At 44.5% G+C, this 72,089-nt stretch overlaps 3 protein-coding genes and 1 non-coding gene across 4 annotated transcripts; 2 read left to right on the top strand and 2 right to left on the bottom strand.

Annotated features, from left to right (window-relative positions):
• Nucleotides 1–50,695: 50,695 nt before the first annotated feature.
• LOC127344467 (probable methyltransferase PMT11) lies at nt 50,696–58,751 on the top strand. The gene is made up of 9 exons (XM_051370754.2): nt 50,696–51,559; nt 51,847–51,996; nt 52,231–52,501; nt 52,624–52,734; nt 53,760–53,919; nt 56,430–56,687; nt 57,383–57,505; nt 57,872–57,949; nt 58,283–58,751. Exons 1-9 carry the CDS (start codon nt 50,819–50,821, stop codon nt 58,485–58,487), a joined length of 2,097 nt encoding a protein of 698 aa, XP_051226714.2. The 5' UTR covers nt 50,696–50,818; the 3' UTR covers nt 58,488–58,751.
• Nucleotides 58,752–59,321: 570 nt separating this feature from the next.
• On the top strand, nt 59,322–59,481 carry LOC127346377 (U1 spliceosomal RNA). Its single transcript, XR_007879542.1, has one exon. It is a non-coding gene; the product is annotated as a U1 spliceosomal RNA (small nuclear RNA).
• Nucleotides 59,482–59,486: 5 nt separating this feature from the next.
• Nucleotides 59,487–65,863, bottom strand: LOC127344468 (ABC transporter C family member 3). The gene is made up of 10 exons (XM_051370755.2): nt 63,332–65,863; nt 63,174–63,260; nt 62,423–63,064; nt 62,176–62,340; nt 61,321–61,615; nt 60,909–61,123; nt 60,407–60,712; nt 60,089–60,152; nt 59,765–60,004; nt 59,487–59,691 (listed from the first exon to the last, which is right to left on the bottom strand). Exons 1-10 carry the CDS (start codon nt 65,651–65,653, stop codon nt 59,600–59,602), a joined length of 4,428 nt encoding a protein of 1,475 aa, XP_051226715.1. The 5' UTR covers nt 65,654–65,863; the 3' UTR covers nt 59,487–59,599.
• A 472-nt stretch (nt 65,864–66,335) lies between these two features.
• LOC127344469 (protein HESO1-like) lies at nt 66,336–71,614 on the bottom strand. Its single transcript, XM_051370757.2, has 9 exons — nt 71,439–71,614; nt 69,646–69,803; nt 68,948–69,109; nt 68,523–68,701; nt 68,346–68,441; nt 68,193–68,253; nt 67,973–68,100; nt 66,999–67,100; nt 66,336–66,896 (listed from the first exon to the last, which is right to left on the bottom strand). The coding sequence occupies exons 2-9, from the start codon at nt 69,794–69,796 to the stop codon at nt 66,522–66,524; spliced, it is 1,254 nt and encodes a 417-aa protein (XP_051226717.1). The 5' UTR covers nt 69,797–69,803; nt 71,439–71,614; the 3' UTR covers nt 66,336–66,521.
• Nucleotides 71,615–72,089: the final 475 nt, after the last annotated feature.

Raw genomic sequence — 72,089 nt, 5'->3', positions numbered from 1 at the left:
CAACGGTAGTAATAATTCATATGTGTTATGCATAAAACCTCCTATAAGTTGCAAGCCTCATGCATCGAATACCAATAGTGCCTGCACCTTGTCCTAATTAGCTCGGACTTCCATGGATTATCATTGCATTACATATGTTTCAACCAAGTGTCACAGAGGGGTACCTCTATGCCACCTGTACAAAGGTCCAAGGAGATAGATCGCATTTGATTTCTCAGTTTTGATAGATCTCAACTTGAGGACATCCATACCGGGACAACATAGAAAACAGATAATGGACTCCTCTTTAATGCTTAAGCATTCAACAACAGATAATATTCTCATAAGAGATTGAGGATTAATGTCCAAGCTGAAACTTCCACCATGATACATGGCTTTGGTTGGCGGCCCAATGTTCTTCTCTAACAATATGCATACTCAAACCATTTAATCATGATAAATCACCCTTATTTCAGACAAGACGAACATGCATAGCAACTCACATGATATTCAACAAAGGTGTAACAGTTGATGGCGTCCCCTGAAACATGGTTACCGCTCAACAAGAAACTTATAAGAAATAAGATACATAAGCGACATATTCAATACCACAATAGTTTTTAAGCTATTTTCCCATGAGCTATGTATTGCAAAGACAAGGAATGAAATTTTAAAGGTAGCACACACGCAATTTACTTTGGAATGGCAGAGAAATACCACATAGTAGGTAGTTATGGTGGACACAAATGGCATGGGTTTTGGCTCAAGGTTTTTGGATGCACGAGAAGCATTTCCTCTCAGTACAAGGCTTTGGCTAGCAAGGTTGTTTGAAGCAAACACAAGTATGAACCGGTACAGCAAAAACTTACACAAGAACATATTGCAAGCATTATAAGACTCTTCACTGTCTTCCTTGTTGCTCAAACACTTTTACCAGAAAATATCTAGACTTTTTAGAGAGACCAATCATGCAAACCAAATTTCAACAAGCTCTACAGTAGTTCTCCACTAATCGGTTTAAACTACATGATGCAAAAGCTTAAACATGATCTTCTTGAGAGCTCAAAACAATTGCCAAGTATCAAATTATTCAAGACAATATACCAACTACCACATGAAGCATTTTCTGTTTCCAACAAAATAACAATAAGTGTTGCGGTTTTCATCTTCCGCCATGAACATGAAAAACGAAGAACACAAGAGTTCATATGAAAAAGCGGAGCGTGTCTCTCTTCGAAACAAACATGGTATGATGGTGCCCACTTTATTTAAAATAAAATACACAACAGAAAATAAAGACGCTCCAAGAATAACACATAGTATATGAAGCAATAAAAATATAGTGAACAGAAACAGGACCTGATATTTTTATTGATGAAGAAGGGGATGCCTTGGGCATCCCCAAGCTTTGACGCTTGTACTTCTTGAATATATCTTGGGGTGACATGGGAATCCCCAAGCTTGAGCTTTTGTCCATTCTTCATCTCATCTCATCATTCTTCTTTCCTACACTTGAAAACTTCCTTCATACAAAACTCATCACAAATCTCATTAGCAACGTTAGTGTAATGATAATATTAATCAAATCTACAAAGTTCAGTATGACATATGAAAAGCATTTTAATAACCATTAGCTACTGTAGCACAACTTCAATAAGGTTCTTTGATCAAGAGAACTCAAAAAGGTGGGCAAAAAGATGCAAATCCAAAACAGTGCAAGAATCTGTCAAAACAGAACAGTTCGTAAAGATTGATTTTTGAAAAATAGTTATGCTGCGTAACTCGAAAAACTCTGAACTAATGAAAGTTAGATAAATACCTGGGGAAGATGCTCGTAAATTGGCAGCTCAAACTTACGTTCTGGTGGTTCTTGACGATTTTTCTCGTGATGAACCAGAAATAGTAAAAAGATTGCAAATCTCCCAAATACCACTTTCTTACCATTAGAGGCAATTCTTGGCACAAAAACAAAATAAACATGATAAGTAGAGGTTGCTACAGTAGTAACAACTTCCAAGACACAACAAACAGTAGCAAAATAAACACATGGGTTATCTCCCAAGAAGTGCTTTCTTTATAGCCATTAAGATGGGTTCAGTAATTTTAATGATGCTCGCGCAAGAAATAAGAGTTGAAGCAAAAGAGAGCATCAAAAGCAAATAATAAACAAATTTAAGCCTAACCCGCTTCCTATGCATAGGAATCTTGTACCCAAATAAATTCATTAAGAACAAAGTGACATGCATAGGAAGATAAAACACGAGTAACTTCAAAATTTTCAGCATGTAGAGAGGTGTTTTAGTACCATGAAAATTTCTACAACCATATTTTCCTCTCTCATAATAACTTTCAGTAGCATCATGAACAAACTCAACAATATAACTATCACATGAAACATTCTTATCATGAGCTACATGCATAAAATTATTACTCTCCACATAAGCATAGTCATTATTAATTGCAGTGGGAGCAAATTCAATAAGATAGCTATCATTATTATTCTCATCACCATAATCATCATATATAGGAGGCATATTGTAATCATAATTAATTTTCTCCTCAATAGTAGGTGGACTGAAAATATGATAGTCATCATTGTAATCATCATATATAGGAGCTAAAGTATCATCAAAGTAAATTTTCTCCTCCATGCTTGGGGGACTAAAAATATCATGCTCATCAAAACCAGCTTCCCCAAGCTTAGAATTTTCCATAGCATTAGCAACAATGGTGTTCAAAGCATTCATACTAATAACATTGACATTAGCATGCATATAAAGTTCCATAGGTTTTTTAATTTTCTCTTCAAACACCTCATGTCCTAACTCAAGATAAATATTATAAAGATCTCTAATATTTTTGTTGTTTTCCATTAAGCCTAACTAGTGAAAATAAAAACAAGAGACAAAAAGATAAAATTGCAGAATCTAATTAAGGAGATACCTTCGAGCACTCACACACCGGCAACAGTGCTAGGAAATAGCTTAGTAGTCGGGGGATCTGAATACCTTTTACCTTACCTCCCCGGCAACGGCGCCAGAAAATAGCTTGATGTCTACGCACGCTTCTATTCCTGTAAACAGTGTTGGGCCTCCAAGAGCAGAGGTTTGTAGAACAGCAGCAAGTTTCCCTTAAGTGAATCACCCAAGGTTTATCGAACTCAGGGAGGTAGAGGTCAGAGATATCCCTCTCAAGCAACCCTGCAATTAAGATACAAGAAGTCTCTTGTGTCCCCAACACACCTAATACACTTGTCAGATGTATAGGTGCACTAGTTCGGCGAAGGGATATTAAAACGCAGGTGGTGTAGATGGTGGTAAACGGTAATTGCGATTTGAGGTAAATATTGCAGGAAGTAAAGATGCAGTAAAACAGTAAATAAGCGATGTTTGCAGTATTTGGAAACAAGGCCTAGGGATCCTACTTTCACTAGTGGACACTCTCAACATTGCAATCATAATTGAATATAAATATAAGCACTTCATCATACTACTCTCCTGTTGGGTAAAGAACTCAAATTCATTGGGAAAGTGTGCAAAAGCACACCTCAAAGGCGTATTCCCAAGTACTAGTAAACATCCCACACTGTCACCGTGAGCATTCATAGGAGGTACTAACACACCACAATTCATAAGGGAGTTACACACGGCGCACACACTGTCACCATTACACCGAGGTCACAGTAACTCCAAAGTTCACATAATAAAACTCTTGAATAGCATATGACATCTAGATTGCAAAGCCTATGATCACATAGATGAACAAATAAATGCTACTCTCAAACACTCTCTTGTTGGATAACAAACACCACCAGGGCAACTAATGTCGAGCATACGATGATGCCGCCCGTTTTCATTTCGTGAAAGTCCCCGGCAGAGGAAAGGGTTGTAGGTGATGGCGCGTTCTGCTTCTTAGGGCGATGAAATCGTTCCTATGGGATCGTGCGTGGCAGCTGGTATAGATGATGATGAAAGGCGGGCCGCTTGAACCGGGACCTATTCTCAGAATAGGCAGCAAGCAAAGCTAAATAGGAAAGGGGGCGACTGCCTTTTTCGTAATAAATCAAAAGGTTTGCGTAGGGCTACAAGAGCTCCCTCAAGCCGGAGTAAACAAGCTCCACAACATCCAGAGTTCATATTAAAGTAACCTCTAGAGTGCATAATAGACAAGAGTAACATCTACATATTCATAAAGATCACACCATGGGAGAGAGAGATGAACCACATAGCTACCGGTAGAGCCCTCAGCCTCGGGGGAGAACTACTCCCTTCTCATCATAGGAGACATCAACGACGATGAAGATGGCGGTGGTGTCGATGGAGATGACTCCGGGGGCAATTCCCCATCCCGGCGGCGTGTCGGAACAGAGACTTCTGTCCCCCGAAATGGAGTTTCGCGATGGCGGCGGCGCCCCTGGAGTCTTTCTGGAGTATGATGGATTGATGTAGGGTTTTCCGTCGCGAGGGAATTTATAGGCGAAAGGGCGATGTCGGTGGAGTCGCGAGGTGGGGTCCCCACCTAGCAGCGCGGCCAAGGGGTGGCCCGCCCCCCCTAGGGTGTGGGCTCCTCACGGCCCCCCTTCGTCTCTCCTTCGGTGTTCTGGGTCCATCTCGGTAAAATACGAGGTTCGGCTTTTGTTTCGTCCAATTCCGAGAATATTGCCCGAACAACTTTTCTGGAACCAAAAACAGGAGAAAACAGGAACTCGCACTTCGGCATCTTGTTAATAGGTTAGTCCCGGAAAATGCATAAAACATTATAAAGTGTGAGCAAAACATGTAGGTATTGTCATAAAACTAGCATGGAACATCAGAAATTATAGATACGTTGGAGACATATCAGTACCTCGTGGATGACACTTCCATTTCTATTTAGAAGTCTATGCATCTTTGGATGCTTACTAATGGAATGAAGTTGTTCATAGTGAGATGGATTCCATCTTGGCTAATGGAACTTGGGAGATCAGTTGTTGTCCTTAGAGCATCTCTAGCAGAGCCCGAAAAAACGCAACTGAAAAAGTGGAGTTCAGTTCACCGAACTCGTGTATTCGGGTCGTAAAATGGCTGGTGCAGAACAAAGCATGTAAACCAAAACTGTAAAACTCTTTTTTACAGTTTTTGTTTACAGGCTCTGTTCTGCGCCAGCGGCTTCCGAACCCGTAAAAAATAGGATTTATCAAAAACTTTGCATATGATCAAACAAACGACACAATCAAATGCAAACAATTCATGCATAGTTCATAGTGCAGACATCAAATGACACAATCAAAACAAATAGTTCACCATCTCCTCTCACTGCCGGCATCAAACCGAGGTTGGCCCGCCGTGACCATCATCGCCACCACCTCCAGGAGTCACCAAGCCACCACCAGTTGCCTCTTGACGAGCTAGTTATTCGTCTTGCCGTGATCTCCACCGAGACCTCCTTCCATCACTCCAGTTGTTGCTCATTCATGTCCTTGGTGTTCATCATCATGATCTCCCTCTCTTCGGCCAATAGTTGTTTCATTGCTTTGGCCTTCTTCACATTGATCCTCATCTCCTCCAACTTGGCCTTGTTCCTTGCTTCCTCTCGGCTAGCTTCAAGCTTGGCAAGGCTCACCTCCTTCTTCGTCTCGATGATGACAATCTTGGTCTCCAAAGTCTTGGACGCTATCACCTCTTTGGACTTCATCATTTGATTAAACTTGTCCCTCAACAATGCAGCCTCCCCCTCGAGCTTGAGCCTCTCCTTGACCTTCTTGTTCCCTCCGGCTTGTCAGCGTTCCGACCCTCCTTCTCGTCCTCGGTATCGTCGAGCGCAACCATTGCAGCTTTCTCGGTGCTACTTCGTCATCCCTCAATTGCCACTTGGGGAGGTGTTGAAGCACAGCAAAGCAATGACGCATGGTGAAGCTCTTGCCCTTGCTGCCGGTCATGTATCTGTACCTAGCATCGGCAATGCGGTCCTACATTTGCAAAACCAAACAAGAACTCGTCAATGTGTCACCAAAGTGAAACTACAATTATACAAACCAAATATGCACTCACATATTCGTCCACAGTTGCGCCGCTAGGAGGATTGGACACCACTTGGTCCATTGCTACTGCCCACCGGCTGCAGGCCGGTTTGATCGCGTCCCAACGTCCTTGGAGGGATCGGTACATGCGATCGACAGAATGGCGAACGCGTGGCATAAGTTGATGTGTACCTTGTTGACCCGTCGTCGAGCACGTCTTTGGCGATGTTCGTGGTAGCTTCTGGTGGCGGCTGCGGCGTTGGCGGGGAGGGGAATGGAGGCGGGGCGCCACTGAAAGGATCGTATGCCGCACCTAGAGGGGGGGTGAATAGGTGCTAACCAATTTTTAGTTCTTTTTCAATTTAGGCTTGACACAAAGGTAAATTCTCTAGATATGCAACTAAGTGAATTTACCTATATGATAAGGTTACCAACTAAGCAAGATATATCTACGCAATATATATGAGATAGAATAGGATAGAGGTAACCGAGAGTGGAGCACGCGATGACACAGAGATGATTCCCGTAGTTCCCTTCCTTTGCAAGAAGGTACGTCTAGTTTGGAGGAGTGTGGTTGCTACGAAAGCCAAACCAACAGCCACGAAGGCTTCACTTAGATCTCCTGTGAGCAACGCCACGAAGGCCTAGCCCACTACCACTAAGGGATTTCCTCGAGGCGGAAACCGGGCCTTTACAAGGTTCTTGGGGCACACATTCACAACCAAATTGGAGGCTCCCAAATCTGTAACAACACAACAATCAACAACAATACATCAACACAAATCAACTAGGGATCCAAAGAGGAACACTAGCAAGGGGGCCCTCAAGCATAAGAGGGGGAAATGTAAATCGCTTCGGTGAGGATGTAGATCGGTGTCTTCTCCTTCGAACCTCCAAAGATCAAGAGCTTTGGTTGGGTGAGGGAGGAGATCTTGCAAATCTTGTGTTCTTGAGGTGGCTCTAATGGTGGTGAGGCTTGGCAGATTTTTGTGCAATGATTGAGCAAGGAGCAAGGTAGAAGAAGGGGGTATAAATACCCCCCCCCCCAAAATCCAGCCGTTGCAGTCTTCGAGGGGCCGGATAATCCGGCCTAAGTTGGGGCCGAATAATCCGCCCCCCCACCAAAAATCCGGCCCTGGGAAAATTCAGGGCAAATGTCCGGCCAAAAGTCCGGCCCATGTCCAGGGCCTTACTGAGCCGCGTCGCCTCTGGTCCTTAGCCATTTTTTGGGGGGCCGGATATTTCGAAAATATCCGGCCCGGAATATCCGGCCTAGGGGAAAATCCGGGCAAATGTCCGGCCAATTATCCGGTCCATGTCCAGGGGAGTACTGAGCCACTTTGCCTCGAGTCCTTAGCCAAAAATTGGGGGCCGGATATTTTGCAAATATCCGGCCCGGATTATCCGGCCTGGTGAATCTGTTTCAGCTTTCTTTTGACTCGTTTTTCCACACAAGTTACTCATATACATGTATCTATATAAATCCTGCACCACTTCATCAAACATTAGTGTATCACATATATTGACATCAAACACACAAAACATATTGTGAGAGATGTTTTTTCAATCTCCCCCTTTTTGGTGTTTGATGACAATACACGGATTTGCAAGGAAAGCACTATAGAGAACAAGTATGTTGGCAAAAACATAGAGGCACTCCCCCTACATGTGTGCATACAAGTAATTTGCATTTGAATACAAATACATAACATATAGGTGCGAGGTGCCTCAACAATACAGATATCCAACATGAGCTCAAACAAGAGACATAAACAAATATGAAGTTGAGACAAGGTGATAGAAATCATACCCATATGGAGATATATAATACCGGATATATAATATCACACACCATATAATAAACCTTGGTCTCAACATATAGAAATCCGAAATCCATAACATAATGTCTCACAACCACATATAGCACATAGTTTTAAACGACCAAACCAACAAGCCAAATAGTTCAAATAGACGACATAAAGGACACAAGCAATAAAGAAATGATAAACGCATATGCTTGTGCCCAAACCACCATGCAAATCCCCGAGAAGTCCTAATAGAACACTTCTCCCCCTTTGGCATCGAGATGCCAAAAAGGGGAAAAGCGCGATGCTAATCGCCCCATGAAGATCACTCGGAGCCATCTTCGTCTTTGGTCTGGTACTCCTCTTCCTCTTCATCTTCAGTGTTAGGGGCAGGAGGAGAGCTGCGAGTGTAGTTGGCCCTCTGAATGCAATCCTCAAGATCATTCCACGAAACCTGTGAAGAGTGCCACCCACTGTAACCTGGGTGAACTGGAGGCTGAGGCGGAGGTCCTTGCTCACCACTGAGCTTGTGAAGAATGACCGCCTGAGTATGCTGAATCTCAGAACGCTCTCGGCTGGCCGCATAGTTCTCCTTATGAATCTCAATATTCATGCACAGAATGTGGCGCTGAAACCAAGTAAGCTTCTTCACATGCTTCTTCATGGCAGGAAGATCAGCATGACGAGCAGGGGCAAAGCCACTAGAGCGAGCATCTCCCATAAAGGAGTCATGAGTCGGGGCAGCATGGGGAACTGGCTTCTTCTTGTATGCCTTCTTGACAGAGTGCTTCTCCCTCGGGAACCGACTCAAGTCTTCATCCATAGCCACAGAGTTGTTGATGAGGAGCTGGATATAAGGTGCATATGGCATGGTGGTCCGGGAGACCACGGCATCATGAATCTCGTTAAAGATGAAGTCCATGACATCAAGAGAGTAGTCTTGGTCCTCATTACTATCACGTGCACACTTAAGGCTGAGGTGCAAAAGATCCACAAGGGCTCCACGGAGTGCATCATTGTTGCCACCACTTGGAGCAATGGTGGCTTGAAGGAAACGGAGCACTTGACTGTAGATGGGAAGAAGCCCCTTGGTAGTACCAACCACCCCAGACGAGTCATAGAGATCAAATAGCACATTTTTATCCGTCTTATGAGGACCATGGAGGCGAAGGCCACCTTCAGCTGGAAGTCCAAGAATAGAAGCAAATCGGCGCAAGTTTGCCACACAATGAGTAGAGCCAGACATCCATTCCATAGTGTACTCATCATCTTTCTTAAAGGCCAGAGTGGCATAGAATTGCTTAATCAACTCTGGACTATAGTCACACTGAATCTTCATCAGGTCCTGCAGACCCATCCTACCAGTCACCCAGATGGCATCCTCAAAATGATCATTGCCAGCCAGAAGTTCCACATTGATTGCTTGCATGGGTCGCACTTTCCTCATGGGCTCATAAATATCCTTGTAGATGAACTCCTGCTCCAAGCACCAGAAGTGTCTACCCACTATTTCCTCATCCCTTGCAAGGTCTTCATACCAGTTCTTCATACAGATTGCTGCATAAGAGATAAGGTCCATTGACTTGTAGTTCACCCTAGCTTCCTTGTTCTTTCTTCTACTAGCGGTGGACTTGCGAGGCGCATTTGGTGCAAACTCATCACTCGACCGGTCACGCCTTGAGCATCTCCGAGTACCCCGAGAACCACTACCTGTGAGAAGCAAAGATGGATAGCAAAGAGAAGATAATGCTCATAAGTCATGTAAGATACAGTAAAGTACTCTAGAAACATACTATAAGTCGGTAGAAGTCTAGACATGATAGATTGAGACAGTACTGCAGCAGCGATGAAGATCCAGGCCGGATAATCCGGTGTCCCCGAGGGGCGGATAATCCGGTCGGGCCGGATAATCCGGCTAGCGCGGGGGCCGGATAATCCAGCCCTGCGGATCTTGCAGAAATCACAATCAAAAACTTGTCTACGACCAGATCGGCCTTATAGCATGCAAGAGGAGTATTCTACACAAGATTTGGAACAACTAGGCAACATCTTCACCAAGAAAATAGCAAATATAAAACACAACTCCTAGGGTTAGGGATTGTGAATCATACCCCCATCCATTGGAGGAATCGCTTGGAGGAGATGAGAGCTAGGGAGGAGGAGCACCCGATCCACCCAAAAACTCCAAGAGGGAGCGGACGGGGCGGCTCCGGCGAGGAGGAGGAGCTCCGGCGACCTTGAGAGGAGAGAGAGGAGAGAGAGGCGCGTGGGGGCTGGTTGTGAACCGTTTGCCCCCGCGGCCTCATCCTCAACCCTTTCAAAACCTGCCCAGGTGATACGTCTCCGACGTATCGATAATTTCTTATGTTCCATGCCACATTATTGATGTTATCTACATGTTTTATGCACACTTTATGTCATATTCGTGCATTTTCTGGAACTAACCTATTAACAAGATGCCGAAGTGCCAGTTGCTGTTTTCTGCTGTTTTTAGTTTCAGAAATCCTAGTAACGAAATATTCTCGGAATTGGACGAAATCAACGCCCAGGGTCCTATTTTGCCACGAAGCTTCCAGAAGTCCGAAGAGGGGCCACGAGGGGGCCACACCCTAGGGCGGCGCGGCCCCCCCCTTGGCCGCGCGGCCCTGTGGTGTGGGGCCCTCGTGCCGCCTCTTGACCTGCCCTTCCGCCTACAAATAGCCTCCGTCGCGAAACCCCTAGTACCGAGAGCCACGATACGGAAAACCTTACTGAGACGCCGCCGCCGCCGATCCCATCTCGGGGGATCCAGGAGATCGCCTCCGGCACCCTGCCGGAGAGGGGATTCATCTCCCGGAGGACTCTACGCCGCCATGGTCGCCTCAGGAGTGATGTGTGAGTAGTCTACCCCTGGACTATGGGTCCATAGCAGTAGCTAGATGGTTGTCTTCTCCCCATTGTGCTATCATTGTCGGATCTTGTGAGCTGCCTAACATGATCAAGATCATCTATCTGTAATTCTATATGTTGCGTTTGTTGGGATCCGATGAATAGAGAATACTTGTTATGTTGATTATCAAAGTTATATCTATGTGTTGTTTATGATCTTGCATGCTTTCCGTTACTAATAGATGCTCTGGCCAAGTAGGTGCTTGTAACTCCAAGAGGGAGTATTTATGCTTGATAGTGGGTTCATGCCTGCATTGACACCTGGGACAGTGACAGAAAGTTCTAAGGTTGTGTTGTGCTGTTGCCACTAGGGATAAAACATTGATGCTATGTCTATGGATGTAGTTGTTGATTACATTACGCACCATACTTAATGCAATTGTCTGTTGCTTTGCAACTTAATACTGGAGGGGGTTCGGATGATAACCTGAAGGTGGACTTTTTAGGCATAGATGCAGTTGGATGGCGGTCTATGTACTTTGTCGTAATGCCCAATTAAATCTCACTATACTCATCATGATATGTATGTGCATGGTCATGCCCTCTTTATTTGTCAATTGCCCAACTGTAATTTGTTCACCCAACATGCTGTTTATCTTATGGGAGAGACACCTCTAGTGAACTGTGGACCCCGGTCCAATTCTCTTTACTGAAATACAATCTACTGCAATACTTGTTCTACTGTTTTCTGCAAACAATCATCTTCCACACAATACGGTTAATCCTTTGTTACAGCAAGCCGGTGAGATTGACAACCTCACTGTTTCGTTGGGGCAAAGTACTTTGGTTGTGTTGTGCAGGTTCCACGTTGGCGCCGGAATCTCTGGTGTTGCGCCGCACTACATCCCGCCGCCATCAACCTTCAACGTGCTTCTTGGCTCCTACTGGTTCGATAACCTTGGTTTCGTACTGAGGGAAACTTGCCGCTGTACGCATCACACCTTCCTCTTGGGGTTCCCAACGGACGCGTGTTGAACGCGTATCACCAGGCCGGATAATCCGGCCCTAGTTTAGGGCGGATAATCCGGCCGGGCCGGATTTTCTGGGTTGCTTAGGGGCCGGATTATCCGGTTTTCTGGAAAATTCCAGAACACCGGAAATCCTGCCTATCTTTTGTTGGTTATTTGCATAAGCCCATATGAGGTGTAATGAAGTATCACAACACATATAAGATGCATGTTGACCAATAAGATGAGGCGACCTAGATCATCCGACCGAAATTCCTCAAACTCCAAGTTTTTACCAAAACAAGACATATGAGCAGGATGGAAATGGCTTATAGATGAGTGTAGGCTTGGGTTTAGAAAGCTCAAACTGTTAATGGTACGTGATCACTCAAGTTTGCAAGATACGAGCGAATAAGGCCAAACTAGAGTGATTTCCCATAAGAACAAGGAGTTGTCAAATAAAACATGAAGATCCAAATAACTCCAACTCTTCACAAAGAAGAGTGTGGTGGCCTAGGCCACCATATATGAGTGTTTATGGCATGGCACCGCGAAGATATATCTTGGGCCCAAACCACTACTCATCATTGAAGCTCGCATATCAACATATGATATAAAGAGAATGATTTCTTAATGTTGGCATTATGGTGGGAGGGATAGCTCAATAATTTAAACCGCACCCCCTATTTCCATGCCCACACCTAAACCAAATAAAGTTTTGAGATAGAGGTGTGTTTGCAAGATGGTCAAGCTATACTCCTTGAATCAATGATATTTAGCTCATTCCTCAAATAGCAAAACCTTGCTTCATCAAGAGGCTTCGTGAATATATCGGCAAGTTGATCTTTGGTAGGAACATAGATAAGCTCAATATCACCACGGGCAACATGATCCCTAATGAAATGATTCCGGATCTCAATGTGCTTCGTTCTTGAATGTTGCACTGGATTATAGGCAATCTTGATGGCACTTTCATTGTCACATAATAGAGGCACTTTGTCACAAATGACACCGTATTCCTTTAAAGTTTGCCTCATCCATAACAATTGAGTGCATCCACTTGCGGCGGCAACATATTCGGCTTCGGCGGTGGAGAGAGATATACAATTTTGCTTCTTAGAAGACCAAGACACCAAGGACCTACCAAGAAATTGGCATGCCCCGGAAGTTGATTTCCTATCATCCTTGTCCCCCGCCCAATCCGCATCGGTGTATCCATTGAGAATAAAACTTAAGCCTTTGGGGTACCAAATACCATATCTTGGGGTATCAACCAAATATCGAAAGATTCTTTTGAGAGCTATCATGTGGCTCTCCTTAGGAGAAGCTTGATACCTTGCACACACACCAACACTCAACATTATGTCCGGTCTAGATGCGCAAAGGTAAAGCAAGGATCCAATCTTGGAGCGATATACCTTTTGATCCACCTCTTTACCATTGGGATCTAGTGCAAGATGACATTTGGTAACCATAGGAGTGGCCACACCCTTCATCTCGGTCATCTTGAACCTCTTGAGCATGTCTTGGAGATATTTTGCTTGATTGATGAAGGTTCCTTCTCTCAATTGCTTGATCTCAAAACCAAGGAAGAACTTCATCTCTCCCATCATAGACATCTCAAACCTATCGGTCATAAGCTTTGAAAATTCCTCATTGAAAGATTTGTTAGTAGAGCCAAAGATAATATCATCAACATATAATTGGCAAACGAAAAGCTCCCCATTGACCCTCTTAGTAAAAAGAGTGGGATCGATTAGCCCAACATCAAACCCACGGTCTACCAACAATTCTTTAAGGTGCTCGTACCAAGCTCTAGGAGCTTGTTTGAGACCATAAAGTGCTTTATCAAGCTTGTAGACATGGTTAGGAAAGTTGAGATCCTCGAACCCCGGGGGTTGCTTAACATAAAACTCTTCATGCAAAGGACCATTAAGAAATGCATTTTTCACATCCATTTGTTGTAACTTAAAGTTATGATGCGATGCATAAGCAAGAAGGATACGGATGGACTCAAGGCGAGCCACGGGAGCATAAGTTTCTCCAAAGTCAATTCCTTCAACTTGAGAGAAACCTTGAGCCACCAATCTTGCCTTATTCCTCACAACATTTCCAAACTCATCTTGCTTGTTCTTGAATATCCATTTAGTGCCTATAACATTGCGGCACTCCTTTGGCTTCTCTACTAAGGTCCACACTTTGTTGCGCTTGAAGTTGTTGAGTTCCTCGTGCATAGCTTCCAACCAATCCGAATCTTCAAGGGCTTCAAATACTTTCTTGGGTTCCACTAAGGAGATATAAGCATGATGATTGCTAAAGTTAGCCAATTGCCTTCTTGTGGAAACACTTTCCCTTACATCACCAAGGACCTTGTCATGTGTGTGTTCACGAATTTCAAGGTTCCTTTCTCTTCTTGCTATACGACGGGCCTCGATCTCCTCCTTGGTTCTTCTAGGCCTTGGAGGTTTCACTTGATCAACTTGATCATTTGGGTCCCCGTCTTGACCTTCAACTTGAGCTTCCTCAATTTCTTGAGATTGCTCATCCTCATGTGCTTGATCTTCGACATTATCCGGTGAGAGGAGAATATTGAATGGATATTCATCGGATCCATCATGAATCCGTGATTGATCTTGTCCTTGATCTTGTCCTTGATCTTGTCCTTGATCTTGCACACAAGAGGGAGGGTTTTGTTCTTGTTCTTGGGTTGGTGCATCATTTGCTTCACTAGATGGGGTTTGTTGATGTTGAGAAGATGAGGGCTCCACCGTGGTAGAGCATAGTCCTTCCCGAGACGCCACACCGTGTCCCTCAATGGGGCGGAAAAACCCCACACCCATTCTTACTATGGCATCTTGAGGTATTTCATCACCTGCACATACATCAACTTGCCCCACTTGGGAGCCATCATTTTCTTCGAACCTCACACTACAAGATTCGATGATAATCCCGGAGGATACATCAAAGACTCTATAAGTGTGAGATTCGGCACCGTAACCAACAAATATACCCTCCAAAGCTTTAGGAGCAAATTTAGATAAACGAACTCCTTTGATTTTGTAGAAACACTTACACCTGAACACCTTGAAGTATGAGATATTAGGCTTGTTCCCGGTGAGTATTTCATATGGAGTCTTGTTCAAGCCCTTGCGGAGATAGAGATGGTTAGAAGAATGACAAGCGGTGGAGATAGCTTTGGCCCAAAAGTTATAGCGGGATTTATACTCCGCCATCATAGATCTTGCCATATCCATAAGAGTCCGATTCTTCCTCTCCGCAACATGATGGCGTGTAACTCACACGTTCGTTGGGAACCCCAAGAGGAAGGTATGATGCGCACAGCAGCAAGTTTTCCCTCAGAAAGAAACCAAGGTTTATCGAACCAGGAGGAGCCAAGAAGCACGTTGAAGGTTGATGGCGGCGGGATGTAGTGCGGCGCAACACCAGAGATTCCGGCGCCAACGTGGAACCTGCACAACACAAACCAAGTACTTTGCCCCAACGAAACAGTGAGGTTGTCAATCTCACCGGCTTGCTGTAACAAAGGATTAACCGTATTGTGTGGAAGATGATTGTTTGCAGAAAACAGAAAAACAAGTATTGCAGTAGATTGTATTTCAGTAAAGAGAATTGGACCGGGGTCCACAGTTCACTAGAGGTGTCTCTCCCATAAGATAAACAGCATGTTGGGTGAACAAATTACAGTCGGGCAATTGACAAATAAAAAGGGCATGACCATGCACATACATATTATGATGAGTATTGTGAGATTTAATTGGGCATTACGACTAAGTACATAGACCGCTATCCAGCATGCATCTATGCCTAAAAAGTCCACCTTCAGGTTATCATCCGAACCCCCTCCAGTATTAAGTTGCTAACAACAGACAATTGCATTAAGTATTGCGCGTAATGTAATCAGTGACTACATCCTTGAACATAGCACCAATGTTTTATCCCTAGTGGCAACAGCACATCCATAACCTTAGAGGTTCTTGTCACCCCTCCAGATTCACGGAGACATGAACCCACTATCGAGCATAAATACTCCCTCTTGGAGTTACTAGCATCAACTTGGCTAGAGCATCTACTAATAACGGAGAGCATGCAAGATCATAAACAACACATAGACATAACTTTGATAATCAACATAACAAGTATCCTCTATTCATCGGATCCCAACAAACGCAACATATAGAATTACAGATAGATGATCTTGATCATGTTAGGCAGCTCACAAGATCCGACAATGAAGCACAATGGGGAGAAGACAACCATCTAGCTACAGCTATGGACCCATAGTCCAGGGGTAGACTACTCACACATCACTCCGGAGGCGACCATGGCGGCGTAGAGTCCTCCGGGAGATGAATCCCCTCTCCGGCAGGGTGCCGGAGGCGATCTCCTGAATCCCCCGAGATGGGATTGGCGGCGGCGGCGTCTCAGTAAGGTTTTCCGTATTCGTGGCTCTCGGTACTGGGGGTTTCGCGACGGAGGCTTTAAGTAGGCGGAAGGGTAGGTCAGGAAGGGGCACGAGGGCCCCACACCACAGGTCGGCGCGGCCAAGGCCTGGGCCGCGCCGCCCTAGGGTTTGGGCGCCTCGTGGCCCCACTTCGTCTCCTCTTCGGTCTTCTGGAAGCTTCGTGGCAAAATAGGACCCTGGGCGTTGATTTCGTCCAATTCCGAGAATATTTCGTTACTAGGATTTCTGAAACCAAAAACAGCAGAAATAAAACAGAATCGGCACTTCGGCATCTTGTTAATAGGTTAGTTCCAGAAAGTGCACGAATATGACATAAAGTGTGCATAAAACATGTAGATAACATCAATAATGTGGCATGGAACATAAGAAATTATCGATACGTTGGAGACGTATCAGCATCCCCAAGCTTAGTTCTGCTCGTCCCGAGCAGGTAAAACGATAACAAAGATAATTTCTGGAGTGACATGCCATCATAACCTTGATCATACTATTTGTAAAGCATATGTAGCGAATGCAGCGATCAAAACAATGTATATGACATGAGTAAACAAGTGAATCATATAGCAAAGACTTTTCATGAATAGTACTTCAAGACAAGCATCAATAAGTCTTGCATAAGAGTTAACTCATAAAGCAATAATTCATAGTAAAGGCATTGAAGCAACACAAAGGAAGATTAAGTTTCAGCGGTTGCTTTCAACTTGTAACATGTGTATCTCATGGATAATTGTCAACATAGAGTAATATAATAAGTGCAATATGCAAGTATGTAGGAATCAATGCACAGTTCATACAAGTGTTTGCTTCTTGAGGTGGAGAGAAATAGGTGAACTGACTCAACATTGGAAGTAAAAGAATGGTCCTCCATAGAGGAAAAGCATCGATTGCTATATTTGTGCTAGAGCTTTGATTTTGAAAACATGAAACAATTTTGTCAACGGTAGTAATAAAGCATATGTATCATGTAAATTATATCTTACAAGTTGCAAGCCTCATGCATAGTATACTAATAGTGCCCGCACCTTGTCCTAATTAGCTTGGACTACCGGATCATCACAATGCACATGTTTTAACCAAGTGTCACAATGGGGTACCTCTATGCCGCCTGTACAAAGGTCTAAGGAGAAAGCTCGCATTGGATTTCTCGCTGTTGATTATTCTCAACTTAGACATCCATACCGGGACAACATAGACAACATATAATGGACTCCTCTTTTATGCATAAGCATGTAACAACAATTAATAATTTTCTCATATGAGATTGAGGATATATGTCCAAAACTGAAACTTCCACCATGGATCATGGCTTTAGTTAGCGGCCCAATGTTCTTCTCTAACAATATGCATGCTTAACCATAAGGTGGTAGATCTCTCTTACTTCAGACAAGACGAACATGCATAGCAACTCACATGATATTCAACAAAGAATAGTTGATGGCGTCCCCAGAAACATGGTTATCGCTCAACAAGCAACTTAATAAGAGATAAAGTGCATAAGTACATATTCAATACCACAATAGTTTTTAAGCTATTTGTCCCATGAGCTATATATTGCAAAGGTGAATGATGGAATTTTAAAGGTAGCACTCAAGCAATTTACTTTGGAATGGCGGAGAAATACCATGTAGTAGGTAGGTATGGTGGACACAAATGGCATAGTGGTTGGCTCAAGTATTTTGGATGCATGAGAAGTATTCCCTCTTGATACAAGGTTTAGGCTAGCAAGGCTATTTGAAACAAACACAAGGATGAACCGGTGCAGCAAAACTCACATAAAAGACACATTGTAAACATTATAAGAATCTACATCGTCTTCCTTGTTGTTCAAAACTCAATACTAGAAATTATCTAGACCTTAGAGAGACCAAATATGCAAACCAAATTTAGCATGCTCTATGTATTTCTTCATTAATGGGTGCAAAGTATATGATGCAAGAGCTTAAACATGAGCACAACAATTGCAAAGTATCACATTACCCAAGACATTTATAGCAATTACTACATGTATCATTTTCCAATTCCAACCATATAACAATTTAACGAAGAAGAAACTTCGCCATGAATACTATGAGTAGAGCCTAAGGACATACTTGTCCATATGCTACAGCGGAGCGTGTCTCTCTCCCATAAAGTGAATGCTAGGATCCATTTTATTCAAACAAAACAAAAACAAAAACAAACCGACGCTCCAAGCAAAGCACATAAGATGTGATGGAATAAAAATATAGTTTCAGGGGAGGAACCTGATAATGTTGTCGGTGAAGAAGGGGATGCCTTGGGCATCCCCAAGCTTAGACGCTTGAGTCTTCTTAGAATATACAGGGGTGAACCACCGGGGTATCCCCAAGCTTAGAGCTTTCATTCTCCTTGATCATATTGCATCATACTCCTCTCTTGATCCTTGAAAACTTCCTCCACACTAAACTCGAAACAACTCATTAGAGGGTTAGTGCACAATAAAAATTAACATGTTCAGAGGTGACACAACCATTCTTAACACTTCTGGACATTGCATAAAGCTACTGGACATTAATGGATCAAAGAAATTCATCCAACATAGCAAAAGAGGCAATGCGAAATAAAAGGCAGAATCTGTCAAAACAGAACAGTTCGTATTGACGAATTTTAAAATGGCACCAGACTTGCTCAAATGAAAATGCCCAAATTGAATGAAAGTTGCGTACATATCTGAGGATCACTCACGTAAATTGGCTTAATTTTCCGAATTACCTACAGAGAATTTTTCCCAGATTCGTGACAGCAAAGAAATCTGAAACTGCGCAGTAATCCAAATCTAGTATGAACTTTACTATCAAAGACTTTACTTGGCACAACAAAACACTAAACTAAGATAAGGAGAGGTTGCTACAGTAGTAAACAACTTCCAAGACTCAAATATAAAACAAAAGTACTGTAGTAAAATAAACACATGGGTTATCTCCCAAGAAGTGCTTTCTTTATAGCCATTAAGATGGGCTCAGTAATTTTAATGATGCACTCGCAAGAAATAGTATTTGAAGCAAAAGAGAGCATCAAGAGGCAAATTCAAAACACATTTAAGTCTAACATGCTTCCTATGCATAGGAATCTTGTAAATAAACAAGTTCATGAAGAGCAAAGTGACAAGCATAGGAAGATAAAACAAGTGTAGCTTCAAAAATTTCAGCATATAGAGAGGCATTTTAGTAACATGAAAATTTCTACAACCATATTTTCCTCTCTCATAATAACTTTCAGTAGTATCATGAGCAAACTCAACAATATAACTATCACATAAAGCACTCTTATCATGAGTCTCATGCATAAAATTATTACTCTCCACATAAGCATAATCAATTTTATTAGTTGTAGTGGGAGCAAATTCAACAAAGTGGCTATCATCATATATATGAGGCATATTGTAATCATAAAAGAAAATTTTCTCCTCAATGCTTGGGGGACTAAAAAGATCATGCTCATCAGAGCCAACTTCCCCAAGCTTAGAATTTTCCATAGCATTAGCAACAATGGTGTTCAAAGCATTCATAGTAATAACATTCCCATTAGCATGCATATAAAGTTCCATGGGTTTTTTAATTCTCTCTTCAAACACATCATGTCCTAATTCAAGATAAAGTTCATAAAGGTCTCTCATATTTTTGTTGTTTTCCATTATGCTTAACTAGTGAAATAAAAACATGCATGATATTAAGTAAAGTAAATGCAAGTAACTAATTTTTTGTGTTTTTGATATAGAGTGCAAACAAGATAGTAAATAAAGTAAAGCTAGCAACTAATTTTTTTGTGTTTTGATATAATGCAGCAAACAAAGTAGTAAATAAAATAAAGCAAGACAAAAACAAAGTAAAGAGATTGGGAAGTGGAGACTCCCCTTGCAGCGTGTCTTGATGTCCCCGGCAACGGCGCCAGAAAAAGAGCTTGATGGCGTGTAACTCACACGTTCGTTGGGAACCCCAAGAGGAAGGTATGATGCGCACAGCAGCAAGTTTTCCCTCAGAAAGAAACCAAGGTTTATCGAACCAGGAGGAGCCAAGAAGCACGTTGAAGGTTGATGGCGGCGGGATGTAGTGCGGCGCAACACCAGAGATTCCGGCGCCAACGTGGAACCTGCACAACACAAACCAAGTACTTTGCCCCAACGAAACAGTGAGGTTGTCAATCTCACCGGCTTGCTGTAACAAAGGATTAACCGTATTGTGTGGAAGATGATTGTTTGCAGAAAACAGTAAAACAAGTATTGCAGTAGATTGTATTTCAGTAAAGAGAATTGGACCGGGGTCCACAGTTCACTAGAGGTGTCTCTCCCATAAGATAAACAACAAGTTGGGTGAACAAATTACAGTCGGGCAATTGACAAATAAAGAGGGCATGACCATGCACATACATATTATGATGAGTATTGTGAGATTTAATTGGGCATTACGACAAAGTACATAGACCGCTATCCAGCATGCATCTATGCCTAAAAAGTCCACCTTCAGGTTATCATCCGAACCCCTCCCGTATTAAGTTGCTAACAACAGACAATTGCATTAAGTATTGCGCGTAATGTAATCAGTGACTACATCCTTGAACATAGCACCAATGTTTTATCCCTAGTGGCAACAGCACATCCATAACCTTAGAGGTTCTTGTCACCCCTCCAGATTCACGGAGACATGAACCCACTATCGAGCATAAATACTCCCTCTTGGAGTTACTAGCATCAACTTGGCCAGAGCATCTACTAATAACGGAGAGCATGCAAGATCATAAACAACACATAGACATAACTTTGATAATCAACATAGCAAGTATTCTCTATTCATCGGATCCCAACAAACGCAACATATAGAATTACAGATAGATGATCTTGATCATGTTAGGCAGCTCACAAGATCCGACAATGAAGCACAATGGGGAGAAGACAACCATCTAGCTACAGCTATGGACCCATAGTCCAGGGGTAGACTACTCACACATCACTCCGGAGGCGACCATGGCGGCGTAGAGTCCTCCGGGAGATGAATCCCCTCTCCGGCAGGGTGCCGGAGGCGATCTCCTGAATCCCCCGAGATGGGATTGGCGGCGGCGGCGTCTCAGTAAGGTTTTCCGTATCGTGGCTCTCGGTACTGGGGGTTTCGCGACGGGGGCTTTAAGTAGGCGGAAGGGCAGGTCAGGAAGGGGCACGAGGGCCCCACACCACAGGTCGGCGCGGCCAAGGCCTGGGCCGCGCCGCCCTAGGGTTTGGGTGCCTCGTGGCCCCACTTCGTCTCCTCTTTGGTCTTCTGGAAGCTTCGTGGCAAAATAGGACCCTGGGCGTTGATTTCGTCCAATTCCGAGAATATTTCGTTACTAGGATTTCTGAAACCAAAAACAGCAGAAAACATCAACTGGCACTTCGGCATCTTGTTAATAGGTTAGTTCCAGAAAATGCACGAATATGACATAAAGTGTGCATAAAACATGTAGATAACATCAATAATGTGGCATGGAACATAAGAAATTATCGATACGTTGGAGACGTATCACAACACCATTTTGTTGAGGGGTGTAAGCAGCGGAATATTGATGTCGAATCCCCTCATCACTAAGAAAATCATTGAGTGTATAGTTCTTGAACTCGGAGCCGTTGTCACTTCTTATTGCCATAATGAGGAGGTTGTGTTGGCGTTGCACCTCGGTAGCAAAGTCAATGAATATTTGTTGAGTCTCATCTTTCGTCTTGAGAAAGTAGACCCAAGTGTATCTTGAGTAGTCATCAACAATCACCAAGCAATGTTTCTTCGCACCAAGACTTGCATGAGTAACGGGACCAAAGAGATCCACATGAAGGAGCTCCAAGATCCTCTTGGAAGAGATGATGGTCTTGCTTGGATGCAGAGAGTCGTGCATTTTGCCTTCAACACAAGCCCTACAAACACGATCTTTGGCAAAAGACACATTTTCCATTAGTCCCACAATATGGTTCCCCTTGTGAAGACTTTGCAAAGTTCTCATGTTGACATGGGCCAAGCGGCGATGCCACAACCAACCCACATCCGCCTTTCTGAATAGGCACATCGCACTTGTCGTGGTGTTCCCCGAAAAGTCCACCACATACAAGTTGTGTTCGCGATACCCAACGAAAGCGACTTTTAGAGTCTTGCTCCACAAGTGGACCACAATATCTTTATCAATAAAGACGGCGAAACCCATCTTGCCAAGGGCGGAAACGGAAAGCAAATTGTAACCAAGGGTTTTGACAAGCATGACATCCACAAGAGTAATGTTGTGTGCAACCACAACCTTGCCAAAACCCAATACCTCGGATGTAGAATTATCGCCAAAGGAGACGGTGATATTATTTATATTGGGCCTCAACTCCTTGACGAGGTTCTTGCCGCTGGTCATATGACTTGTACATCCACTATCAAGTACCCATTTTGAACCTCCGGCGGCATAGTCCTACATGATTTTAATTCTTGGATTTAGGTACCCATTTCTCAATGGGTCCTCTTTTGTTAGCAACAAGGGTCTTTGGGACCCAAATAGACCAAGCAACATAGCCATCATATGGGCCAACATATTTAGCATAAACATCACCATAATAATCTTTAAATAGAACATAGTGAGGGTTAACATTTCCCGCATTATCATCATTAATGGTGTTGCCCTTAGGGGCTTCACCATTAGTGATAGCTTTCTTCTTCACTTGTGCGGGCTTGGCCTTTTGCTTGTTTGCCTTCTTAGCCTTGGCATTATAACCAAGACCCTCCTTCCCATTGTTTGATCTTTGCTTACTCAAAAGATCATCCAAAGATAGTTCACTTTGGGGAGAGGAGGCCTTAGCAAGTTCATCTTTCAACCTAGCATTTTCCTCAATAATATTTGCATGATCACATGAAGGGGTAGAGGTACTAGATATGTCATATGAAGCAAGCCTAATTTGAAGTTGCTCATTAGACTTGGAGAGAAGAGAGTATTCAATCTTCAAGGCTTTGTGGGCCTTGTCTAGTTCATCTAGATCCTTCACAAGTTTCTCATGATCAACACCAAATTGGGCCTTTTCCTTTTTAAGCACTTTAGTCTTAGCCCTAGCAAGATCTCTAGCTTTAGTGAGATTGTTAATTTTATCTTGAGGTTCTTCAATAGTTTCTAGCCTCTCTTCAAGAGAAGCTATGGTTTCTTGACTTTCCTCAAGAGTATTTTTAAGAGCATGTATTTCAAGAGAGTCTTCTCTCTCTATTTGACATTTTTTCTCAAGAGTATCATTTAGTTGAGCTATACGAACCATGAGATTTGAAACATGCTTTTTAGTGTTACCTTGTAAGTTAAGAATGAATTCATCAAACTCTAGCATTTCTTGTTTCACTTTTAGACTAGCATGATCAACCCCTAGATCACTTGATATGTTAGGCATAGAGGGGCTAGGAGATGATACCTCGGAAGATTTAGCCATGAGGCAACTTTCTTCCTCCACATGAATGACCTCATTGGGGGATTCACGTGGTGATGAAGAGTTAGTGGAGAGGGAGGCAAGAGCGACCAATCCATTAGAGGTTGCATCTTCTTCATCATCAACATCATCATCTCCGAAGGTATATTCTTCTCGAGTTGATAGCAAAATAGATGTGTCCAAGGTAGACCTTGCCATGAATCAATGTGCATTCTTGATATGAGGATTCTCATTGGGGGATTCAAAGAGAGATGAAGAGGGAATGTTGGTAGTGACAATGGCGGCCACTTCCTTTGAGCTTTCTTCTTCATCATCACTAGAACTTTCAACTTCATCGGAAGAATATTCTTCCCTAGTCACTAGCTGACATAGGCATCCCCAATGGGCCTACCGAAGATGGTACCCGGGGTTTACTGAAGGCCCACGACCCGAAGGATAAGAAGAATCGGAAGCCCAAATTATTATTAAGGAAAGCTAGAGTTGTATTAGGAAACAATACTTGTAATCTTGCGGGACGGGTTAGAAACCCTCCCGGACTCTGTAAACTTGTGTATTACGAAACCCTCGGCTCCACCTCCTATATAAGGGGGAGTCGAGGGACAAAGAAAGCATCGAATTTACTGTCAACACAACCCTAGTTTCATATTCGTCGAGTACTTTTCGGCTGAAACCTTCGAGATCTACTTGCCTTCTACATCCAACGAAACCCTAGTCTACAATCCGTAGGCATTGACAAGTTAATACCTTGTCAATTGGCGCCGTCTGTGGGATCTAGAGGCAACAAGGAGCTGATCTCGATGGCGCGTTCAAGATCGTCGACTTCATCGGTAGCAAGCAACATCATGGACAGAGGTAAACAGATCGAAACTAGTCTCGTTGATTTTGTTCCTCACCCGCCCTCCCGTTTGGATGCATATGCGTATCTGGGGGAGCCCATGGAGATGACGTTTGGAGAGTTCCACTTCCGCGTCGAGAAGGAAGGATCATATCGTCTCGAAATTCCGATCTCATCGGGATTATTGGCGGTCGATCTCGATATTTCGAACTCAGCATCATCAACAGAGTCAAGCGACGGAGAAATTTTGTCGCCACGCTTCATCAGCACCAGGGCAAGTGAAAAGCTCGCCAAAATCTTCAGCGACATATCCTTCGAGTCATCCGCGGACTCCGATATAAGCGATGACTCGAGTAGCGTTGACAGCTTCAACTTCATCGACAGATCCACTACTGTGGGCAAGGTCTTCACCAATCTATATGATGGTGTCACCAAACCCAGCAAAGTTCAAAATTCAAAATATCATCAGGTTTATGCCATTGGAGAAACAAATCGCGATCAGGAGGAAACATCAGAGGCTTTCGACGAATTGGGAAATCCATATGTCGATCCCTCTGACCTAAGGCGAGGTTTGGGCACTAAATATGTCGGGCCTACACCACGCGTCAGAGTTCAACTTCCACAAGCAGCATGGGATAGAGCCGCGAGAGCTATGGATGGTTCTGAACCAATGGAGACAACCGCTACGGCGGAAGAATTGCAAGCATACCAATATAGGCTCGCCAGAACGGGAAGAGAATTGGAAAAATAGACAGCTGCTCTGAACAGAAGAAAGGAGGCAGCCTCCGCATCAAGCAGGCGAAGAGTGGAGTTAAGTCGACAATCAGGAACTTCGGGAGATAGTCATAGAGAAGCTCGTATGAGAGCAAGATCTCGACTGCAAAACATACCTGAAGCAGAAAGAGAGACTTTAATCCAAAACCTCGATATGTCCTTTATGTCAATCGACACGAGGGGGAATATTATTCCAAAAACACCAGAAGCAGGATACATGGCAACGCAAGCTTTCATCCTAGCGTCCAGGCCACCTCCCGGAGATCCAAGAGAAGCGTTGTATAACATGGCCATGGCAGGATGTGGAGCCATGGGAGCAGCGTTCGCAGCTACACCTCCCGAAGGAACTGCAAGGCAAAATAGTCCGAGACCTACCGCAGTAGTGCAAGATCCACCGAGAGCAAGTGGAGCTAGAGACACAACGACTCAGGCCAGAGTGGATAGAGCGCGACAAGAAAGAAGGGAACATCGGCATTCACCAGAAGTTGCCGAAGAAGATATGTGTGGACTCCCATGTTTTACGAGGCGAGTCCGAAAAACTCGAGTCCCGTCAGGATTCAAGTTACCCGATAGTTTCAAGAAATTCGATGGCCTACAAGATCCTGAGGATTGGCTAGTCGATTACCTAGAGACGGTGAAATTGATAGGTGGCACCAGGGCAACAGCAATGCAGAGTATTCAAATACACCTGAGTGGAGCCGCAAGATCCTGGATAAAGAAACTTCCTCCGGGATCCATCGACAGCTGGGACAGTTTTGAGGATGTGTTCGTCAAGAACTTCCGATCAACCTGCAAAAAACCAGCATCACTAGAAGAGTTGAGATCATGTCGACAAAAACATGATGAATCGATGAGAAAGTACATCCAAAGGTGGAACATCATCAAAAACTCGGCAGAGAATATATCTGACGAGAGAGCAATAGATGCGTTTGTAGCAGGAATTCGGCGAGGAGATTTTGTCGAAGACTTGGGGAGAACTAACCCAAGAACAGTGTCAGCATTGATGGAGATAGCAAACAGATGGGCAGACGGAGAGGATGCCGTTCACAATAAGCGACACAGGTCACCAGAGGAAGACCGTAGCCGAAACTTTCAAAATAGAAGGCGATTTCCTCGGCAATTCTCGAGTTACGATGCTCCTGGCCAAATATCGGCTGGTTTTCGGGGAAACAACGGAGGAAACAATAGAGATGAATATCAAAGAAGTAATGAGCAATGAGGCGACAACAAAGATGATCCTCGAAATAACAGACAAAATAGCGGGTCAAGGTTTCAGAGACCTTTCGTAACTCCCGAAGATATGATGAACGGGCCATGCCAGATGCACTTTTATCTCGACAACAATGGAAGAAGGCAGTCAGGACATCTGCAGAAGGACTGCCGTAATTTTCAAGCAATGCTGCGAGTAGCAGGGATAGCCAATGCTCAAGCAGCAAATAGAAACCTCCAAGGGCCTAGGAGTGAGATCCACCTACCACCTCCTCCCGCGGTCACACACGAAAATCGACACCAGCTCAGAATAGCGGCAGCACCACACCCACCTCCATATGTGGATCCTAACTTCAACGGCGCGGTCTCGATGATTCAGAAAGCTAGGCCATCTAATAGGGCTCAGAAGGTAATCTCGCGGCAAGTGTTCATGGCAGAGAAGATGCCTCCACCAACGATAGAGTACCTAAATTGGTCGGGACAGGACATCGGCTTCACAATTGCGGATCACCCGCAGCAAGTTCCTCGACCAGGGCAGTCAGCACTTATTTTACCAGCGGTGATCGCATGATTTGATGTATCTCGAGTTTTCATAGACGGAGGCAACAGTCTAAACCTTATGTACGCAGATACATTGAGGAAGATGAACATATCCCTGGCAAATCTAAAACCAACTGACACGTGTTTCCACGGAATTACACCAGAGAAGCCGAGTTATCTGTTGGGAAGGATTAATCTCGATGTTCAGTTCGGGACCCGAGAAAATTACAGGATAGAAAGTTAGAGTTTGAAGTCGTGGATTTCCCATCGCAATATCACGCCTTGTTGGGGCGACCAGCATATGCGAGGTTTATGGCGGTACCACATTACACGTATCTGCTATGGAGGTTACCTAGACCTAAGGGACCAATCACAGTCAAAGGAAGCTTCACGCTAGCCGATAAATGTGACAACGATTTTCATCGACTATCAGAAACTTTCGGGATGCAAGCAGAGTACGCGGCGTCAAGGCTCACGACTGATTATGATGTGCTACCAGATGTAGGGAGATTTAACAAGGAACCAACCTTTAACACGACGAAAGATTCCAAGGAGGTGCAGATCCACCCGACAGATCCGAAGAAAACGACGTCCATCACGACAAACATGGACCTCGCATAGGAAAGCGCGCTCGTCATGGAAAATCTTCGCATGGTGTCCAGCTGACATGCCAGGAGTACCCAGGGAACTTGCCGAGCACCACCTAAACTTGGATCCAATAACGAGACCAATCAAGCAACCTCTGAGGCGTTTTTCGAAGCCAAACCGAAAAGCTATGTTGTCAGAAATTGATCGACTAAGAGAAGCTGGTTTCATTAAAGAGCTGCATACAGAGGCCTCATGGGTAGCAAATCCAGTGCTGGTCCCGAAGAAAAACACTAAAGTCCTTCGCATGTGTGTCGACTTTACGTGTCTCAACAAACATTGTCCAAAGGATCACTTTCCCCTCCCAAGGATCGATCAAATTATCGACTCCACGGCAGGATGTGAACGTCTTTCCTTCTTGGATGCATACTCTGGTTATAACCAGATCAGATTAAAAGAAGAGGACGAGGTCAAAACAGCGTTCATTACACCTTACGGCGTATTCTGTTATAGAACAATGCCTTTTGATCTGAAAAACGCGGGAGCAACATATCAGCGGATGATGCAGAAGTGCTTAGCAACACAGATTGGGAAAAACGTACAAGTATACATTGATGATGTCGTCATAACATCAAAAAGGGGGCAACGTTAATCGAGGACTTGAAGGAAACCTTCGACAACCTCGACAAATTTTGTCTCAAGCTGAATCCGACGAAGTGTTCTTTCGGCGTCCCCGCGGGAGAACTTCTCGGGTTCCTGGTCTCAACAAGAGGGATTGAAGCTAATCCCGAAAAAATCCAAGCTATCGTAACAATGAGGAAGCCAACAAAGTTGAAAGAAATACAGCAATTAACTGGGCGAGTCGCAGCTTTAAGCAGATTCGTCGCCAGGCTGGGGGAAAAGGCGCTACCGTTTTACGCCTTAATCAAACAATGGGAGAAGTTCCAGTGGAACGAAGAGGCAGATAAAGCCTTCGAGGATCTTAAACGCACAATTTCAACACCACCAATCTTGGTGGCACCAAAAGAGAAGGAACCCCTCCTGTTATACATTGCGGCTACACCCCAGGTGGTCAGCACGATGCTAGTTGTCGAAAGAGAAGAAGAAGGAAAACTCCATGGAGTGCAGAGACCGGTATACTTCATCAGTGAAGTTTTATCGCCTTCAAAACAGCGGTACCCGCAGTACCAGAAGCTAGCATACGGAGTGTTTACAACCGCAAGAAAATTGCGGCACTATTTTTCGGCGCTTCCGATAATAGTGGTCAACGAGGCGCCTCTATCCAATATACTAAACAATCCAGAAGCTACAGGTCGTGTCTCCCTTTGGGGAATAGAATTTTCTCCTCGGGACATCACGTATGAAAAAAGAAAAGCAATAAAGTCGCAAATTCTACCAGATTTCATCGCAGAGTGGATGGAGCTGCAAAATACAGGACCTCCAGATTTATCGAGAACCTGGACTATGAACTTCGATGGATCCAAAAGGTTAGAAGGAGATGGAGCAGGCGTGATACTAATATCACCTGAAGGCGACAAACTAAAGTATGTCTTACGGATGACGTTCCCAAACGCATCGAACAACGAGGCAGAATACGAAGCTCTTATACATGGGATGAAGATGGCGAAGGCTTGTGTTGCAACTCGACTAAAAATCTTTGGCGACTCGCAATTGGTGGCCCAACAAGTCATGAACCAATGTGATGCAGTCAATGATAGCATGGTGGCGTACAAGGAAATGTATAACGAGCTGGAGAAACTGTTTGATGGATGCGAGGTAAACCACATCAGCAGGCTGAGCAATGATGAAGCCGATGTTCTTGCAAACATCGGGTCGCAGTGTCTCGCGATTCCTCCAGGCGTGTTCTGGGAGGAGATAACAGAGAGATCCACAAAGCCGAAGAAATCGAAAAAGAAGGAGAAGGATGAAAAATCCTCGGGGGCTGTGCAAGAAACACTGGAAGAAGAAGAGGAACATGATCTAGTACTGATGGTACAAATCCCATGGATGCAGGCGTACATATCATACATCCTAAGGAAAACAATACCCGACGATCCAGTTGAAGCAAGGCGAGTTATTAGACGTTCCAAAGCCTTCGCTATGGTCAAAGGAGAGTTGTACAAACGAAGTATTTCGGGTGTGTTACAAAGATGCGTTACACCCGAAGAAGGAAGGGTAATTCTGAAGGAAGTACACGAAGGAGTATGCGGTCATCACGCAAGCAGCCGAGCTATCGCGGCCAAGGTTTTCAGAGCAGGGTTTTACTGGTTGACAGCAATTGAGGACGCGAAGGAAATAGTGCGAACTTGCGATGCGTGCCAGAGATTTGCCGCAAAACCTCACTCTCCGGCAGCAGAGCTGATGCCAATACCATTGTCCTGGCCCTTTGCTCAATGGGGCCTCGATATGGTGGGGAAGTTACACAAGGCCTCGCCAGGAGGATACGAGTATATGCTCGTCGCTGTCGACAAATTCACCAAGTGGATAGAAGCAAAGCCGATAAATTCACCAGACGCAGCATCAGCAATAAAGTTCGTGAAAAGCATTGTTTTTCGATTTGGAGTACCTCATAGCATCGTCACGGACAATGGCAGCAACTTCACATCCAAGGAATTCAAGGCATACTGCGCAGAGGTGGGCATCAAATTGCACTTCGCATCAGTTGCGCATCCGCAAACAAACGGCCAAGTCGAGAAAGCCAATGGTATAATCTGCAATGGTATCAAGAAACGCTTGTTAGGACCACTGGAAAAAGCTCGACATACTTGGCCAGAGGAGCTGCCGAGTGTGTTATGGAGCATCCGAACAACACCAAATACAGCGACACAGGAGACTCCGTTTTTTCTGGTCCATGGAGCAGAGGCAGTACTGCAGATAGAAATAGAGCACGACTCACCGAGAGTCACGGAATACAATGAAGAAGCTTCCAGGAGAGCATTGGAAGACGACGTCGACGCACTCGACGAAGCTCGAGACGAAGTGTTATCGCGAGTCACTAAATATCAGCAAGATCTGAAAAACTACCACAGTCGACGTTTGCGACCAAGGTCCTTTCAGGTGGGAGACTTAGTTCTGCGGCTCAATCAACAAAGGCATGAAAAGCTCGAGTCACCGTGGCTTGGACCTTACATCATCACAGAAGTAATCGAGGGAGGCGCATACAGGTTAAAGGACAAGAAGTCAGGAGATGTCGAGCCAAATCCTTGGAACGTGGCACACCTGAGGCGTTTTTACGCCTAGAGTCGAAATATAGTCCTCCTTGTAAAGCTACAATGTACTGAAACGCCCGCGAGTTTTCAGACGCACTCTTTTCCTTTTTCGGGGCACCGAGTGGGGCCGGAAAAGGTTTTTAATGAGGCGGGCTCGTGGTGCTGCAATATAGTAAAGATAGTGGAGATATACATCTTTTTTCGTCGACAGGCTCGGGGGCTCACAACTCACGGCAGCAATATATATACTCTCGCAAAATAGTAAATTCATCGAGACGCAAAAAAAAAAAAAAGCTCCGGCCAAAGGCTCGGGGGCTTCGCAATATAGATTATACTTCACAATATATACAACTTCATTACCATGAAGAATTCGACAAAAATACAGACATGATTTCTCGCAATATAGTACAACTCAGTTAACGCCTAATATACTATCTATGGATAGACCTTTGTTATTTGCAGCAGTTGTCGTATGTTCAGCATAGCTCCCTTTGATAAATAATTCAGAGTCCATCCGAAGAAGTTCGTCCATCATTTCTTTGGCTACAGGAGTTACAATATCATTGATTTTGTCGATGTTCCTTTTTCGTTTCGACTGCTTGGCCAGGAACTTGGAGACAATCGTCGTCAGGTCTAATTTTCGGTAGCAGATCTGTATCATAATCATGGCGAACCTTGCTCCAGCGGACAATTGAGCTCGCACAAAGTTATGGATACGAGGAGCATCCCGAAATTTTTCCATCAGACCAAGAAGAGTGTCGGGTGCCTCGTTCCGAGGAAACATTGTCTTGTAAACCAGGGACAAGGTCCTGGTGCAGAAATCAAGGAACTCGCGAACCTGACAGGCGCGATCTTGAAACCTGACAATCTGTCGGGTACGTTCTGGAGTGGCCCAGAAAAGAGAACCATGGTCAAGAGAAAGGTTAACGAGGAGATTTGTCCTTGTGTTTACCCTTTCGTCTTCAGCATCAGCGTCGAGAAAGGAACCTATTTGGCGACAGCACAAGAATTTCAAAAAAGAAATAGCGGGAAAACAGAAGGAGTCTTGGTTTGCAAAAGCATACCTGACATATCTGCACTGGCTTCATTCATCAAATCAAGCATAAAATTTTCTCGAGTGGTCGCTTTTGCAGCTTCAGAAACGGCGGCTTCCTTGGCAACTATGGCATCTTGAGCCTGTTGAAGCGCAATTTTTTCCCTCTCGGATGATTTTTGAGACTGTTCCATTATCATAAGTGATTGTTTCTTCACAGACTGGAGTTGCTGGCGAAGTTCTTCCAAGTCTTCTGCCAAATTCTTACTCGAGGAATCTTCACCAAGTTCAGTATTAACAAGCACTTTCTTCGAGCGAGAAGAAGTAGGCAAAACATCGGAAGGAGCAGGAGTTGGAGTATAGTTATCGAACGTCAACTGAAAGAAAAGGCTCAACATCAATCATCCAGCAACATAGAATTCCATTAATTTTCAGAATATTTACAAGACATTACAATGGAGAAAGCCCTGACAAACTAGTGGGGTAGGCGTCGCCAAAGATACTTTGGCGACAACATCAAAAGAAAAAAGAAAAGAAAGAAAGGGTGGTCTACTTGACCTCCGGCTTGGATGTGCTTGGAGCAGGAGTTGGTTTAACACCAAGGAAGGAAAGGATTGGTTTTGAGGGAGGCTTGGCATCTCTAATTAGAGATTGCCATTTCTTCGTTTCCATCTCCCCTATGTCACCAACCTTGGTCCAATCGACGTTTTGCTGGCTATCAGCAATCAGCGCGATGGTGCCTTCAACGCCAATCTTCAGGCCCTCTTGGCGAAGTTTGAGCCCAAGATCTTCTGGCACGTTGAATCCTTTGGCAAGAGCAACAAAAGTGTTGGGCTCCTCTTTCTTCGGGAAGAAGTAGGGGAAAAGCTTCGACAGACCTGCCTCAGCGTCAGCAATTCCTTCGCGTGCTTCATCCCCCTGGATTTCAAGAAGGGTCAGCGCGTCGAGAAGCTCGTCGCCTTCAGGACCATCCACTACGTATTCTTGATGAGTTCTCCCTGAAAACAAGCAAAGTGTAGCTTGTAAATAAAGAATGCTCGGAAAATGTGAACTAACCCGAGGAAATGCACAAGGATTTGAGCACTTACAAACAAAACGTCGACATTGCGATTCTATGCGAGCAACAATTTCTGTCTCGCGAGCAGACTGCTGGGTTATATGTTCGCTCAATGAAGTTTCCGCGTCGTGAAGTCTTTTCCGAAGATCTTCGACGGCGGCAGCATCTGCTTCAGCTTTCTTGCGAGCCTGTTCGCTCTGCTTTAACTTGGTAGCAAGAGCGTCAGCACGCTTATTGGACTCCGCAAGATCTCCTCGCAAAATGAACGACAATCAAATATCATGACAAAAATAATGGAGTACATACAACAAAGAAGGCGGGTAAAAATAGTACCTTCCAGCTTCTTGGTATGATCACGATACCCGACGAATTGGGTACCGAGGCGGATAAATTCCTTCATCAAAGGCTGAAGAGAGGAACAACAGAAAAAGAGAAGTCAATATAGCCAGTCTGAATTTGACAACGTATCGCAAGAAACAAAGAAAAGATGAAAGTACTGAAAGGATCGGAACATAAACCAAAAGAGGAGAGTGAAAAACTTACGTCATCCAATGAAGGTGTCGAAGAGTTACCAGGGAACAGGATAGGTTCCTTGGATGGCTCGACTCTTGCCCTCTTTGGCGAAGGGGCACGGGGGCTTGCAGGTGGAGTTGAACGCTCAATTTTTTGCTGAGGAGGCGAAGTTTCACCTCCATCAGGTTGAGCTTCAGATACAACTAACGTACGCGACGTACTTGTTTGAGCAGCCGCGTCAATAGGTTGTTCTTCTTCTTCGTCACCACTGCAACAAAGTGGCGACAATATAAGAGTCAAGATAGACAAAAACATCGAGAGCAAAGTAACAAAAAGTAATAGGGAACTTACGAGCTGACAAGGGCATCCTCGTAAGGATTGAAAGCCGCCTTCCTATCTGAAGGACTAGCTTCTTCGGCCTTGGAGGTGCCGGAATCTTCGACTTCATCCCTTTTCCTTTTGTTCCTTGGAGAAACAACAGGAGGAAGGGAGTGTGTCGAGGCAGAGGCCTCAGACTCGGCCTCTTTTTCAGAAGAAGCCGCGGATTTGTGAGAACCCGCGACTTCACTTTCAGGGCGCGAGGTATTTTGGTTGTCATCATCGACAACGGTACGATCTTCAACTTCTCCATCCTCAGGAAGAGGAGGAAGAGAAGTGATAACGGGGTGGTTCTGAGAAAAAGAAAGAAGTGTCAATAAAAAGCGAAGTTATGCAAAAAAGCTAGCAAGACAGTAGTCGACAAATAATAAAACTCGAGGAGACAATATAGCAACTAAAAGGAAAAATTACCTCGGGAAGGGGATTGGCGCCACTATATGGCGCAATGCGGCAAGAGGATGGAATTGGATCCTTCTTGTTGAGTGATGAGATTTTGCGGATAAGCTTTTCAAAATCCTTCAAAGGAAGGTCTTTTGAGAGCCTGTCGACATCTTCTTCACCAGCGTACTTCCAGAGGGGATTTTTGCGAGCCTGGAGAGGCTGCACTCTAATCCTAAGGAAATAGGCAGTAATCTCAATACCCGAAAGTTCCTGGCCGCGGGTGTTCTGTAGCTCGTGGATGCGAGTCATCAGTGCTTCTGTCGCCAACTTCTCAGCTTTGGTAGCTTCAACATCCCAGGAACGGCGGCGAAGGATTTTGGCCTCTCCGTCAAAAGGGGCGATGTTGTCCTCCACTGGATTGGAGCTTTCTTCATGGATATACAACCACTTCTTCCGCCAACCTTGGACGGAGTCGGGGAATTTGACGTCGAAATATTCGACGTCAGAACGAACACAGATAACAACGCCGCCAATGTTGTAGGCGACGTTGTGGGAGCCATTACGGCGGAGGCAGAAGATACGCTTCCACAGAGCCCAATTAGGTTGGACCCCGAGGAAGCAATCACACAATGTGATAAAAATCGACACGTGGAGGTTGGAATTGGGCGTCAACTGATGCAGTTGAAGCCCATAGACAAACAACAGACCCCGAAGAAACTCGTGGATTGGGGGAGAAAGACCTCGGATGAGGTGGTCAACAAAACTGACCCGATAATCGATTGGAGGTCTTGGATAGCTTTCCTCCTTGGGGAAGCGGAGCGAGTTCTCCTTCTTGCTGAACCCCATCTTCTTCAGCAGGTTGATGTCTTCGGCAGAGATCTTGGATCTCTCCCACTCGGTGATGGCGTGTAACTCACACGTTCGTTGGGAACCCCAAGAGGAAGGTATGATGTGCACAGCAGCAAGTTTTCCCTCAGAAAGAAACCAAGGTTTATCGAACCAGGAGGAGCCAAGAAGCACGTTGAAGGTTGATGGCGGCGGGATGTAGTGCGGCGCAACACCAGGGATTCCGGCGCCAACGTGGAACCTGCACAACACAACCAAAGTACTTTGCCCCAACGAAACAGTGAGGTTGTCAATCTCACCGGCTTGCTGTAACAAAGGATTAACCGTATTGTGTGGAAGATGATTGTTTGCGTAAAACAAGAAATAGTATTGCAGTAGATTGTATTTCAGTAAAGAGAATTGGACCGGGGTCCACAGTTCACTAGAGGTGTCTCTCCCATAAGACAAACAGCATGTTGGGTGAACAAATTACAGTTGGGCAATTGACAAATAAAGAGAGCATGACCATGCACATACATATCATGATGAGTATAGTGAGATTTAATTGGGCATTACGACAAAGTACATAGACCGCCATCCAACTGCATCTATGCCTAAAAAGTCCACCTTCAGGTTATCATCCGAACCCCTTCCAGTATTAAGTTGCAAAGCAACAGACAATTGCATTAAGTATGGTGCGTAATGTAATCAACAACTACATCCTTAGACATAGCATCAATGTTTTATCCCTAGTGGCAACATCACAACACAACCTTAGAACTTTCTCAGCACTGTCCCTGTGTGTCAATGCGAGGCATGAACCCACTATCGAGCATAAATACTCCCTCTTGGAGTTACAAGCATCTACTTGGCCAGAGCATCTACTAGTAACGGAGAGCATGCAAGATCATAAACAACACATAGATATAACTTTGATAATCAACATAACAAGTATTCTCTATTCATCGGATCCCAACAAACGCAACATATAGAATTACAGATATATGATCTTGATCATGTTAGGCAGCTCACAAGATCCGACAATGATAGCACAATGGGGAGAAGACAACCATCTAGCTACTGCTATGGACCCATAGTCCAGGGGTAGACTACTCACATATCACTCCGGAGGCGACCATGGCGGCGTAGAGTCCTCCGGGAGATGATTCCCCTCTCCGGCAGGGTGCCGGAGGTGATCTCCTGGATCCCCCGAGATGGGATCGGCGGCGGCGGCGTCTCAGTAAGGTTTTCCGTATCGTGGCTCTCGGTACTGGGGGTTTCGTCACGGCGGCTTTCAGTAGGCGGAAGGGTAGGTCAAGAGGCGGCGCGAGGGGCCTGCACCGTAGGGCCGCGCGGCCGGGGTGGGCCGCGCCGCCCTATGCTCTGGCTGCCTCGTGGCCCCTCTTCGTTTCGTCTTCGGACTTACGGAAGCTTCGTGGAAAAATAGGCCCCTGGGCGTTGATTTCGTCCAATTCCGAGAATATTTCGTTACTAGGATTTACGAAACCAAAAACAGCAGAAACAAAGAATCGGCACTTCGGCATCTTGTTAATAGGTTAGTTCCGTAAAATGCACGAATATGACATAAAGTGTGCATAAAACATGTAGATAACATCAATAATGTGGCATGGAACATAAGAAATTATCGATACGTCGGAGACGTATCAGCATCCCCAAGCTTAGTTACGCTTCGTCCCAGCAGGTAAAACGATAACACGGATAATTTGCGGAGTGACATGCCATCATAATCTTGATCATACTATTTGTAAAGCATATGTAGTGAATGCAGCGATCAAAACAATGTATATGACATGAGTAAACAAGTGAATCATATAGCAAAGACTTTTCATGAATAGCACTTCAAGACAAGCATCAATTAAGTCTTGCATAAGAGTTAACTCATAAAGCAATAATTCAAAGTAAAGGCATTGAAGCAACACAAAAGAAGATTAAGTTTCAGCGGTTGCTTTCAACTTGTAACATGTATATCTCATGGATATTGTCAACATAGAGTAATATAATAAGTGCAATAAGCAAGTATGTAGGAATCAATGCATAGTTCACACAAGTGTTTGCTTCTTGAGGTGGAGAGAAATAGGTGAACTGACTCAACATTGAAAGTAAAAGAATGGTCCTCCATAGAGGAAAAGCATCGATTGCTATATTTGTGCTAGAGCTTTGATTTTGAAAACATGAAACAATTTTGTCAACGGTAGTAATAAAGCATATGTATCATGTAAATTATATCTTACAAGTTGCAAGCCTCATGCATAGTGTACTAATAGTGCCCGCACCTTGTCCTAATTAGCTTGGACTACCGGATCATCACAATGCACATGTTTTGACCAAGTGTCACAAAGGGGTACCTCTATGCCGCCTGTACAAAGGTCTAAGGAGAAAGCTCGCATTGGATTTCTCGCTATTGATTATTCTTCAACTTAGACATCCATACCGGGACAACATAGACAACAGATAATGGACTCCTCTTTTATGCATAAGCATGTAACAACAATTAATAATTTTCTCATTTGAGATTGAGGATATTTGTCCAAAACTGAAACTTCCACCATGGATCATGGCTTTAGTTAGCGGCCCAATGTTCTTCTCTAACAATATGCATGCTTAACCATAAGGTGGTAGATCTCTCTTACTTCAGACAAGACGGACATGCATAGCAACTCACATGAAATTCAACAAAGAGTAGTTGATGGCGTCCCGGTGAACATGGTTATCGCACAACAAGCAACTTAATAAGAGATAAAGTGCATAATTACATATTCAATACCACAATAGTTTTTAAGCTATTTGTCCCATGAGCTATATATTGCAAAGGTGAATGATGGAATTTTAAAGGTAGCACTCAAGCAATTTACTTTGGAATGGCGGAAAATACCATGTAGTAGGTAGGTATGGTGGACACAAATGGCATAGTGGTTGGCTCAAGTATTTTGGATGCATGAGAAGTATTCCCTCTCGATACAAGGTTTAGGCTAGCAAGGCTTATTTGAAACAAACACAAGGATGAACCTGTGCAGCAAAAATCACATAAAAGACATATTGAAAACATTATAAGACTCTACACCGTCTTCCTTGTTGTTCAAACTCAATACTAGAAATTATCTAGACCTTAGAGAAACCAAATATGCAAACCAAATTTAAGCATGCTCTATGTATTTCTTCATTAATAGGTGCAAAGCATATGATGCAAGAGCTTAATCATGAGCACAACAATTGCCAATTATCACATTACCCAAGACATTTATAGCAATTACTACATGTATCATTTTCCAATTCCAACCATATAACAATTTAACGAAGGAGAAACTTCGCCATGAATACTATGAGTAGAAACCAAGGACATACTTGTCCATATGCAACAGCGGAGCGTGTCTCTCTCCCATAAAGTGAATGCTAGGATCCATTTTATTCAAACAAAACAAAAAACAAAAACAAACCGACGCTCCAAGCAAAGCACATAAGATGTGATGGAATAAAAATATAGTTTCAGGGGAGGAACCTGATAATGTTGTCGATGAAGAAGGGGATGCCTTGGGCATCCCCAAGCTTAGACGCTTGAGTCTTCTTGATATATGCAGGGGTGAACCACCGGGGCATCCCCAAGCTTAGAGCTTTCACTCTCCTTGATCATGTTGCATCATACTCCTCTCTTGATCCTTGAAAACTTCCTCCACACCAAACTCGAAACAACTTATTAGAGGGTTAGTGCACAATAAAAATTAACATATTCAGAGGTGACACAATCATTCTTAACACTTCTGGACATTGCATAATGCTACTGGACATTAGTGGATCAAAGAAATTCATCCAACATAGCAAAAGAGGCAATGCGAAATAAAAGGCAGAATCTGTCAAAACAGAACAGTTCGTATTGACGAATTTTAAAATGGCACCAGACTTGCTCAAATGAAAATTCTCAAATTGAATGAAAGTTGCATACATATCTGAGGATCATGCACCTAAATTGGCTTAATTTTCTGAGCTACCTACAGGGAGGTAGACCCAGATTCGTGACAGCAAAGAAATCTGAAACTGCGTAGTAATCCAAATCTAGTATGAACTTTTCTATCAACGACTTTACTTGGCACAACAATGCACAAAACTAAGATAAGGAGAGGTTGCTACAGTAGTAAACAACTTCCAAGACTCAAATATAAAATAAAGTTGCTGTAGTAAAATAAACACATGGGTTATCTCCTAAGAAGTTCTTTCTTTATAGCCATTAAGATGGGCTCAGCAATTTTAATGATGCACTCGCAAGAAATAGTATTTGAAGCAAAAGAGAGCATCAAGAGGCAAATTCAAAACACATTTAAGTCTAACATGCTTCCTATGCATAGGAATCTTGTAAATAAACAAGTTCATGAAGAGCAAAGTGACAAGCATAGGAAGATAAAACATGTGTAGCTTCAAAAATTTCAGCATATAGAGAGGCATTTTAGTAACATGAAAATTTCTACAACCATATTTTCCTCCCTCATAATAACTTTCAGTAGTATCATGAGCAAACTCAACAATATAACTATCACATAAAGCACTCTTATCATGAGTCTCATGCATAAAATTATTACTCTCCACATAAGCATAATCAATTTTATTAGTTGTAGTGGGAGCAAATTCAACAAAGTGGCTATCATCATATATAGGAGGCATATTGTAATCATAAAAGAAAATTTTCTCCTCAATGCTTGGGGGACTAAAAAGATCATGCTCATCAGAGCCAACTTCCCCAAGCTTAGAATTTTCCATAGCATTAGCAACAATGGTGTTCAAAGCATTCATAGTAATAACATTCCCATTAGCATGCATATAAAGTTCCATGGGTTTTTTAATTCTCTCTTCAAACACATCATGTCCTAATTCAAGATAAAGTTCATAAAGGTCTCTCATATTTTTGTTGTTTTCCATTATGCTTAACTAGTGAAATAAAAACATGCATGATATTAAGTAAAGTAAATGCAAGTAACTAATTTTTTGTGTTTTTGATATAGAGTGCAAACAAGATAGTAAATAAAGTAAAGCTAGCAACTAATTTTTTTGTTTTGATTCAGTGCAGCAAACAAAGTAGTAAATAAAATAAAGCAAGACAAAAACAAAGTAAAGAGATTGGGAAGTGGAGACTCCCCTTGCAGCGTGTCTTGATCTCCCCGGCAACGGCGCCAGAAATCTAGCTTGATGGCGTGTAACTCACACGTTCGTTGGGAACCCCAAGAGGAAGGTATGATGCGCACAGCAGCAAGTTTTCCCTCAGAAAGAAACCAAGGTTTATCGAACCAGGAGGAGCCAAGAAGCACGTTGAAGGTTGATGGCGGCGGGATGTAGTGCGTCGCAACACCAGGGATTCCGGCGCCAACGTGGAACCTGCACAACACAACCAAAGTACTTTGCCCCAACGAAACAGTGAGGTTGTCAATCTCACCGGCTTGCTGTAACAAAGGATTAACCGTATTGTGTGGAAGATGATTGTTTGCAGAAAACAGTAAAAACAAGATATTGCAAGAGATTGTATTTCAAGAAAGAGAATTGGACCGGGGTCCACAGTTCACTAGAGGTGTCTCTCCCATAAGACAAACAGCATGTTGGGTGAACAAATTACAGTTGGGCAATTGACAAATAAAGAGAGCATGACCATGCACATACATATCATGATGAGTATAGTGAGATTTAATTGGGCATTACGACAAAGTACATAGACCGCCATCCAACTGCATCTATGCCTAAAAAGTCCACCTTCAGGTTATCATCCGAACCCCTTCCAGTATTAAGTTGCAAAGCAACAGACAATTGCATTAAGTATGGTGCGTAATGTAATCAACAACTACATCCTTAGACATAGCATCAATGTTTTATCCCTAGTGGCAACAGCACAACACAACCTTAGAACTTTCTCACATCACTTGTCCCTGTGTCAATGCAGGCATGAACCCACTATCGAGCATAAATACTCCCTCTTGGAGTTACAAGCATCTACTTGGCCAGAGCATCTACTAGTAACGGAGAGCATGCAAGATCATAAACAACACATAGATATAACTTTGATAATCAACATAACAAGTATTCTCTATTCATCGGATCCCAACAAACGCAACATATAGAATTACAGATAGATGGTCTTGATCATGTTAGGCAGCTCACAAGATCCGACAATGATAGCACAATGGGGAGAAGACAACCATCTAGCTACTGCTATGGACCCATAGTCCAGGGGTAGACTACTCACACATCACTCCGGAGGCGACCATGGCGGCGTAGAGTCCTCCGGGAGATGATTCCCCTCTCCGGCAGGGTGCCGGAGGTGATCTCCTGGATCCCCCGAGATGAGATCGGCGGCGGCGGCGTCTCGGTAAGGTTTTCCGTATCGTGGCTCTCGGTACTGGGGGTTTCGTCACGGAGGCTTTAAGTAGGCGGAAGGGTAGGTCAAGAGGCGGCGCGAGGGGCCTAAACCATAGGGCCGCGCGGCCAGGGCAGGGGCCGCGCCGCCCTATGCTCTGGCTGCCTCGTGGCCCCTCTTCGTTTCGTCTTCGGACTTCTGGAAGCTTCGTGGAAAAATAGGCCCCTGGGCGTTGATTTCGTCCAATTCCGAGAATATTTCGTTACTAGGATTTCTGAAACCAAAAACAGCAGAAAACAGCAACTGGCACTTCGGCATCTTGTTAATAGGTTAGTTCCAGAAAATGCACGAATATGACATAAAGTGTGCATAAAACATGTAGATAACATCAATAATGTGGCATGGAACATAAGAAATTATCGATACGTCGGAGACGTATCACTCGGCGCTTCCCAGATCCGCCGTCGCCATCTTCGACTCCGGAGTGCTGTGCCTAGTCAAACGGATGCGAGGCGGCATAAATGAGTTGGCGGCGAAGGGTGTGAGTGTGGTTGAGCGCTTGAAGCAATGGGAGCAATGGAGGATTTCGCAGAGGAGAAGCAGAGGTGCGGCGCAAGCGAAAGGACTAGAGGAGGAAGACGATACCTTTATATAGAGGTGCGGTGAATCGACGCGCCGTTGGATTGAGAGATTGCGGGACAGATGGTGTACACGTGGACAAGGGGTAAAAAGTAATTTCATACAGATGAGAAAGCACAGGAGCTACAATACGTGCGCCAGGAAAAGCGGAGGACGTGTGTCCCCCACTTGCAGGACATGTCAACACGATACGAAATTTGTGCCCACGAGACAGAGGGAGAGAAGTTCTCGCGTTTTCCCGATACAGTGATCGTGGCTATCGTCAGCAATGATGTCACCTTGGCAAGCGAAAATCTTGACTATGAAGCTTCATAAGAATGGCGAGTGCAGAAGATTATTGATTATTTCGAGAGCCTTTGAACAAATACAAGTTTTTGCCTAATTGCTCGGGGGCTACTTTGGAAAAAAGAAAAATTCGAGTTTGACAAAATAGAAATGTCGAGAGCCTATGACCAAGTGCAAGCATTTGTTCATAGCCTCGGGGGCTACTCCCATCGGGAGCGCTGGTCGCGCACCCGATAAATATAAAAAGTTCGAAAAAGAATGAAAATACATTGACATGAGGCAGTAAAGTGTTGAGCCTACAACCAAGCACAAGTTCTTAATTGGTTGTAGCCTCGGGGGCTACTCCCATCGGGAACGCTGTTCGCGTGCCCGATGAAATTATAAAAAAAAAGAGAAAGAAAGAAAGAAGAAAAAAGAAGAAGTGAGCATATTTCGAGTTATACAAATAACTCTACATATACTCCCATCGGGAAGGCAAAATAAGTCATACATTGACTCGATAAAATGTGCTATTCCAACAGCCGAAAAAGCACTTGACAATATATTCTCAGAGCGCCAAAGTAGCGAATAATCTCTGAATGCCGCAAAACATTGCGAAGGTAAGAACCCAGATCCGTTCTGCGCGGCGTAGCGCCGTCTCTGACGTCGGTTTGCTACTTTTTTCCGTATCAACAGATACGAAGAAAAATCCTAACGGACGCGTTAGGTACCCGATAAAATATGACTGGGACTCGACAGAATGGTAAGACCTTAAGCGGCGCCTGTCGAAGTTTACACCAGTATCCCGGGATCATGTCCAGGGACGTGATCTTGAAGTAGGTTTTTGCGGATTGCCACTAGAGCAGTTAACTAGTACCTGACCCGTCAGATGAACTAGCCCCAACTACCATTATCCCTATACAATATAGAATTGCGTATCTAAAGATATGTGATGAATTCGACAGATGTATTGAATGATTAAAATTGGAGATTTTCCCTGACTCTGCGATTCAAGCAAAATCTCGGGGGCTACTGACATAGGCATCCCCAATGGGCCTGCCGAATATGGTACCCAGGGTTTACTGAAGGCCCACGACCCGAAGGACAAGAAGAATCGGAAGCCCAAATTATTATTAAGGAAAGCTAGAGTTGTATTAGGAAACAATACTTGTAATCTTGCGGGACGGGTTAGAAACCCTCCCGGACTCTGTAAACTTGTGTATTACGAAACCCTCGGCTCCACCTCCTATATAAGGGGGAGTCGAGGGACAAAGAAAGCATCGAATTTACTGTCAACACAACCCTAGTTTCATATTCGTCGAGTACTTTTCGGCTGAAACCTTCGAGATCTACTTGACTTCTACATCCAACAAAACCCTAGTCTACAATCCGTAGGCATTGACAAGTTAATACCTTTTCACTAGCACAACTCTTGAGGGCCTCTTGCCCTTCTTGCTCTTGTTGTTATACTAGAATTTCTTGTTGGGGGCTTTTGAATATTTGCCCTTTGAGTCTTTGCTCTTGTCCTTGGGAATGAGCCTTCCATTATGACTCTCCCTATTCTCATAGGGGCATTCGGCGATGAAATGGCGCTTGTCATCACAGTTGTAGCATGATCTTGATCTTGGACCAAAGCTAGTGAACCCACTTTTGTTGTTTCTCTTGATGTTGTCTTCCTTGGCCTAGGAAGGATCAACCCAAAAGGACTTTGCATGGAAAGCCATGTGATCATTGTAGTGGAGTTCCAAGTCTTCCGGATAGGACATACTCCAAGATGCCCTATATTGTTCTTGAGGGTACACTTCTTCTACGGAGTTGACCGTCAAGGCAAGATTGTTCCCTTTTAACATACCAATGGCACGATTGCGGGAATCACGTGAGTTTTGCTCGAGCACCTTGAGGGCTTGCATCTCATGCATGGCTTGTTGAGAAGTGAGAGAGGAATAGCATTCTCTCCCAACTAGAGTCTTGACATCAATGGGTTCAAACGGCATCATGCAATCTGTGTACTTATCCTTGATCCAAGAGTCATTGATGTGGGTGGCACCCACATTCCGGAAAGCATCGGCAACGGTGAGAAGCCTTCCATACATGGCTTCATGATCTTCATCCGGTAGCCTCATGAATCCTTCGGCTTGATTCCGAAGATAATTGTACTTGTTCCTTCTCATGCTATCACTTCCAATGTAACCAGCGGCCAAACCATCCCAAGCTTCATTGGCGGTGGTGAAGTTCCGAACACGAGACAATTCTTTTGTCCCCACACTAGTTTGAATCATGTGCAAGGCGGTGTCATTGAGTTGACTATCAACCGCTTCTCTTCTAGTCAACTTGTCGGGGTTGTATGGCTTGAAGCCATCCACGATGATTCTCCAAAGTTCATTGGAGGCACTGCGAACATGAGAACAAAACTCAAATTGCCAAGTATCGTAATCTTTAACATTAAACTTAGGTGGGTCGCCCTAATGTTTATATGAGGATGGGGAACCGGGATATCGCGAGATAGGAAAGGTGGAGCCACTCGATTGTAGCTCACACCTTCACTAGTTCCCATGGGAGAAGTACCAGGGGTATAATAGTGTTTAAGTTATCACCATTCAAGGGTTTGGTAGAGAGGGGTGACGTCGAAGCCTCTCCCCCTTCTATCGCACCCTTGACCCTTTCCTCTATGACGGGAGCTACGGGGGGAACCGGAGTCAAAAGCTCGGAAATCAATTTTCTCATGCTTTCCATTTGAGCATCCATGGAGGACCTCAAGGATGTTTACATTGCCTTGAATTCATCCATGGTGACCATCTTTGCGGCCCCTTCCGACCCCTCGTCATTCAGCATACTCTTAGGCGGTTAAGCCCGAAATAAGAGCCGAGGCTCTGATACCAATTGAAAGGATCGTATGCCGCACCTAGAGGGGGGGGGGGTGAATAGGTGCTAACCAATTTTTAGTTCTTTTTCAATTTAGGCTTGACACAAAGGTAAATTCTCTAGATATGCAACTAAGTGAATTTACCTATATGACAAGGTTACCAACTAAGCAAGATATAGCTACGCAATATATATGAGATAGAATATGATAGAGGTAACCGAGAGTGGAGCACGCGATGACACGGAGATGATTCCCGTAGTTCCCTTCCTTTGCAAGAAGGTACGTCTACGTTTAGAGGAGTGTGGTTGCTACGAAAGCTAAACCAACAGCCACGAAGGCTTCACTCAGATCTCCTGTGAGCAACGCCACGAAGGACTAGCCCACTTCCACTAAGGGATTTCCTCGAGGCGGAAACCGGGCCTTTACAAGGTTCTTGGGGCACACATCCACAACCAAATTGGAGGCTCCCAAATCTGTAACAACACAACAATCAACAACAATACATCAACACAAATCAACTAGGGATCCAAAGAGGAACACTAGCAAGGGGGCCCTCAAGCATAAGAGGGGGAAATGTAAATCGCTTCGGTGAGGATGTAGATCGGTGTCTTCTCCTTCGAATCTCCAAAGATCAAGAGCTTTGGTTGGGTGAGGGAGGAGATCTTGCAAATCTTGTGTTCTTGAGGTGGCTCTAATGGTGGTGAGGCTTGGCAGATTTTTGTGCAATGATTGAGCAAGGAGCAAGGTAGAAGAAGGGGGGTATAAATACCCCCCCCAAAAAAAAATCCAGCCGTTGCAGTCTTCGAGGGGCCGGATAATCCGCCCCCCACCAAAAATCTGGCCCTGGGAAAAATCCGGGCAAATGTCCGGCCAAAAGTCCGGCCCATGTCCAGGGCCTTACTAAGCCGCGTCGCCTCTGGTCCTTAGCCATTTTTTGGGGGGGGGGGGGGGCGGATATTTCGAAAATATCCGGCCCGGATTATCCGGCCTAGGGGAAAATCCGGGCAAATGTCCGGCCAATTATCCGGTCCATGTCTAGGCGAGTACTGAGCCACTTTGCCTCGAGTCCTTAGCCAAAAATTGGGGGCCGGATATTTTGCAAATATCCGGCCCGGATTATCCGGCCTGGTGAATCTGTTTCAGCTTTCTTTTGACTCGTTTTTCCACACAAGTTACTCATATACATGTATCTATATAAATCCTGCACCACTTCATCAAACATTAGTGTATCACATATATTGACATCAAACACACAAAACATATTGTGAGAGATGTTCTTTCAGCCCACGGCTTGTTGACGCCTTCACTTTCGTCCTTTTGGGCGCCGAATTCTTCGGTCTGGCACGGGAAGCCTTCGGCTTCTTTGCCACCGTCGGGACATCACCGGTGGCCGCCGCGGCACCAGATTGCGGGACCACATGTGTTCCCGCGCGCCACCTCTTCACCCCGCTCGTCGACAAGACCGTGGTTGCTACCTCAGCGGGGGTCGCAGGGGTCGCCGGGGTGGTTGGTGGATCGGCGGAAGCTCCGATGACCGCGGGAGAGGGTGGCGGCGCCTGCGAGCTAGCGATGGCAGCCGGTGGGGTCAATTCGAGACTCATCGTGGAGAAATCGGACGATGGTGGCGCAGAGGAAGGTGAGGGCGCGCAGATCGGCGGCAGCGGTTGGGAGGAGCTGAAACTTCCCTCCCGTGCAAACTAGGGATTGTGTTCGGGCTGCGTTCGGTTCGCTCCGTAGGCCCCTACAAATACAGGCCGAGTATGAGTTTCGGTCTCGGCCCGAAAAATATTTTCAGTTTTGCCTCGTTTACGGTCACTGATCGGTGCCTTTTTCAGCCCGAACCCGTAAACTGGCGGTTATTTTTTGGTTTTGGGCCTTTTACGAGCTCTGCTAGAGATGCTCTTATAGGTACAAACCTGTAGGATGTAAGTGTATGTTCAATAAGAAGTTCTTGTTTTTTTTTGCATCCCTATAAGAAGTTCTTGTTTGATGGTACTATATAGAAGTACAAGTCACAACTTTTAGCCAAGGGTTACACCCAAAAAAGAAGGCACGGACTTCCTTAATAATGACTCAACTTTAGCCATACTGACCACCATTCAATTACTACTCTCATTGCTTTGCTCACATTTGTCTTCTCATTCATTAAATAAGCATTAAGACGGATTTCCTAAATGGGGAGTTGGACGAGAAAATTTAGTAATTTATGTGCAACAACCAGATGGATTCGTAGTAAATTGTCAAGAAGGAAAAGTGTGCAGGTAGTAGAAGCATTTATATGATTCTAAGTAACCCCATAAGAAGTGGCATGAGAAATTGAAAGAACTTCAACTGTTGCAAGATTTGTTATAAACGAAGTTGTACTATCATCATGGTGGGGACAAGAGATACATACTAATTTTTGGACCAACCTTAGTGTGAGGAGGTCTAAGATTTCTTGTCTTGTTATTTTAAGATGAAGAATCTAATATTAGCGGATGTTATCTTGAACATCAAGCAATTGAGAGATAACAATGGTGGGACTACCCTGCTTCAATCTCACTATGTGGAAACGATCTTGATTCGTTTCAGGTATAGCAACCAGAGGTATTCTCCAACACCATATGATTGTAGTGTGTTGCTTTGAAATAATCGAAAGATGGCTAGAGATCAACGAAGATACTCTCAACTTATTGGTTCTCTTACTTATTTAGCTAGAGCTACAATGCATGCCATTTTTTGCTACGAGAAAATTTAGTAGATTTGTTTCAGACCCGAGATATGATCATTGGAATGCTCTTAAGAGAGTTATGCGTGATCTAAAAGACACTTCGAGCTATGGAATCCACTCTACTAGGTATCCGTGGGTAGTTGATGGTTATAATGACAAAAAATGGATATATGATGCTTGTGGGATTAATGTCTTGAGTGGATATGTTCTTACACTTGGTGGTGGAGCAGTTTCTTGGACGTCTTGCAAACATACCATCTTAACATGGTCAACAATGGAAACATAACTCACAACATTAAACACAACCACCGCTGTTCAAGCAGAGTTTCTAACTTGCTTTTCGTTGTAAAATCAATACCCGCTATATATCCTAATGAACTTATATTCTAACTGTGATTATTAAGAGAACAGTTCTAAAGATAATAGGAATTCATCAATACATGTGAAGAGGATACGTAAATCAGCCAGAATAGTGAGAAACTCTGTAATCATTGTGTTGGATACTTGGATTACATCCAAACATCTAAAAGTTTGGCAGATCTTTGTGAAGGGTTTATCAAGCAATTTCATAGAGAATGCATCGAGGAAGATGGGTATGAGATCCACAATATGAGTTGTCCACTGTGGTAACCTGCTCTATATGATAGGATATCGTGTAAAGGATAATGGGGAGATAAATTGTTGGCCGACTGAAAGGACAATATCCTTACTTTTGAATAATACCACTTCATGGAGATGCAATACTCTCCTATTCTTCATTGAAGGTTGATGTTTATCTTAATGTGTTATATGAGACTTCTTTACGCAAAGATGTTTTCCCGAGAATATCTTTTGAAGAACATACCTATATGAGTCCGAATGTTAAATGTCATAGTCCATGAAAATTGGGTGCTCTAATTAAACTCATGAAATACCTTGGGTATGACGCATAAAATCCACCCGTGGGAAAGCTCTGCGGTAGCAAAGTACTGGTAAAGTCTTTGCGTGAAGCTAGATTCGCATAAGCTTGCAGTTCAAGACATAATCCACTGTTTAAGTTGCAAGCTAGTGTAGCACACATGTGAAAGTTTAACTTAACAATCTTCACCATAGTACCTCTATATATATAATATTTGGAAACCTTAGGAAAACTCTACGTGCCTCTGGAATCTGGTGGGGGTAGTTGAAATTATTGGGATAACCCATTAATCTTTACCCAACAATCCAAAGTAGAAAATGTCAATGGCCTGATTGTCCTATCCATGCATGGCAAAAGGTGAGACTAAAGTTTAGTCACACATTGCTTGTTTAGTGAGACTCACACATCCTCATTAGAGTCTATTGTACCAGTTGTATGAACTCGAGAGGGGTACTCCTACATGCGGGTTCCTCCTTTGCGATCCGCTCATCATACCTTTCCCTCGTCGACTCATGTGCATCGGGTGTTTCGTGAATGAGCTAAACCGAGGTAGCACATATGGATTCGATTGTTGCTTGTTGGGTTTTGCTCCTGGCTCTTCATTTCATCTTCTATCCAGACTGTTCGCCTCCTACTACCGTATCTATATAAATAGTAAAATACACCACAAGTACTAAAACTATCTAAGGGGTGTCCCGCTAATCCTACTGGTATGAAAGTGCATATCCAAGTCCTAAAAAACTCACAAAGTGCGTCACCCAAGGTCCTATTCATGACAGATCAGCTTTAACTTGTGCTTGTGGCATGTTGTGTGATGGCAATTTTTTACACAAAACTCCCAAATTATTCATTTCTTATATTTTTTGCCCTTCCTGGTTATGTGCCCTTCACCACCTTCCTGTCTAGATTTGCCTTTGTCGGCTGCAGACTTGTCAAGCTCGCCGGATGTAGCACACAACAACGAGCTCTCCCGTGAGAAATGTTATTGCAGTAGCTCATCTCCTCCTTTCTCCGTGACAGTTGGGTGTGTATTTTGGTTTCTTAGGTCTTGCTCTCCTTCACCTTCCCATTTTTATAGGTCAACTTTCATATGGGCTTGGGCTAGAAATATGTTCAGTGTTCAACAAGGACCTAGAGCGCGTGTGCCACGGCGAGGGAAACGCGGAGGAGCGGAGCGATGCCACCGATGAGGAAGCGTTTGACATCCTAGACGTTGAGCGACGCGACTGACAACATGAGGGATCTCCCTGCGGCTCTAAGCCGTGGTCGACGGCGAGCATGACAGGATTGTACGTTTTGGGTTAATGGAGAATGTGCATTTGAATTACAAGTTGGGTTGTAACTGAGATAAAACCTTCGAATTATCCTAATTAAATTTCGGATAATTCATATCCGCGTGCTATTTGCTATATCATATCCTATACCGTATCTGGAGCACCACTTCAGAATCGGATATCCTTATCTACCGGATTCTTTAAAATTAAATATAAACACCTTAAAATGGATTCGGGATCGATTTCAGCGCGAACATTTCCTAAAATGGCGGCGGGGGCGGAGCTGCGGGGGCGGCGGGGGCGGAGCTGCGGCGGCGGCTTCGTTCGTGAGATAGGAGCAAGGCACGATGCGGGAGGCTTTTTTTTTGGATGCACGATGGGAGTTGTGGCTGACTCGTTTTTTTCTTTTCTTTTTATTACGTTGCCGAACCGGTATGTGAAGCGGAGTGGCATTTGGCTGTAATTTGGACGAAAAAGAGGGGCAATTCTATGTACCGTTTCGGGTTGCTGAGCCAGAAGCTCGGGAATCTGGTCTCGGCCGATTTCGCAAATTGCATCGCGGCGGCCAGCGGTTGAAATAAGCCCGCAAGAAACTGGACACTTCTTTTGGGCTTCAGCTGTCTGGGACCTCGAAGCCGCCCCAGAAACCCAAAAGAAGTCACCCTTAAGAACTAGCAAATCCAAAAAAAAACAAAAAAAAAAACCTATAGATTGACCAGATGCACTAGGAGAGCCATTGCGTCACTGACAACCTTGGCCCAGCTGAAAACAAACAACGACAGAAGTAGAGTTTCCTGTTGAAGTAACACACCGGAGTCCAGTTCACTCTGCCTCCGCGATACGATCCCATCCCCTCCGCATCCGCAAGGCACCGCGCCGGCGCCGACGCCGACGCCGATCGATCCCCGCTCAACGGCGGGCCACCATGAAGGCCCTCGGCACCGACCTGCTACCCGGCTCGCGCCTCTTCCGCGCCACCCTACTCGCCTTCGCCTGCGCCGCCGCCTTCCTCATCGGCTACCGCTGGTCCGGCGCCTCCCCGAGCCTCCTCTTCTTCTCCTCCTCGCCCTCCTCCCGCCTCTCCTCCGGCTCCCCTTCCGTCGCCATCTCGCCCAACTCCAACGTCTCCTTCGACCCGTCCCTAATCCCCTCCCCCGCAGCTGCCCCGATTGCTTCATCTCCAATAAATAAAAAGACGGCTGCTTCATCTGCTTCTCCCAATGCCTCGCCGCCGGCTTCAGTGCCGGCTCCGGCGCAGGCGCCGCCTCCCCCCCTCCCTCCCCCGCCACCGCCCCCGCCCCCTCCACCGCCCGCCCGCCTCGGCATCGTCGGTGACGACGGCGCTATGCGCGACGACTTCGACGTCGGCGCTGTCTCCAACGACACCGATCTGGCTACCGACGTGGACGCGCCGCAGGAGCCTAGCAACCCGGAAGCCGGCGGCGGGAACAGGGTTCGGATTGGGAAATTCCCGGCCTGCCCCGAGAGCATGAGGGAGTACATTCCCTGCCTCGACAACGACGAGGAGATCAAGCGGCTGCCCTCCACGGACCGTGGTGAGCGGTTCGAGCGGCACTGCCCTGCCAAGGACAAGGCTCTGAGCTGCCTCGTGCCGGCCCCAAAGGGGTATAAGGCTCCAATTCCCTGGCCTCGGAGCAGAGACGAGGTGAGCATTTGTCTTCATTCTTGCCATTTCGATTGGTGAAACTTGTCTTTGTATTGTAGCCAATTGTTTCTGGGTTTCTGATAGCACCCTGTGTACAGGGTTTGTTAGTTAGTTTAGGTTTTATTTGAATGAACTATATATGAATCAAGCAAAATTTGTTGTGTGCAACTAGCCAACTATTGCTATAAAAACAAACTGAACCAACCGATTCAGATTATTTTATCCGGAGGACTGCGGCATCGATGTAAAGAAAATCCAGTAATGTAATGTAATTCTGTGAATTGCAGGTGTGGTTCAGCAATGTACCTCATACACGGCTGGTTGATGACAAAGGAGGGCAGAATTGGATTACCAAGGCTAAAGATAAATTTACATTTCCTGGAGGAGGAACCCAATTCATACATGGAGCAGATCAATATTTGGATCAGATATCTCAGGTTTGACTTGATTATATTATAAATTCCTTAGAACTTTATCCTTTTTGGCAACAGAAACTGGCGACTTTGGATTTCTCATAACATGAAAACATAGTTTAAAACATATGTGTTCTAGATGTGTCAGTGCTGAACAGGAACATGCAAAAGACAAATAGACGACTAAAGTTTCATGGATGTCATCAGTAGTTTCTATTGCTAAAACCTTGAACCATCTGTTTCTCTCTGTTTATCCAGATGGTACCAGATATTGCATTTGGCTCTCGCACTAGAGTTGTTCTGGATGTTGGCTGTGGAGTAGCAAGTTTTGGTGCATACTTACTTTCACGTGATGTGTTGACATTGTCAATAGCTCCCAAAGATGTTCATGAGAATCAAATACAGTTTGCTCTTGAGCGTGGTGTTCCTGCAATGGTGGCAGCATTTGCAACGCACCGACTATTATATCCCAGTCAAGCATTTGAGATTATCCACTGCTCCCGCTGCAGAATAAATTGGACCCGTGACGGTGAGCTGATGTATAGCTGTAGTTCGTTCCTTTCTTGATAATGCACGCAAGCACTACCTACTTCCATTCCTCTTTTTGATAATCCGCTTAATTCCTGTTATCATGATTTACCTATTTTCAAGATGGGATTCTACTCCTGGAGGTTAATAGAATGCTCAGAGCGGGTGGGTACTTTGCTTGGGCAGCACAACCAGTTTATAAGCATGAAGAGGCCCAGCAAGAGGCATGGAAAGGTATGCTGCTTAGTACTATGTGGTAAATTTGTTTCTTCAGGGCTATATAACTAATGTGTCAGTTTACATTGTTATTGTTTTTCACATGAGAAACCCGTATTTGTTCATTGGTTAACATAAAGATTCATCCCTAGTAAACTGTTCCTTTTATTGACATATTGTGCACTGCCGTCTAAATTGGTACCTTCTTTCTTCAAGTGTGCTCACAGTTGAGAATTGGGCCGCCGACCAGTTGGTAGTGGCTGCGGGTGCGTGCCCAGCCCACCTGGGTTCAAGTCCCCGGAATCCCCCATGCTGCTCATGGTTGTTTCTTCTATAAAGAAAATTCTGCAGTGGCTAGTCCCTGTTGGTCTCATTTTTTTTCTTCAACTTTTTTTTTTTTTTTTTTTTTTTTTTTTTTTTTGCAAAACGGGTTTCCCATTGACCGGTAAAAAGCAAGAAGTTCATCTTGGCTAAAGTGAAACAATTCTAACACAGCTAGAAAAACCTGATCTCGAGCTATATGGCGAAAAGCCAGGCAGCACATGTTGTAACTTATATGTGTTTCTGACTAGTGCTGTCCTAGTACAAACTGATCTCAGGCAAAACTAGTTCTGCATACAAATATTCTTTGACCCATATGCCCATTCTGTATTACCTTTTTTTTTTTTTTTTTTTTTTTTTTTTTGCGAAGGCTGTATTACCTATTTAGCTGCCCCTGCATAAGTTAATTTGCACAACAACTGTCAAGAGGCTGTATTCTTATTGCTACACATGAACGGTAGCTCTCTAGTAACAATTATCTACACTGAACTATTTAATATGCACTGACCACCTGATTAAATCCACACTATGGCGGAGGGATTCTTTCATGTAAAAGATGAGAAGTGGAACTGCATAGTTAAACTGCAAGTGCTTGTGATGTTGTAATAACAGTTCTTCATAACACCACTTGTATATCAGCATGATGAGCTTTTCGTAATGAAATTATGCATTCTGTTTGTTGCTCTCTCCGAATGATTGCTTACAGATACAATTATATGTAGAGATGGAGGACCTCACATCCCGACTATGTTGGGAACTTGTGAAGAAAGAGGGATATGTTGCTATATGGAGGAAGCCTTTAAATAACTCATGCTACATGAGCCGTGATCCTGGGGTCAAACCTCCACTTTGTAATGCTGATGATAATCCAGATGATGTCTGGTATGTTTCAACCTCACTTGGCCTGCTTTTATTGGTGAAGACCTTATCTAATATTGTAGTCACTGCTTAGACAAGGCTTGGTGTCGAAAGAACTTAGAGCATCCCCACTCGTCTCCCCGACGAGGCCCCCGATCGACGTTTTTTCCATCAGGACGGCATAATTCGGCCCAGTCGCGCCCCCGGTTCCTCGTTTTCGTCCGGATTTGGCCCTAAATACATCCGGCGAGCCCACGCCAACCCCGGTCCCCCGAGGCGCGCTCGGGGACTCCGGACGAGTGAAAAGCGGGGAAGGGTCCGCTCTGTCGGCGACTGGAACCCCGCTCAAAATCTCTCCCACCCCTCGTATCTCTCTCGCCGCCGTCACCACCCCGCCGGCTTGTTGCCTAGATTCCGCCGCCCCTCCTCCCCCACCTGCCTATATTCCGCCGTTTTTCGACGACGGCCTATCTGGCTGCTCCTCCGCCGGCCTGTTTTCCGACGACGACCTACTCCTCGTTGTTTGCGTCTCGGGTTGCCTCGACCACGCCCGTCAGGTGTTCGTCCATTTGCCTCGCTGGCCATGGACTCAGACGAAGAGGAGGAGCAGATGTTCGTCGAGCTTATGCGAGAAGAGATGGCAGCCGCTGCCCAAGACGAGGAGCACATGCTGATCCTCGGTTGCTTGTCAAGCATGTACGCTGGGGTGGCAACTGGTCGACGTGGTGGGTCGGCACCAGGTCGCCGGAAGTGCAAGCCAAGACAACGAATGGAGGGCTACTGCATGTTGTGCATGTTGTACGCCGACTACTTCGTCGACAATCCATTGCACGGTGAGACTGTTTTCAGGCGTCGTTTCAGGATGAGCAGAAAGCTATTTCTGCAAATTGTGTATGCCATCCTAGACTTCGACCCCTACTTCAGATGCAAAGCGGATTGCACTGGCTTGGTTGGATTTCCGTCACTGCAAAAGTGCACAGTGGCTATGAGGATGCTGGCTTATGGAGCTCCCGGTGATGGTGCAGATGACTATCTTCGGATGGCGGAATCCACCGCCCTTGATTGTTTCTACCGGTTCCGAAGACACTCAGAGGATCCTTGCAACAAATGAAGCTAGGGGTTTTCCAGGGATGCTTGGAAGCATTGACTGCATGCATTGGAAATGGAAAAACTGTCCGTTTGCGTGGCAGGGAATGTACAAGGGTCACAAAAACGGCTGCACTGTGATACTTGAAGCAGTTGCTACCCATGATCTCTGGATTTGGCACTCTTTCTTTGGTATGCCTGGATCCAACAATGACGTCCTAAACTGCTCCCCGGTCTTTTCCAAGCTTGTTGAGGGTCATGCTCCCCCGGTGAACTATGTGATCAATGGTCGGCACTACAACAAAGGATACTACCTTGCAGACGGTATCTATCCAAAGTGGTCAACATTTGTGAAGACTATCTCGAAACCTAGCACCCCCAGACTTTGCGAGTTTGTCAAGAAACAAGAAGCTTGCCGAAAAGACGTCGAGCGTGCATTTGGTGTCCTCCAGCAGAGATTTGCTGTCGTCCGGTTCCCCGCTATGACTTGGTCCAAAGATCAGATGTGGGAGGTGATGAATTGTTGTGTGTGCTTACACAATATGATTATTGAAAATGAGCGAAAACATCCGGTTCCTCTGGCTGAGCAGCAAGCACCATATGAGAGAGAGGGTCCTCTTGCACAGCCTAATCACCAGGTGCCTCCATCATGGGCCGCCTTCATTGCTATGCGCCAGGAGATTCGAGACTCTACAATGCATCAGCAGCTGCAAGATGATCTGGTGGAGCACATATGGACGCTCCGAGGCAACGCCAACGCCGACACCAACTAGTTTGTCATAATTTGTTTCAAAAATTGTGAAATTGTGTGCTTCATTTGTTTCAGGACTTGTTAAACATTGTACTGATTATCGCCGAATTTGTTTCTGCAATTTTCGGACTCTTGCTGGCCGAACTTGTTAAATTTTATGTCGAATTTGTTTGAAATATGTCAAATGGTCGAGGTTGGGGGTTTCCTGCCGGGGGGACGGCTGGAACTTCGGCGCTCCCCAGGCCAAATTTTCGTCCGGATCGGACGAAAATTTGGCCGGATTTGGGCGTGGGGAGCGCCAACGAGTGGGGATGCTCTTAATAGCACGCATGACTCGCCACACCGTTTTCTCCCCATTAATATCTTTATTTCTGTCAGACCGTAAATTAACACTTGAGATTAGGATAATATTTCATTTCATTTCATTAGATTTTCCAAGACATTTACCATCAATATGACAATACCTGATAAATACAGAGCATTTTTTTCAGCAAAATCTGCAAGAATTTGGTGAAGCATTAATGTTGGGGCTACAATCTGGTCTAACACGATCATCTTGTTGTTTGGACTATGGATCATTTTAAACCCTGTTAAAAGTGATATATATGTTGCTTCTTCATGCCTGCATTGTTACTGGTGTTGAGCTTATTTACCAAACCTTCTTTTGTACTATTTTGTACATTCTCTTCTGTTTCAGGTATGTTAATCTGAAAGCATGTATTAGTCGACTACCTGAAAATGGTGATGGATCAACTCCCTTCCCATGGCCTGCACGCTTAACAGAACCTCCAAGGAGACTTCAAGGTGTTGAAATGGACGCCTACTCATCAAAGAATGAGCTTTACAAAGCCGAAACAAAATTTTGGGATGATATAGTCGAAGGTTATATTCGTGTTTTCAAGTGGAAAAAGTTCAAACTCCGGAATGTAATGGACATGAGGGCTGGATTTGGAGGGTAATTTACTTGGTCAAAGCTCTTTCTTTCCTAGTCCCTCCATTTATATTTTGCTGCTTGTTTCAAACATAGACAGTCTTCAATATGCACCTCTGACCATTAGTTGTTAGTACGAGTTAAGAATTCGATGGCTTTGAGGTACTTCTGATAGCAAAACTACTAGTAGTTGTATTTACATGTGACAAATCTGAAGTACTTTGTGTACATCTGCAGTAAAAGATTGTAAGTACCCTGGTACGATGCTATGTGCCATGCATGACGAAACCTTGAATTTTCATCCCATTGTATGAATGGCGGGGCAGGTAAATTCAAAGAAAATATAAATTCAACCAAAGGAAATTCAAAAAATATCAAAAACTTGTGTATGGACTCATTGTGTGCGATATAATTACTAGGGAAACTTACAAACTAGCCGTGTGGTGGTTTGGGAACAGATAGAGTACTCGCTTTTGTTTGCATGATATTGAAAATACATAGAAGTACAGATCTTCTTTTCCTGCATTTTTTTAGACAGTGGGTAATAGGGGCTAGAACCCATGACCTCAACTATCACCACTTTGTGCTCTAAGACTAGGCTATGGGTGATTGGTTGTCCGGAAGATAAAATAATCAGCCAATCAGACTTATTTTTGTGCTTGATGTAGTATTGTTCTGTTTGCTCCATATCTCATTTTTCTTGCCAATTATGTGTGTAGGTTTGCAGCGGCATTGATCAACCGCAAGCTTGATTTCTGGGTGATGAATGTTGTTCCTGTTACTCAGCCAAACACACTGCCCGTAATTTATGACCGCGGACTTCTTGGAGTGGCTCATGACTGGTACGCATCTGTATATTCTACACCGGGTAAAATCTGCAGTTAGAATTGCTTTTCTTAAATATGTTGCACTTCATTATGGAATGTTCTAGGTATGGCATAGTGACCACTTATATTTTTGCCTCATTGCATCTTTCTTCCTGAAGTGTTTGAATGAGTTACTCAGAACGAGTAAGTTGTCATGGATTGATATAAGCCAACACGTTTGATTAAAATGGTTCTCAATGTCATGCTTCCTGTTTGTTTCAAGCATCGCATTTCTTTGTAAGAACCAATAGGTAGACAGTTGACGTGGATAAGCTCATAGTGTCGCCCGGTTCCACCTTGAATTGTTGCTCATTCTGCCACTTTATATCTTCATATGGACAGGTGTGAACCATTTGACACTTATCCAAGGACTTATGATCTACTGCATGCATTTGGCCTATTCTCAAAGGAGCAGATAAGGTATAGCTCTTCTGAATATGAAATTCATATTTATTTATCTGTTCAGCTTGCTCCAAAAACATCCGTGGAAATCTCCATGCATTTTAACCTAAGAAACCCAATAATGCAATTGAGAACAAATAGATAATGCAGCAATCTAAGCAAATGAGTTGCTTACATTAGAAGAGATGGTTCTCTTATAATATTCTCACTCTTTAAGCACCCGGTTTACAACAGCTTGCAATGCATAATGTGTTTAGAGTGTCGTGTTATTCAATGCAGAAGCACTGATCTTACAGCATCGATCAATCAGATACCTTATTTGCATCTCACCATGTTTTCTCTTATCTACAGGTGTAACATCTCAAGTATCTTGCTTGAGATGGATCGCATACTCAGACCAGGTGGCAAGGCTTATATTCGCGATAAAAAGGAAACGATACAGGAGATCAAAGAAATTACAGACGCCATGGGATGGAGGGCTACTATACGTGACACTTCTGAAGGTCCGTACGCTAGCAGGAAGGTTTTGATGTGCGACAAGCCGATGGTGCGGTAGCTGTGCTGCACACCCGTGGCTTAATTTTCCGCCGCTGTTAGAACTGACTATCAGAGCTACATTGGAGTGGAGATTGACATTTGTTCCGTAGATAGGGTTGTTGGATGTCAAAATCTGTAACTTAATCAATTTGATTCATCATTCGTTTGTACAAAGCCCAATCTAGCCGTTGAAGCTCGGCATGTTTTTGTTGTTGTAACTTATACGGTAAGTAAAGAATACTCGAGAAAGATTTTGGTGAATAGAGTGGCTGAGATTTCGTTAGTAGTGTTGAAAAGGATCGATGGCCTCCTTAGCCTGATGAGTGTCTCCGTTTGCACGTAATCTTACTCATCGGGGTATATAAATGTTCCATTACTGTTATCTCGGTCTACTCAAGACTTTGTTCTATCTAGAACTGGAGCTGTCTCTGCAATTTGTCATGTCTACTTATATGCAGCCTTGATCTGTATATACATCAGTCACCTAAAACTCAGATGTCGGTACTATTCAATATACTTCCACGCTATTATGTGAAAGTATTTTTAGAAAATAGAGAAATCATACACAAATTCGGGAGGAAAGGGAAATCAATCAATTTTTAGTTTGCAGTTTTTTTTTTTTTTGCGTGTTCTCTCTTTCTGCACTGTAGTTAGTTCAGGTTTACGAACGGCTTCAAAACACCATGGGCTCTAACAAAGCCCAACAGGCCGAATAATAAGAGCACTAACTAAACTGGAAATCATCACAGATAACCTGCCGTGTAGTAGACACCGTGTTTAGTCCCACCTCGCTTGTCTAAATTGGGAGGCACAACGAGGAGGCTACAAAAAGGATCAGCCTCTACCTTAATCCTTACTTACCTGGACGGGGTCTACGAGCGACCAAGAAGGCTCGTGGCCTAGGTTAGCAGCCTCCATTGCACTTGGGAGGAGTGCTTGCTTACCATCTCCCCAATGGGGAGAATGGACGTCATAATTTATGGTAGAGGGGGTACGCGTTCGCGCGGCCCCTGCCAAATTAAAGAAAAAATGTTTACTTTTGTCATCAAGTCATCTCCTGACATTTGTAAAGTATGCATGATATATCCTTCATTACAAAATCAGTGTTCACGTTTGTGGTTAAGTGTTCATCTATCTCATCGTGTATTCTGATACAAGCTTCGAGAACATGGACGATTTGTCCTCCAGCAGCTTGGCCGGCGTTTCGTTCTCCACAGCCAAGCCTGCAAAACTCGACAGATTGGACAAATTTAGCAAGACGTGACTGCAAATTTGTGTGAAGTGGCGATGACTGACCATTGTCAAGAAGCAAGACGATATCACTGTGGAGGACCGAGGTGATCCGATGCGCAATGGTGATGACAGTAGACCCTGAGAACTGCTGCCGCAGTGTGTTCTGGATCAGGTTATCTGTTGCGGTATCCACCGAAGCAGTGGCTTCGTCCAGGACCAGTATCTTGGTCCGTCTCAGAATCACCCTACCAAGACAGACAAGCTGACGCTGGCCCACGCTCCAGTTCTCTCCATTCTCTATCACTGCAAGAGGAGTTTTGGATTTCAGAATTTTCACGAGATTAAGAATATTAGAATGTGAACTTGTATGGTTTCAATAGATCAGACCGGGTGAGTCAAGTTTCAGCTCCTTCTTCCGGACTTCATCTCCTAGCTGACAGTGATCCAAGGCCTGTAATGTAGAATAACCTTTTTCAGATTAAAAAGTAGGGCCTCTATTTAGAATGCATGCGGCCATTGTAGCCAGTTAAAGGTTCACAAAGTCTAAGTATCAATGGAGACAAATAGGTTCATAGGATTACTATATGAATACATGTGGAGACAGATCAAACTATTTAACAGACTCATAGTACTACAAGTTCTCTTAACTGAGTGCTAAATAATTCGAGAGATGCCAAGCAATGAAGTATGTGAAATCGAGACTACCTCCCAGATTTGATTGTCCGTGTACTCTCCTAGAGGGTCAAAGTTGTTTCTCACGGTCCCCTCGAACATCGTCGGGTCTTGTGGAATGATGCTCAATCTAGATCTCAGATCATGCAACCCAATGGTGCAAATGTCGATACCGTCTATTATTATCTGACCCACAGTAGGATCCATGATACGGAAAAGGGACTGTATGAGAGTTGATTTACCACTGCCTGTTCTACCAACAATACCCGTTTTCATGCCTCCCGGAAAAGTTACTGTAAGGCCCTTCAGAACAAATGGTAGTTGGGGAGCATATTTCACCTGCATCATTCTAAAAAGTTATAGAACGATTCTTTTGTTCATCTGGCAAAGCACTGAATCTAATAATTCGTTTGCCCATGAGTCTAGATTTCTGATTACTCACAAGGGAAAAAAATGCTGCTTCTGAACATGCCAACACAGAGAACTAGAAATGTAACAAGGGTGGGCAGGAGGAAAGGGAGATGAGGGTATTTACATGGAGGTTATGGAGCTGAATTTCTCCCTCGGATGGCCAGTTACGAGGCAAATCATCTCCAGAAATTGAAAGAGGGGCCTCTTCAGGAAGGCTTAGGTATTGCAAAATTCTCTCAACTGAGATGATCTTGTTCTCCAAATTGCACATGCTTGACACAAGCCATACTTGCATTATGTTCAGATTAAGCCCATACGTCACTACAAGGCCAGCAATTCCTGGACGTGGGATGGAATTTCAGTTGGAAACTCAGATATTATCTGCCACCATTTGTTCAGCATAAAACTGTTTGAAACGTTTTTCATGTGTTTTTGTTTTGTTTGTACCAGTATAGATCTCCCCCTATCTTCAAACGAAATATAGCTTGCAGGCTGTTATTTTGAAGAAGAAAAACTGTCAGGAACTAACATCATACCTGGATTAATGAGACCAGTTGGCAGATTGATCAAAAATATCAAAGAGATGGCAAATGTAAGGGATGACAGCATATCCAAGCGGAAGCAAAGCCACTCCATTGCTCCAGAATTGTAGAATTTTGGTCGTGAGTAGGCATCCATTAAATGGCTATTAGTTGACACAAACTGAATTTCCTTGCCAAAACTTCTGATGATTGTTGATCCAGTTATTGATTCTACAAAGTGTTGAATGATAGGAGCTTTACAAGTCCCGACCATCCTTTGCAACTCTCTTGCCGTATCAATGTAGTAGTGCTGAAAAATGATAAATATAAGAAAAAAAACCCTGTGTACCACCGAATAAGACCATAATCCTCTCTATACCGCTGAATACAGGAAAGTTGATAAATTTTCATTAAAGTTACTCCCTAGTTTGTTAAGAAACTTTTACAAAAAGATCTAAGTTTATGTAAAAATGAGTCAAGATTTATGTACAAATATTTGTTCAGAATTTCTTCAAAATTTCTTCCCAAAACTTGCAGAAATTATTACACATTTATGCAATGTTCATACCAAAATTCTACTGAGACTTAAAATCAATTTTTGGTGCCAAGGACTTGGTTGTACATAGGGAAATTAATATGTATTTAGGATACATCAAAGGAATCACATTACAAGCAAAACACAAAGGGAAAAAGTCCTCTACACACTTAAAGGAGATGGTTAGATGGAAGGTTAACAAAGATGGCATACAAACAATCGAAACAAAATAGTTGTATTTACTGGTACTGAAGATTTTTTTTCTCTATTTATATGATATGTTGATCTTGCGGCTAGAACAACGAGGATTATTAGTAGGATATACTATAAAGTACCTGATACCAGAGGCAGACAGCAAATATAGGCACAAAAACAACAAAGACCTGCCATGCAACCTGAGACATCACAGCAATGATTCCAGAAAGTTGTATGACGTAAAATGCAATAGAACCCATCTTGTTAGCAATGCTGGTGTCCACTAGGCTTTGATCAGTCGAAGCCTAAAAAGTTAGCTCTCGTGTTAGCATGCTCCAGGCAAATAAACTGAAATTCTTGTGAGATTTTAGGGAAAAAACGACTTACCCTGTTCAAGATGCGCCCACTTGGAGTGGAATCGAAGAAAGACATTGGTGCTCTGAATATGGATATATGCATCTTGTTAAACAACAAAGTCGCTGTCTTGTATGCAGCTGGTACAAGAAACAGGGCTCTTACGAGGGTGCACAGCGAGCTTCCAAGAGCCAATGCTACATAGACGTATATCAGTTTGTACAAGCTCACTGGAGGCTTGGCGTCCTTCGACGCAGGAGCAGCCCAGGCCATCCAGTAATTGCTAGCAATGTGAAGTACTTCAAAAAGTATCTGCGCGAGCAACACAAATGGTACAAGAGCCCCTCCATAAGCTAAGGTGAGGTACTTCCGGTAGACCCAAAACCCCACCCTGCCTCTCTCCCTTTCTTCATCGTGCACCAGCTGCCCGCTCTGACGATTGCCACCATCTTGTTTGACATTTTGTTTAACCTTTTTCTCAGCTGATGCCAGTGACCTGGACTGGCTGGTCACGCCACTAGAAGAGAAAGCCTCACTGGCTCCATTCGCAACATCGATTCCGTCGATTGCTGCAAGAGCGTCCTGGTGAGCAACAACCAGTTCCATAAACTCTTCCCCTGAACCAAGTATTTCGTTGTATGTGCCCGCTTGTGCTATTCTCCCCTCTTTAATTACCTGCGATACAGTTACTTTATAAAAAGAAGCACTTTATGGCAACAACTACACAAGCAGGTCCCTCAAAAATTCATATACACGATTTTTTTTTTGCTCAGGAAAATCTCACCAGAATAAGGTCTGCTGCAGGTAAAAACTCAACCTGATGAGTGACATACACCACTGTTTTTAGAGCCAAAGCCCCGAGCAAGCATTCCTACAGAAGATAGAAACCTTAAGCAATGTGTGTTGTCAAACTCCTGTGGATCATAAAAGATATCATTATACCTTGAATATGTGGGATCCTGTATGAGCGTCGACTGCACTGAAGGGATCATCAAACAAATAAATGTCAGGATCCTGATACAGAGCTCGGGCTATCTGAACTCTTTGCTTCTGCCCACCACTGAGGTTGATGCCTCGCTCTCCTATGACCGTCTGGTCACCCAATGGAAAGTTCTCCAAGTCTTTCTTCAGGGAACACAACTCAAGCACTCTGTCATACTTCTCACAGTCCATCTGCTTGCCGAACAGTATGTTCTCCTGAACCTTGCTGCTCTGTATCCATGCTGACTGGCTGACATATGCTATTGTTCCGCAAGTCTTGACCACTCCTGCCAGCTTTGGAACCTCTCCAAGAATGCAAGAGAGCAAGCTAGATTTTCCGGAGCCGACTGTGCCACAGACCGCAACGTGCATGCCTTGCCGAGCTTGAAAGTTCAGGTCCTTCAGTGTTGGCATTTCAGGCGAGGCATTCCAAGAGAAGCACCCATTGCTGACCTCAATTGCAACATCTGAGCTACCACTTGACAGTCTCTGCACAGCATCCGCTGGGAACTCCTCGAGGCATAGGAAGGAGGCTATCCTGTCAAGAGACACCTTGGTCTGAATCATCGAGGAGATCCTGTCCGGAAGGTTGTATATCGGTTCCTGCAGCACCCGGAATGTTGCCAATGCAGACAGCACCTTCCCAGACTCCAATGGTATCCCCATTAGGATGCAAGCTCCGAAGGTAACCACTGCGATGAAGGTCGGGGCACTCCAGAACACGAAGTTGACCATGGTCGAGGTATAAAGGTACTTCTTGAGCCAGTCTGTCTCCGTCTTCCTGAGGGCGATGATCTTGGACAAGAACTTCATCTCCCACCCCTGCAGTTTGAGAATCTTCATGTTGCGTAGGATCTCAGACGTTGCCTTCATCCTCACGTCCTTGCACCCCATGAGCTTCTGCTGGAGCTTCTCCTGAACTTTCCCCGAAGGCACATTGACGAGCATGACGAGCACGGTGGCGCCGAGCGCGGCGAGCGAGGCGAGCCCGAGATTGGAGTAGAGGACGAACAGCGCCATGCCTACTTGGAGCGGTACCAGCCAGAGGTCGTGGATGTACCATGAGGAGTTGCCGATGCGGTCAGCATCGACGCCGACGATGTTGATCATCTCGCCGCTCGAGTGGATCTGCCTGGACCGGCACGAGAGGGCCAGCCCTTTCTCGTACACGACGGCGACGAGCGCGGACCGCGCGCGTATCCCGACTTGTTGCAGCCGGAAGCAGGAGTGCTGTTGCGACAAACACTCGACCACCTTGCCTGCGACGAAGGCGAGCACAAGGAGCTGCCCCTTCGTTGCGAGCCTCTCCTCGCCGCCGTTGAGGTACTGCACGAGGGAGTTGATGAGGTAGGGGCCGACGTAGGTGGCCACGTTGTAGACCAGCGCGTAGAGCGCGGTCACCGCGACGTGCCACCGAAAGGTGCGCACCAGGACCTTGGCGAGCTTGAACGCCGTCACCTTCGGACCCGTGGTGCCGTCGCTAGCGAGCGACTCGAGGTTGGCCTGGAACGACGGGAGCAGGCCGGCGACGCTGTCGCCGGGGTCAAGGTCCGGGACGTCGTCCAGGCCGAGGGTCTTCTTGTGGCCGACGGAGATCAGAGGAGACATCCAGGAGAAGGTGATGACGCTGAGGAAGCCGGCGCCGGCGAACGCGGAGGCATAGGCGGCGTTGTTCTCGCCGGCTGTGTCATCCAGCAGCAGAGGCTCCTCCGTGGCAGAACCGTCTGCTTCCCTATTGCCCAACAAGCCGGCGACGAGAAGTACCCCGGCCGCGAGGACCGAGACGGCGTCGAGCGCCCACGAATGCGCGGGCACGGGGATCCCGTCGAGGCTTGTCGCGGCGTGTACGGCGACGGTGAGGACGGAGAGCAGCAGGAAGAGCGCCCACCAGAACCTGAGCGGCGTGGGGAACCGCTCCTCGCGGCGGCGGTGGCGCCGGAACTCGAACTGCAGGTACGCCGCGAGAAGCAGCCACGCCACCGCGCGCGCAGCGGCATCCGCCTGGTCTGCCACAGCGTCGAGCGCCCACCCTGCGCCCGTACCAGCGTAGCAGGAATACGCGGCGAGGAGGAGCTCGAACGCCGCCAGAGCCCACGTGGTGCGCACCGCCACCCCGTAGCCTCTGAATCCACCCACGGCGCCGATGCTGCTGCCGGCAGCAGCCGTGTCTTTCCCGCGGCGAGCGAATAGCTGCCTCCCCGCGACGGCGAGCGCGAGGAGGAGGTGCGCCCCGGCGTTCACGCAGTGGAGCAAGAAGGGTAAGGATCGCCAGCTCGCAGCCATCGCTCCGGCGGCGGGCCTGTGCGCTCGAGATGCGTAGCTCGATCAGTGGCGGTGGCTGATGTGCTGGGATTATATATGGACACTGCAAGTCGGTCACTGCACCGCCAGTCGCTGTGGCCGTGACGGCGACGGCGGCGCGGCTCCTTGCGGTGCAAGACAACGCTACTCACCCTCTCTCCACGTTTCACCGTGGCCGCAGGGACTGCGACAGCGAAGGATAATTATGGTGTGCCACTGCAATGCTAGCAAGCCACGGCAAAGTTGGAGTGGACTGCCACTGTCCACTATAGTCTATAACTATAGTTGGCTGCTAAGTCCTTGGTCAATTCTTAACTTAAGTTTGTTGGTGCTGTCAGGTTGAATGTTGCCTTGTCGGTTCTTCTGATTGATTTTGTGTCTCTTCCTGCTTGATCATTCAGCAGCATTGAAAAGTTCATAAAATGAGACAAAGTTGGCACCATAATACCAGCCTCGGTGGAGCCGGCGTCACCGATCATCGTGACGGAAGAGGATGTACGTCAGCGGATTCAAGCCTCCCACCATGACACAGCTGGATGGAATGTGCCTTCTTTAGCTTTCAATTGGTCCAGACTTTGTAGCTGACAAAAAAGACGACATAAACCTCGTTCTGTAGTGCACCTGTACTGCAGGAGTGCTTGACTACAGACAAACGCAAAGCAAATATCAATTGCTGGCACTCTAATACTCGGTTCATAATAAATAAGTTTGATTCTGATCACGCCCAATGTCTTTCACAGCACATGCATGGAGGAGAGTTTCCAGGAAGGTTCCTCCTCAACCAATACAAGTTTTGGATCCTAGAACCGACCTAACCACGGGCTTAAACTACACATCAGTCGGCTGGGTACTACATCTGTTGACAGTTCGGCTGCTGACTCTCGTACGGTTTAGCTGCTCTGCCTGAACTGTGAGTTGGTCTGCTTCCTGTGGATCCTCTGGCTCTCTGGTCATACTGATCACGGTACCCATTAGCTGCCAGAAATCCCCTCAGTCCGTGCTGCAGATGACTCGTTCCAGGATTTGTGTAACGGCCAGCCGTGGCTGCTACACCTAGTTTTGAACCAACTTCAGGCGTACACAGCAGCGAAAGCAATTCATTCCGGTCAGCGCGGCTATCAGAGATCATATTTTTGGCGCGTGTAAAGGCTCTGGAAATACGTGGAAGCTCAAGCATATCAACTGTTCTAGCTGCATTCTCAGATCTTTGAAATGGATCTTCCACCTAAATGGAGAAGAACATCATACAGACAGAGTATCAACTTGAGGCTAAGATTTTCAACAATATGAACATAGACACCAAATGTACCATGAAGGAAATACTTACAAACAAGCAGCAGTATCTGGTCCCCCAATATAGGCTGCGCTTGATCTCACCTGTGTAAGTGGATATACGACGCTCACTAGAATAGGTATCAATCTGGCAAAACTGCAAAAAAGTAAAACATCACCGGTTATGATCATTTTGACTTCATGCAGTATAATACATTTTGACATGGTGCATGTAATGTCTTTTTTTTCAATGAAAATTATTCATGCCAAATTTCATTATGGTACTGCATACACGTACTGCAAATAGTGCACTTCACCTGCAACTCAAATGTACTTTTAATGAAAACATCTTGAGCTAACAAAAACGAACTAATTTTGATTTAATGAAAACACCAGTGCTCCCTCCACTTTCAGATTTTTGAAAATTTCAAAACCTCACATTTCTCTGTCTCCAATAATTAGGGCGTTAAATATATAGATAGATGTACAGGAGGAGTCTACGAAAAAATTCCCGGTAAAAATACTTTAAATTTTGAGAAATACAAAATAAAAAAATTTCTGACAAAAAGATATACTATTTTAATAATATTTAACTACCATTTACTGTCAGAAATTTGTCATTTTTATATTTCCTAAAATACAAGTATTTTTAAACGGAACTTTTTTGCATACACCCCTACTGTATATATCTATCTATATATTTAACGTCATAATTAATAGAGACATAGAAGTGTGAGGTTCTGAAATTTTAAAAAATCTGAAAGTGGAGGGAGCATTGGTGCTCATGTGTTAAAGACACTTTCTGAATTGTTTACCCACTATGCTATGGATATTATGATATGATGAGCATCTCAAGACAAGATAAAAAGTGGCCTAAAATATGGCAGTGAATGGCTGTAACACAGATAGAAGAACATGTGCTTTGAGTGAGTATTGTACTTGCCATATTTGAACAAACGTGAATTTCAAATTTAGGTAGATAGGGACACGGATGAATTGGTCAACATAGTAGACAATATTTTCAATTACCTTCTCAAAAAAAGTTGCAAGGAGATGGGACAGAGAGCTCTGATTTCTTTGCCCTGTGTCTTTGCGTCGAAATTTTGCTATATTTTCCACACACACCTTGTCAAGACTTTTTTCATTAAACGCCCTTCCTGCATGCAAAAGCAGTGGGTACATAACTAGCATCGATACACCGCACACCAGACAATCATTTAGTCTGGCAAAAAAGTCCAGTTCGTCTCACCTTCTGGAATGTCCACATCAAAAATCTCCTTCAAAGGTGGTAAAATTGCAGGCTTACATGTCTGAAAAATGCAAGGTAGAGAACATGAGAGATAAGCTGTAAACTCTGATCAAACTATAAATATGAATGGGTGGCTCTAGAGTAAAAAAACACCTGAAAATGAAAAAGAACAAGTAAGCAAAGCGAATAGGAGTTCAGGGTTCCATTTTTTGGATCATTAATGTTTTGAGCTTTTGCCCATTCCTTGACCTGCAAAGAAAATATGATGCTGAGCCTTGGGCTTAACTAAGAAATTGTGGAAACAGAAACTCTCTTGGTTACGCAGCTTACCAATAAAACCATATCACCAAATCGCTCATCTATAGTACTGATCCAGTACAACACTTTGGATTTAATTCGACCAGTGTAGTTATCGATAGATATATCACATGAAATGCCAAAGCGGTTGCTCACGTACTGAAGAATTGGAACTCTTGCAGCAGGAATGAAGTTAACATCTCTAGCAACACCTGGATAGAGTATGGAAAAAAATTACTTACTGTATACACCAGTCTCACAAATTTGAATGAGCACATTCGCACAGGCATAAAAAGGTATTGCATTCAATCAAGCAACAGTAGAACATGATTGTCGGACAAAATTTATGTCAATGCATGCCTCAAGCAACCAAAAGGAAGAGGATACTGTTGATCAAACATATCAGAGTACAAGATAGTTCATTTGGACCGCAGCTGCATGGATCTAAAAGAAATTACCTTCAAGTTGTAAAGCTATCATTAGTTTTCTCAAGACATCCTGCTTCTTTTCCTTGCTTGTAGGGAAGCCATACTTATTTGGCAGCTCAACTGATACGTCCAAATCACCTGATTTTGCGTACAGATTTGATACAAAGGATCCAAAAGGTTTGACAGCAGCATCTGTTTAACGAAAATAGAAAAACCAACAAAATTTTAGTCAGAGAATGTAGAAGACAAACTCACTAGGCATAGTATAAGGAAAGAATAAAAATAGAAGAAGTGTATTCAGTTTAAACAGCTTACATTTTGGATTCATTGAGTTGTCAATGCCTTTCACAAACCAAACTTATCCGTTTTTATGATCATGTAAAATTTTGTCATCTATCAATTGTCTTCATTATCAATTGATTTCATAGAATGCAACTATTAACCAGAACCTTGAGGAATAAAAGTAATGGAAGTTACGTTAAAGTTTTCAGATAGAGGTATATGTTACAGTTGCCTATGAGGAATCCACATCCATGGTAGAGCACCAGAGAAAACAAAGGGAAAACGTTTTCCTTCTGTAGTTTATATAAGCATTACCCAATGTATATGTCAAACAATTACATCATGACATTGCATCCTTAATAGATAAATTAAATATTTAGAGTCGCAAGTGGTTCTTTCCAAGTAATGGAAAAGAGCCATGTGGTAACCAAATAATAAGAAGTTACCTCGCAAGGAACTGACTAAATAGATGGAATTCACAAGCTCCTGAATCGCATGTAGTCGTTTGTTCCGATCGTCCTCCGTCGGCTTGATTACAGAGAGAATATCTTCTGTACACTTCTCCAGCTCATGATAGTTTTGGGCGAGCTCAACCATCTTGACCCTGCGGGGAAAAAATACAATCAATAAGTTTTTAAGGGTACGAAATAGGGTTACCTAAGAACTATAAATCATATATAACCAAACTCAACAAAGACCTTTCCGCTCTCAACTAAGCAAAAAAGCCTTGCTTCTTGCTAAGCCCCACTACGCTGGCTGTAGCGCACACACGTGCTTCAGTTCGGATGGTGAGCGTAAAGCCTGAGCATCTCTAGCAGATACCGCAAAACTGCAGGAACCGTAAAATAACCACCGTTTTGCACTTTTAGGCCGAATAATCATCCCGGGCAGAAACCGCAGAACGGCCCAACCAGGAAAACTTTTTGCGATAAACCTCCAACACGTCTCCAAAACCTGAGGACTAGGTTTCCAGTTTACTGCATAGTTTAATAGCGTGTTGCAGGTGGGACATTTCAGCTCCGCTTCCCCCTCTCACACGATGCCGCCACCTCCGCCCTTTCCGCATAACCAAATGGTCGGCATGGGGTGACGTACCCGCCGCCCATCGGTTCTGAGGTCACGCTGCCCCAATCTGGCCATCCTGTCACGCCGCTCAAAGGGTACGCGCCGCCGCCCCAAATTGGCCCTTCCATCGCGCCGCCCCAATCTGGCCCTACCGACACACCTCCCGAAATAGCAAGAGTACTGGGAGATTGTAAGTTCTGAGATAATGCAAATGGCGAGGGACCAAGAGGCAGCATATGCAGCTTCAACGAGCCATGGGCACAATGCTAGTTCGCCTGATAATCGGACTTAGTATTCTAGTTTATTTTAGTAGTATTTAGTATCCTACTAGCATTCTAGTTTATTATTATCAGTACTATGTTGTAATATTTCAGTGGAGACATTTATGTGCGAGTTGTAGTATTCAGTTAAATATTCAGTTATCTAATTTGCGGTATGAAAGAAGCAAATATGCTAGAACCGAGTTGCAAAGAGGATGCTTGCCCTGGTTTTCATTTGTACTACATACTTGCTCTGAACAGAATGTAAAGGAAAGAATGAAGCTATGTTCTGAATGAAATATTCTCACAGTTTATTAAATGTTCTTGGTTGGAGTAAATGCTCTAAGGGAATTACTAGACATATCTCCCCTCTTCCTAAAAATAGAACATGTTGAGACAACCCAGATCTGAAACTGGGGACCGCATTCACTACCACCTTCCGTCACCGCACAATGCAGCAAGCCAATGTGCATACTACGTAACTGTGAATGAAAGCAGAGGAAATCCAAACCAAACATACTAAATAGCACATTTCCACGTGCCAGGGGTAATTAGGTTAGTTTCGTTACAAAATCCCATCATACCACACAACACCCGCTCCACAATTTCGCCAATGCACAACACAAAGTACCACGAGCACGAGCGCGTCAAAGCAGCAAGCAAGGCACGGGAATGGGGCGGTGGTCCGCAAGCAACCCAATAATCTTACAAAACCCTCGAAATCGAACCAAAGTCCCCAGGAACTGGAACCAAAATGCATTGCTTGGTCAGAATAGCGCGGCCCCGTATTTCACCGTCCAACAACCACCGCACGGCGGCGGGGTAAACCCTAGCTCCGCGATTAACGGAACCAACCGACGGAGTAAGCGGCAAACCGGTTGCACTAACTTACCGGAGAGAGGCCAGGGGTTTACCTAGATGAAGTTGCGGGCGAATGGGAATCCCGTGAGGCGACCGCCGGCGGCGGCGACGGGGAGGCGGCAGTTTGCGGCGTGCTAGGGTCGTGGTCTCGTGGAGATGGAGTGGGGGAGGAGGGGCTTCGCGCACTGGCAGAGCCGCGTCAGAGCGGTTTCTTTGTGGGGAGCCGAAGTGCACAGACCACAGTCCACGGAGCCACACCGAGGAAGACCGGATTTTGTTGGATTCGGCGGGCCCATGCTGGGCAGTGGACGCTGGGCCTCAGTTCTAGGCCCCATTTGGAGTAAGATAGAATTTCTCAAATTTCTATAGTACTATTAGAAAATTGTAAATAGAAGTTTTTGGAAGATGAATTGATGCCATCAAAATTGCATTCCTACACCTCGATCTGGTAGGTTTCAATAACAGGTTGGACATATTTTTTTCTGCTTATATGCACATTTTTTCTTGTAATTCCAGCAAACTTCATATGAAGCAACTAAAATACCATGCCGTCAAATTCCCTTGTCAATTTCGGGTAGGAATTAGAATATTTCATTATTCAAGAAATTTGTACATCTCAATCCTATATACTCCCTTCCTCAAGGAATAAGTGTATGTTTAGCTTTGTTCTAAGTTCTAAAAGAGAATTGGCCAACTTCATAGAA

The sequence above is a fragment of the Lolium perenne genome, chromosome 3 (assembly GCF_019359855.2).
Source record: "Lolium perenne isolate Kyuss_39 chromosome 3, Kyuss_2.0, whole genome shotgun sequence".
Classification (NCBI taxonomy): domain Eukaryota; kingdom Viridiplantae; phylum Streptophyta; class Magnoliopsida; order Poales; family Poaceae; genus Lolium; species Lolium perenne.
This window is presented reverse-complemented; position numbering and strand designations above follow the sequence as displayed.

Excerpts from the sequence above, each read along its gene's own strand:
- LOC127344467 (XM_051370754.2), top strand. The coding sequence starts at position 50,819 with ATGAAGGCCCTCGGCACCGACCTGCTACCCGGCTCGCGCCTCTTCCGC. Across the intron at positions 52,502-52,623 it reads AATAAATTGGACCCGTGACG|ATGGGATTCTACTCCTGGAG; the intron begins GTGAGCTGATGT and ends CCTATTTTCAAG. Across the intron at positions 53,920-56,429 it reads GATAATCCAGATGATGTCTG|GTATGTTAATCTGAAAGCAT; the intron begins GTATGTTTCAAC and ends CTTCTGTTTCAG.
- LOC127344468 (XM_051370755.2), bottom strand. The coding sequence starts at position 65,653 with ATGGCTGCGAGCTGGCGATCCTTACCCTTCTTGCTCCACTGCGTGAAC. Across the intron at positions 61,616-62,175 it reads CTGTCTGCCTCTGGTATCAG|CACTACTACATTGATACGGC; the intron begins GTACTTTATAGT and ends ATCATTTTTCAG. Across the intron at positions 60,713-60,908 it reads TTCAGCTCCATAACCTCCAT|GTGAAATATGCTCCCCAACT; the intron begins GTAAATACCCTC and ends AGAATGATGCAG.
- LOC127344469 (XM_051370757.2), bottom strand. The coding sequence starts at position 69,796 with ATGGTTGAGCTCGCCCAAAACTATCATGAGCTGGAGAAGTGTACAGAA. Across the intron at positions 67,101-67,972 it reads TTGCAACTTTTTTTGAGAAG|TTTTGCCAGATTGATACCTA; the intron begins GTAATTGAAAAT and ends ACTTTTTTGCAG. Across the intron at positions 66,897-66,998 it reads CCAGATACTGCTGCTTGTTT|GTGGAAGATCCATTTCAAAG; the intron begins GTAAGTATTTCC and ends TTCTCCATTTAG.